This window comes from Phalangium opilio, unplaced genomic scaffold, assembly GCF_054372755.1.
Source record: "Phalangium opilio isolate 3A_F unplaced genomic scaffold, DU_Popi_V2 ptg000059l_1, whole genome shotgun sequence".
In the NCBI taxonomy this organism is placed as follows: Eukaryota; Metazoa; Arthropoda; class Arachnida; order Opiliones; family Phalangiidae; genus Phalangium; species Phalangium opilio.
The window spans coordinates 2,311,664-2,383,752 of NW_028324176.1; the positions used below are offsets into that span (position 1 = coordinate 2,311,664).

The 72,089-nt window shown below is 38.1% G+C and overlaps 3 long non-coding RNA genes across 4 annotated transcripts; 2 read left to right on the forward strand and 1 right to left on the reverse strand.

The window, feature by feature from the left end:
• The first annotated feature begins 33,214 nt into the window (after nt 1-33,214).
• LOC149667313 (uncharacterized) lies at nt 33,215-36,587 on the forward strand. Its single transcript, XR_016368174.1, has 3 exons — nt 33,215-33,472; nt 34,173-34,291; nt 35,603-36,587. It is a non-coding gene; the product is annotated as an uncharacterized LOC149667313 (long non-coding RNA).
• Nucleotides 36,588-37,056: 469 nt separating this feature from the next.
• LOC149667314 (uncharacterized) lies at nt 37,057-37,737 on the forward strand. The gene is made up of 3 exons (XR_016368189.1): nt 37,057-37,146; nt 37,222-37,358; nt 37,639-37,737. It is a non-coding gene; the product is annotated as an uncharacterized LOC149667314 (long non-coding RNA).
• Nucleotides 37,738-41,011: 3,274 nt separating this feature from the next.
• LOC149667315 (uncharacterized) lies at nt 41,012-42,739 on the reverse strand. 2 transcript variants are annotated; one of them, XR_016368191.1, is made up of 4 exons: nt 42,635-42,739; nt 42,104-42,224; nt 41,815-41,955; nt 41,012-41,263 (listed from the first exon to the last, which is right to left on the reverse strand). It is a non-coding gene; the product is annotated as an uncharacterized LOC149667315 (long non-coding RNA). The 2 variants fall into 2 exon arrangements; XR_016368190.1 differs by lacking the exon at nt 41,815-41,955.
• Between the last annotated feature and the right edge of the window lie 29,350 nt (nt 42,740-72,089).

Genomic DNA, 72,089 nt, shown 5'->3' on the forward strand with positions numbered 1-72,089 from the left:
TACCGTCTAAGCTCAGCTCGCGTTCAAGTAGAACATGCGTTTGGTAGACTAAAGGGACGTTGGAGAATACTTCTAAAGAGAAGCGATTGCCTGATTGAAAATGTGATTAATGTTGTCGCAACAGCATGTGCGATGCATAATTACTGTGAAGAGAATAAAGAGCGATATGACCAAGCATGGGAGTCTAACAATCTATATTCAGACTTTGATCAGCCCAGAGATGGCGGCCTTCACTTTATTTCTAACAATGAAGCTAAAAAGGCAAGAAATGCTCTTATGAAATTATTCTGGCAACAAGATTGTATATGATTCTGAATTCGTACTCTTTTATTCTTTGAGCAGTAATGAAAATAAAATATTTTTTACAAGACTAGAAGTTGCGTTTCCATACAGTTCATTTTATAGAAAATAATTTGTTCAAGGCTTGAAAATTGTCAAAAATTTGGCTATACGATTCTCACACACGAATCAGGAAAATTCAAAATTTCCAGGTTTTACGAAATTAAATCAAATGAAATAAAAATATTTTTTGAACTGATCGATTCTTAATTTTTCCTTTTAATGTACAGTGTTCAACAAATAAGAAAAATAAACCTAATTTTTCCGTAGCTGTGACGTTATTGCTAGCAAACATTATTACAATTTTCAAGCCTTAAGTACATTTTATACGAGTTAGATCTTTTTTTGGGCAGTCAATAAAAGTTCAAGGATTTTCAATTCATGAGCTTGACTTTTCAATTAGAACTGATTCAAATACCAATAATTTCTCCAATTTCGTTCTCAATAAATATTTTTTGTTGCTCCGCAGCATCTTCACGAAACTGGCTTAAAACCTTTGTTAACATGTTTTCACTTTTGCTAATTTTTGTTCTTTTCCTGAGTGACACTGAAAGTAAATTCATATTTAGAAGAACAGTAATATATTCGAACATCCCTCTGTATATTATACTTGTATTGCTAACACTGTCACCAAGGTTGATTTTCTTCGATCTATCTAAGCTATTCTCGGGGCTACTCAGGACAGTATCTATGTTTACCCAAATAAATAAATATTTCAATGATATTTAGGCAAATAATTAGGAATAATTGCCACTTTTCGTTGAAGTTGATGCACCTGCATTTATGATAGGCTCACTTTTATTTATCACACATTCACTTGTATCATCATCATTTGGGCTTTCATCATCTATTCAAAGTTTAAAGGTAATTATTGTTGGGAAAAAGATTGATATGTCACCCCCATTAACCCACCATTGGTTCTTTTCTTCGAAAGTCGGTTATTCTCACTGGGTTCAGAATCTGAAAGCAATAATTCACCACCCTCTTGCGTATGTACACAGAAAAAAATTTGTTAGGAAATTGAACAAAATCTCTGAACATCTTCATGCAACACTCTCCTATACATGTTCAAAAATGAGAACATGTTCAAATAGAAATCTGTTCTTTTTCCTAATGTATTCAAGCCATTTTGTGTTTGATTTTGATCGTGTTTTTATTTAAGTGTTCTGCCTCTGAACATGTTAACTATGCAGAAAATGTGTTCAGGAGCTGAACACAATCCCTGAACACCTTCATGCGACTCTCTCTACTATAAATGTTCAAAAACGAGCACATGTTCAAGTGAAAATATGTTCACTTTCTAATGTGTTCAAGACGATTTTTGTTTCGGGTTTGAACGTCTTTTACGTCTTAAGCATACACTCTAAGAAAATGGCGAGCTTTAACACCTTTAAAAGTAGTTTGGGTCCAAATTTGACATTATTACAGGTGTTCATTTACACCCCTGAAAGGGTTTAATAACACTTATTGAGCAACTGGTGCTATAAAATGGTGAAACAGAGGTGCAGTTTAACACCTTTTTAACTCTTATATCGAACTTAAACTTAATTTTTACTCTCACATGAGTGTTGTGCAATTCCTTAAAGGGTGCGGCATAGCACCTTTCAGAGTGTCGCATAACACCATTCAGAGTGTCTCATAACACCTTTCAGAGTGTCGCATAACACCTTTCAGAGTGTCGTAACACCTTTCAGAGTGTCTCATAACACCTTTCAGAGTGTCGCATAACACCTTTCAGAGTGTCGCATAACACCTTTCAGAGTGTCGCATAACACCTTTCAGAGTGTCTCATAACACCTTTCAGAGTGTCTCATAACACCTTTCAGAGTGTCGCATAACACCTTTCAGAGTGTCGCATATCACCTTTCAGAGTGTCTCATAACACCTTAAAGAGTGGGTGATTTATTAGCAATCAGTGCTATATTCACAGCAAGGTTCCACTTTGAGTGAAATTAAGAGGAAAGTTCTTACATGCAGAACTATACCCCTTTAAGCAATGCTTGCAGGGCCGGATTAAGAGGGGGGCAAGGGGGCACTGGCCCCCGGGCGCAAGTCTTGTTGGGGGTTTATAGAGTTAAACTATTCCCCCTTTGGGACATTTGCTGTTCTGTTTTTTCTGACTTAAGGGGGCGGCCCCCGGTGCAAAATTGCCTAATCCGGCCCTGAATGCTAGTTCTCGCATGCAGTGTGAAACTGCATAAAAATTGGCCACTTGTTCGACTTTAAATCGAGAATAAAACTGCATGAAAAGTTGGTAATTTTTACCGACTTAATAGCCTCTGAAAAAGGCAGAAAGTTTTTAATTAGTATAATTTCATCGGGTATTAAGTTGGTTTTGGAGGCCATAATTTCCAAGCTGTAGACATAGACGTACTCCTTAAATTTTCTAATCTCTTTTCGCTAAGAATTTTTCGAGCACCACAAACGCGTTTGACCTAATCTACTCTACAATATTTAAAAAAAATTTCATTTTCTACTCTAATGCTTCTCAAAATAATGATAAGACAAGTCAGAAATGCTGGCGTCTATAGTCGCCCTACTAACATAGACTCGTTTTTTTAGTGTCGCATAATACTTTTAAGAGTATCGCTTAACACTTTCAAGAGTGCAGTAGCGTTGCTAGGGTTTGAAATTTGGGGGGGGGGAGGGTTTAAGTTTATTATTCGTATATTAAAGATTTACAAACTTTTATTGATAAAGAGAACGGAACCGATCAGTTAGTGACTATGAGACAATTGTGGATGAAAGAATAAGAATTTCACTCGTCTTTTATAAGTTCAGTTTCCGTTTGCTTTTAGTCCCCACTACTGTTTGATATTGAAATTCATCTCTACAAAGATGAAACTGAACGTACTTATCATAATAATTTTTTACACTATATTGCTACAAAATTTTAGGGGATACGAGCATTTTTTAGTAGAGTTTACGGATTATTTTAAGGGGGCTAACTTTGAAATTTTAGGAGCGCTAAAGCCCCCAGAAAGACTTAGCGACGCCACTGCAAGAGTGTCGCATAACGCTTTTAAGAGTGTCGCCTAACACGTTTAAGAGTGTCGCCTAACACGTTTAAGAGTGTCGCCTAACACGTTTCAGAGTGTCGCCTAACACGTTTCAGAGTGTCGCCTAACACGTTTAGCAGTGTTTTACAAAAATACAATACCCTCTGATTACGAATTTCTTTGTTAATTTTATTTAAAGGATAAAAATATATTCTTTCATGAATATCATCTTTAAAAAATGCTTAACAATCAAGTTTTCAATAATTTTTTACTGTTTGGATTGACTTTAATATTAAAACATTAATGAAAATGAAAGACCTTATTTAAAAAACCCGCAGTACTATAATTTTCCATTTTTAATTTCAAAACGGTTTTTAAAAGTTTTATTTTACATCGAATTTACACCTTAAATTGGCCCCACAAAAACTAAAGGTAATAAAACTCTCTTTGGGTGTTTTTACGGTGTAAAAAAAGTGTTTTCTTAAATTACACTTCCCTTTCTTAGAGTGTACGAACATGTTAAGTACAGTCGCCGCAATTAAAAACTTTCTCTCTCGCGACGTCTTGTTTCAACAATAAGCCGCAAATTATTGATCTGATACAATTGATAAAAAAACTTATCGTATATTGTTGTTTTAATAAAGATTTGCGGCTTATTGTTGAAACAAGACGTCGCGAGAAAGAAAGTTTTTAATTGCGGCGACTGTACCTCTCTCATTCTACAGTCCAAGAGAGATATGTACGAGAATTTCTTACTTGTAGTTAATAATTAATAGTTATTACTGTACTGAGGTTTAAGTTATTTTGCTAGTAAAAGGACTATTAAGTATTAAAATATATTTTTGTCACGTAATAGTTACTTAAAACGTACCCACAAAAAGGATTACACCTTTAATATTCTGAAGGGCCAAGGCTTAAAAATCCTGCCCAAAAAGTATGTGCTGTTACTTTCGGGATCGGTTTTCTTATTAGCACTTTAGCAGCAGTAAAGGTTGCAGACGAATTTTAGGGAATATTAAAATTTCCCAAACATAAGTAAATGGTCTCTCCTCCCTGATGCAATTGCAAAAATGCTTTGTCAGAGAGTTCGTCTCATCGTCTGCGCTTTGCCAAGAAACGTTTTCAAGGCGTAGTTTAATTAAATTCAGATTCCAAATATTTATTATTTAAAAATATGCTTACCAGTCTGGGGATTATTTTAGAGGGGTCTAAGTTTGAAATTTGGGGGGGGGGCTAATTAGGAGGCTATACCCCCACCCCGAAAAAAAGGCCTAGCGACGCCACTGATTCATTGAATTGTATAATTACTTCAAGTTTAAATTCATTCTTGGGCGACAAAGAAAAACCATGGATATAAAGAACCTCCTATCTCCGACGGGACCTTATTTGATGTATACTCTGTTCCAGCTTTAGTCGTCAGCACGCACAAAGCTACGTTACATAGATATCTAGCTTAGAGTGTGCTGAGAACCAAAGCTGGAACAGAGTATATATCGAATAAGCTTCGTCGAAGTACGCCTTCAACTACAAGGTTACAGAACATGAAAACAAATGATCGCGTTCGCTGTTCCTAAGTTTTTAACGCGTTCATTGTGAAAGTGTTAAGATTTTGTGTTCAACTGTTACAATTTTTTCAAATAGAAACAAAAATTAGAAGTTGAACGCCAAAATTAAGTGAAGTGTTCAATAAATTACACTTTTTCATCACTTAAACATATCAAGAAACCAAAATCTGATTTTTGAACACTAAAATGTGTTCAAATCTTTAACACACTTTTTCTGTGTAGAGGATGATGAAAGCTGGCCGGCCTTCATGGCGAGCCTTGCGAGTATTCAAGCGGGCTGTGTCCCAGAAAGGCTTTACAAAGCTAGGCGTGATTTCAAGTTTGCTACAAAACAAGGCAGAGTAAAATCATTAGTAAAATATAATACACTACGATTGCCCGGTGCCTTTCTGCGCCTTTACGGAATCAAAATGAAGTTAAAAATATTGAGAAAATTTATTAACAATTGGTGAGAAACATTTGGCAAGGTTTGATAACGTAATTATGTGCATTTTACCACACCTCTTCTAATAAAAAAAGAATTGTTCTCCTGGTTAATTATCCTTTAAGCAACTACAAGATATTTCAAAACTTTGTTCTAATGTTTTATTAACTAAAAAACGTCAATACTACACAACAAGTGGTATCAGGTTTTGAAACTTAAACCTAGAGGAAGCTCCTCCACCTTTGACGGTATATTTCGTCTAAGTTTACAAGCTGTTTAGCCTCGCCCGTACCTACTATACGAGTTTGCCAATGACGTTTGAAAAACACCTCAACCTGTTATCGTTTTTTTGGAAGGTAATTCATGGAGACCGCAATGCTCCGCGATAGTAGGTTGTGAAAAATAGTTTAAGTCAGCCAATGTGAAATGCCTTTCATACGCAAGTGGCAGAACTGTGGGACATGAATGGGGTTTCTAGGTTTTCATGGTGCAAGGGAGCTTCAAGGTTTACTTTCCCCCTATCTACTTTTGCTTATACAAAACCTAACCTATTTGAAACTTATAGGAAAGTGATTTTGAAATAAATATTGTAAAGATTCTTATGGTTCCTATACGGAATTAACGAGGTTACGGCCCCTTTTTCGTCAAGGCTACGCAGTGCGACTGACAACAGGGAATGTGAGCCACTACCAAAAGGATGCCGACAGGTTATGGAACTGCCCATGGAAATCCTCTCGTAAATCCCTTTTTGTACAATAATAGGTGTCAAACTGAATTCTTATCACTTTTTCTATATGGGAGAGGTTTAATAACTCATGTCACTTTGTTGTTTAGTCTTGGCATGATAATTACAGTCGAGTGTTCGCGCCAGACCGTACCCAGTGAACCCGTATAATAAACCCGTTACAGGTTTTCTTGCTTATAGCATAATTTTGTAAGTTTCTGACAACAGGTTCCGCCATTGTATGTGTGCCATTAACAGCCTGTTTTTTCCAAATTTGGTCTAGAAGTACTTTCTAATCTAAGCGTTAAAAGATTTGCAGACGCTAAGCAACTCATTCCAACAGTATTGCCAACTCATAGCTTAATAATAACACGTAGCAATAATAATGGGAGAACATGATTTCAAATAACAGTCTTTAGCAACGTTTCAAACATATACTCCTGGTATTATATCTCCACAAGATTGCTTGAAATCGGTAAATAAAATACACTAAAAGAGCTAGTAAGCGACCTTAATTTAAATGCCTCCTTTCAACGCTTACACGAAAGAACTTCACTTATTTTCAGGGCTTATTGTATCATTTCTTTCATTACAGACAAAATGTGATGTATATGAAAAATGTACAAACTTTTAGGTGCTACAAATGTTGACGCGCTAGAATCTGGTTCTTTGTTGGCACGTGAAGGTGCAGGTGAGCCTAAAAAATGTACACAATAATCAATAATGACGGTACTGTCATACCATTCTTATTTTACATTCACACTCACTAAGGTTACCACCAGCGTTTTCCATAGCTACTTAAATTCTAAGGGGAGGTCATATTACCACATTATGAATAAAACCCAATTAGCCAATTCGGCATTTACCTGAATTATATAGTTTGTTGAGATTATTGCAAGAAATCTGTTGGGCTTCAAAAATAAAGACGACTGCGTACGTGAGAGAGCAGAGCGGCCTAGGCTTAGTGACTAACTGTCAATCATGATTGTATACCAAATTCGCCCCAGCCAAAATCCCCACATTTAACCTAATGCAGAACAAAATCCACCCAAATCATTATAACAAGACAAAATCCCCCAAATATGGGAGCACGGCAGTGCTCCCCGCCAAGTCGAGCACTGACATCCTTTTCTCGAAGCAACTCACGGCACTTTTAAGACCACTGTAACTTCGTGATGGGTATAGGTAAAAGTCTGAAATTTTGCTTGCTGCGAGGACTGTCAATCCTAGCTATAGTTTCCAAATTTCAAGTTCCTACCCTATATACTTTTCGAAATATCGATGGTGAAATGTACCTTATTTTGTCACTCACTCACTCACTCACCGATCATCAAAATTCTAAGGTACTTCTAGAGGAGATAGAAACTTAAAATTCCGGATTTAGTTTTCATTTATTTTACAAAGCACAGAAAAATTAAAACATCCCGAATTTTTTATAAAATTGTTCTTTAGTTCTTTATTTTAAAACTAGATGGCGCTGTCGTCCTTTCAACAGAAATAGTGTGTGTTCTTGTTGAAAGGACGTAAAGGTCGTAACTGATGCTACATTCTTATATTAGGATATAGCGTGCTATCTTTTTTGTATATTCTCTAGGGGTCGAAAGGGGTAATTCAGCGTAAATATGGACAAGCGTTAGCAATTATATTGGCAAGCGAAGTACAGCGAGAGGGTCTTGTTTTAATATAACTACCGAAGTATAACGAGAGGGTCTACAAAAAGAAGTGAGATCCTATGAAAAACATTAACATGTACAAAAATGGGCCAAGCCTCGCCTCGTGCCCTTTCCGCCGTAAAACGTTCTGAGATCCCATGTAGAGCCAAGTCTGCCTTTTTGTTCTTATTCAATCGCCAATTGAACAATTATGTTATAAATTAAGTCCTTTTCCTAATTAATAACCAATATTCTTTGACTCTATCATTATTATACATCTTTGTTCGTATCAAAAATATCGTGACTTGGCAACCTTATAAACGTGTACATAGGGTTATGCATAACTCGCCTTATAAACTTGTAAATATGGTTATGCATAACTCTCCTTATAAACTTGTACATAGGGTTATGCATGACTCATTTTAAAAACTTGTACATATCCACTCGGCCATACACGATTTAGTGAACATCCCTTCGATTATTTTAAAATCGGCGACGATTGAATATCCCTCGACTCCCTTTTAATATTACTTTTCTGCGATTGCCAAGTCACGATATTTTTGATACGAAGAAAGATGTATAATAATGATAGCTCCATACCTGACTCATCGGATATATAATTCATATGCAATATTCCTTCATATACACGATCTGTTGGCAAGAATGCCAAAGCAACTACTGAATGAACCAAGTTACGAAAGTTTCTGTCATGTCTATATTAATCAAAAATGTCTTGATTAGAATCAAGTCCTAAAAAGTATCGATAAGACTTAGGTTATCACTTGTCTGAAGGATCAGATATTAATTTTTCTTTTTAATTGAAACTTAAAGGCATGCTTAAGAAAAAACAACGTTCCATTACCGTTTTCCGTTGAAATAACTTATTTTACAGGTAATCAATTTCAAAAATTTACTTATCTCGGGTTTTCGGGCACAATTCCATTCCCCCAAAACATTTTATCATTACATTAATTACTTTTGAGAGAGTACGTGTATGACATTGAGTTTTAAAAGGTTCCCTCATTTTTGCTCGGCATGCTTCGCAGTGGATACGTTTTAAAACAATGGCGGAAAATTAAGTAGGGACAGTTAGATTTTTACTCGTGGTTATGCAAAATGATGTAATGTCTAGTGTACTTCAGTCAACAGTCATACTGTTCATTCTCATAGCTCAGGACATGATTAATGCTGCTCACTATTTCTATCTCTAGTTTCAAACAATGGTTAGAGACCATTCAGTGCCGCAGGTCGCACATGAATATATTTCAACTACAGTTTACATCAATTCTCCGTGGTCGTACTATTAGCGGGTTAAGCTCTAATTTGTTCAGAACATGTCTCGAAAGTGTGCTTGGTGTAAGTTTTTAAAGCAGTGTTGCCAATGTGTGGGTAATTTCCCACATCGTGGGAGATTTAGGTTTGGTTTTAGGCTCTGTGGGGAAAAAGTAATATTTTTCCGAAATCCATCAAATGTCGGAATTTTCCTGTTCAAGGGTTAATAGTGCAAAATTTTCAAAAATGCACTAATTATAACGGCACAGTTAAAATTAGTGCATTTTCGAAAATTTTTATCCGGTTTAATAATTTCAAGCGACATTTTGAAATAAATTCGGTGATTTTAAGTTTGGCACTGAAAAAAAAGAAAGCATATTTTGAGAATTCTAATATTTTAATTATCCACTTCTTTAGCTTAGCAGACGACGTGCTCTGGCCAATGGTCACGGACCAGTTTATTTATTCCAAGTCAGGAGGGTCTCTGGGAGTCTGGGGTACGTTCAGTAAGGAAAATCTCAAGGAAATCGCTGTTTTCTTGATGTGTGGTTGATGGGCTCGAGACGTCACAGGCTGTTGAACGGAAAAGTGACACTTTGAAGTTAGTGCTGGTTTAGAAAATGGAGTTGGGGAAACGTCTTACTGGCCCTCAAAACGTTACGAAGCGCAAATGGCTCTTTTTAAGTATAAACGAGCTTACAAATAATGAAACTGTTTAAGAAAATTATGTCTATTTGAATGGTAGAAGTAGTTTTGTAATGAAAACTAATATAATTACTGTAGGAATAACATTATTGGAATTTAATTTTTAAATCCCGCGCCAACTTTTCGTCTGTCAAGTGTTCATCAGTCAAACACTACGTCACGCCATCAAAAAAACCATATCGATTAGATGTTTTTTTGATGGGCAAGCGCTGAGCATCATGACGTCAAAACCGGAAACGCGAAAAAGCGTACAGTAGGAAAAATCTCACATCGTTTAGCAAGCGCTGTCATCAAAGAGGGTTACTGAACGTACCCCTGGCCTAATGTCCAGTTTAAAAAAATCCTTATTTCCCACCTTGACTCGCGCTATAGCAAGCAGCTTGCGACGTGTTGCGCGTGATCGAGTAGGCTATGGTCCGGTCAAAAGAAATCTTCAGTTCAGCGTTGTAAATAAGGCGGTGGCACAGGGAAAATGACTAGTTTAAAAATTAAATCGGAGGGGGAGCATTGGTCCACAGGACCACTAAGGAAATTCTAGGGTAACCAGGGCCCAGACATTATCTGAACTATTTTAATTACCCACTTCTTTAGTTTAGCAGACGCCGCGCCCTGGTCAATGGTCATGGACCAGTTCATTTATTCCAGGGCAGGGGGGTCGCTGGCCCAATGTCTAGTTTTTAAAAAAATCTCTATTTCCCACCCTGCTTCAGTTGGGAGTCCTAGAGCTCCTAAAGTCCAGAGATGCATATGACAAGGATTCATTTCTCATAAGCGAGAATGGCCAACTCTGTTGTGTTAGAGACAGCCTGGCAGCCAGGTATTTGTTTACTTCTCAGTCAGCTGGGTTTTCACCTTTAAAAGTTAATACAGCCCTTTGGATTTAAATAATTAACCAGTATTTATTTTATTGAAATTTATTAATTGGGAAATAATGCAAACACTTTACATTTAAATTTTAGAAGTTAATTTATTATTTACTTTGTGTATATAATATTCAGCATTAATTTCACTAATACTCTAGGAAATCTAGGCACGAAAAAGGCCAAACCTTGAATAAATTAGGAGAAAGCGGAATTTTCGCACAATGCTAGTATATGATGACCTCATCAAAATACCAAAAGTCCCCAGTAATCCGAGTGGTGCTTCCCCCGTTTCATCCCCCCTTATATCAAATTTGTCTTGTCTGGCTCTTTTGACATATCTATTCACAAACGTTTCTCTGAATGCTGAAATATGGCTCATTTGTTGAAAAAAGAGCCATACTACATTTAATTATAGTACGCCAAACACCTATCTTTAATCACAATCAAATTAATTAAGTCGAAATAAAAAAACTTAAAAACTTAACCCTAACATTTACAGTTTAACTGAGTTTTTCAAATTAAAAATTTTAATTATACTTTTTTCTTATTATCATCGTTTAGAGCTGGTTGTAAGCTTTAAAATAGTATTATTGTACATTATAATTACTTTAGCGAAAATTATCTGAAAAATTAAATAAGGATCCCCTCTCATTGTAAAATACTGTTGTCATTTGTAATTTTACGCGCTGTTTTAGCGCCGGCGCTGCGGGACATGAAATTTCTTACGTCTGACAAAGATCGTTTATGGGCTAAATTCTACTTTATGCCCAAAATCGTGCCGACGAATGGGGTGAAAAGGTCAAACGTAGGGTACTGGGAGAACTAGATCTTGTAGCTGCTGAAACAAGATACCATCACCAATGCTACGTCAAGTTTTCCAAGTAAATTAAAGAACGTGCACCAGGGCGCCCTGAATGGGAGTCAAAATCGAAGGCTCTGGAAAATTTGTTTGATTATATGGAAAATAATGTCGACAGTCAGTTTTCTTTATCCGAATTTCAAGATATTTTGCGAGGTTTTTCAACGGCAAATGGAGATGACGACAATATATATAGTGATAGATGGCTAAAGCAAAGAATTTCTTCGCACTTCTAGAACGTGGTTTTTATGGAAGGGAAGGGTAAAAAGACTATAGTTTGTTTATCTGATATTGTTGAAAAACTTATCTGTAATAGCTGGTATGCAGAGAGAAAAAGTGACATGTTGTCTGAACGTAAGAGAATTGTCGAAACTGCAGCCTCAATAATACGTGAAGACATTCAAAAAATGGTGTACGATCGAACTTCCTACCCAAGTATTGAAGAAATTTCTGAAGGTGGGAAAAATATTGTACCAGAGACATTGGAACTTTTCACCTGTAATTTAACCAAAAGGAGACGAAATGAATCACCCGATATTATTCGAAAACGAAAAGTCATAAACCACTCCATAATTTCAGCCGTGAGACCTAGGTCATTTCTGTCGCCTATTCATACAAGTCTAACAATATATTTAATCCGTCGCTATGGTTCGAAACACCTGGTAGAAATACTAAATTCACTGGGTATGTGCGCTTCTTATAGTGAAGGAGAAATTTATCAGCAGTCGTTGATTAATTCTGGAATACCTAACGAAAGCGATGATGCATTTGTCCAATATGTTTTTCATAATGCTGACGTTAACATAAGCACTCTTGATGGACGCAATACGTTCGACGCCATGGGTGGAATTAAATGCGTCACTCCCAGTAGATCAGATTACGGTACCTCGACAGAAACGCGCATTCTCAACCGCCCAATCCACACGAATTCCTTTGTTAACCTACAGGAGACCAGCTAATTTTGGCCAAAAAATGTTTTCATGAAAGATCTTGGCTCCTTTTCACTGGACGCATTAGCTCCTTTAAACGTTTTATGGCTGAGTGGATTTGCATGCGACCAAACTAGTTACCACGTTGGATGGGATTTCTGCACACAGTTGTAGCACAAGAAACAAGTTTTGAGACAACCAACGTAATCGCTTTACCATTTATCAATGTTGATCCCGGAAATCTGTCGAGTATTTACTCAGCTCTGAGCTTTGCCGCCCAAAAATGCAAATATAGAAACAAAGCATGTATACAATACATCATCATCTTTATTGAGGATATCACTTTTAGCGTGGCCGCTAGTTTACAAAGGGGTCCTCTAGTCGTAATTAGATTAAATAAAATTAAAATGAAATTAATTAAATTAAATTAACATCAAAAATCCGTTAAATCATGCTGTCTAGATTTCATGTCATATGTTCAAGTATTATAAAATTTATAAATGTCACAACGAAAAGTATTATAAGACATAATATTTTTTAAATAGTTTGGAAGACTATTCCATAGGACGGCTCCACGATATGATAGTCTCTGCTTGGAGATGTTCGTATTTTGAGATGTTATAAAAAAGTTTTGCTTTGCCCCACGTCCCTAGTAGCACTGCCGACGTAGGGCCTATATGGTCGGCTTTGTGTGTTACCGACGAGTTGGTAAAAAGTCACTAATAATTCGGGAGAGTAATAGTTTGAAAGTCGAAATGTCCGCCTGGAGGGACGATGGCCCGCCGGTTTCCCTACTGTTTTGATGCTACTATAAAACGACTGTTGGCCGACTATATGTCGGCGTCATTATGCCTACCTAAAGCCGCGCTTAATCCGACGATTTCGCGGCTTTTTAGTATAGGAACGGTAAATCGTCGGTAAAGGGCTGGTAGAGTAAGGGTTTGAGAGTCGAAATGTCCGCCCGGTGGGACTACGGCCCACTGGTTTACCGACTGTTACGACACGAATGAAATACGACCCTCATCCAACACGTTTGAGAGTCGACTTAACCGCCTGTCAGCAAGAGGTCCGACGCTTTGGCGACGATCAAACCATAACTCGAGGCCCGATGGTCTTGCGACGATCAAGCCTTAACTCGAGGCTTCATTCGCTTATAGTAAAGGATACTGATACCTAGTATTGAAATTTCTTTAATACATTTTCAATGAACAACACTTAAGAATTTGTACTTTTTATATTTCAAGTAACATGCAGGTCAATTATAACAATTTCAAATATTAAACAATGTATTCTATATGACATGACTAGTCGAATGAAAATATTAGCTGCCTAGCTAATTGGTTTTAACAAAAAGTTAAATTTTTCAGGGCGAGTATAATATTTACATCAATTAAAGCATTTATTAATATTCATTGATAATATCTTCGATTTGGCCAATTACTATCTCTTAAATTACAAAAATCTTAATGAAAAATATGCACTTACAGATTTTTTAAGGAAAAAGAAAAACATACAATTCTAAAGGGTATTACTTGACACATTTTTCTATTAAAATGTTTGAAACCGCATAAAAATTCTCAAATTAAAACAAATTGAGATCTATTTTGGAATTCAGTATTATTTTCACAACCAAAAATCTTTAAAATAAGGTTTTTGAACTCCAAGCGCCCCAAAACACTTCCTTCTTTTATAATCAAACTCAGAAACTGAAGGTATACATAAACGTTTAAGCTTTGGTTTCACTTTCTATGGGTGTGGTTCCCAGCAGATGAGAAGCTAGGTAAAAAAGCAAAGGCTTATGCATAAAACTGGCTCTAAGATAAATTGATAATTCAATAACAAAATTCAAACCTTACGTGACAAACGAAGACGTTTCTAGTTTATATAGTGTGACAAAGAACCTTAGCGATGAAATTAAAAGTTAGCAAGCCTAGAACTAATCATTTTCGACCACAAAAATCTCGTTAAAACCTTCTAACGACCCAGCCGCGTCAGAGATACTGGAAAGGCTGACTTGCTTTCGCACTAGCAGCGCCCTCTTCGATGATGACGTGCATGGCGTTACCTTAGTTACGCCAATAGAACAGAGGCGTGTCACCTGACCCAAGAAATTACAGGTTGGAAAATTCAAACTAGAAAATCAGATGTGTTTTCTTGCTTTGCAGTTTTTTTGTAACGTTATGTTTCTAGTGTTTCCAAAAATATAGTATTATCAACTTCTGCTTGTGGGTCGAAATATAGTATAAGTTAAATATATAACAAAAAAAATTTGGTGGCATATGCGGAATAGTAAAAGTCAAAAAAAACCGTCCCACGGAAAAAGAAGGCCTCTACAACAACTTCTTTTTTCAATTAACTCTTTTAAAACGTGACCATACCGATTAGCGGGAAGGAGTTGGTAATCAATTGGCTAAAATGGGTTACATGTTTAGGACGGTAGGCAAGCCTACTTCAAACCACCACAGTTCCAACTGTCGGATAAATGTCGGTTACTAAACGGCCTAAGAATAACTTTGCTTTTAATTTTACTCTTCTTAAACGTCACAATAACGACTAGCGCGAGGGAGTTGGTAATCAATTGGCAGAAAATGTGTTGGAATTTTCTAGACAGTAGGCAAGCCTACTTTAAACCATCTCAGTTCCAACTGTCGGATAAATGTCGGTTACTAAACGGCCTAAGCATAACTTTGCTTTTAATTTTACTCTTCTTAAACGTCACAATACCGACTAGCGCGAGAGAGTCGGTAATAAATTGGCAAAAAATAAGTTGGAATTTTCTAGACGGTAGGCAAGCCTATTTTAAACCATCTCTGTTCCAACTGTCAGATAGATGTCGGCATTGCCAACTAAAAGAAGTAGTCGGCTTCATGAGTCGGAAAAGTGTCGGAATAAGCATGGTACAGCTGACTGGACCGTAAACCGACTATTCAACCTTTAACCGACTGTTATGCGGAAGGCTTGTGCTACTGGGGCATGACAATGACCACAAATTGCCCAGCAAGCTAATCCAGATTGTCTACATTCACAGTTCTTTATACAAGATGTTCTGCAGACTGCAGGTACAAAAAATGAGTGTTACAAAATCATCTTATGCCGGAAGGAGAATGGTGTGAATGGGATTAAATCGTTTCCTAGCTATTTTGGACTTGAAGATACGCTCGGAAAAAATGTAGTTTTGCGGTGTCGGTTGTTGGATGAAGCTTAGCGAGATCAAATGAGGACATGACAGTATATGTGGCAACGGTTCCAATATACGTGTAATATCTACATAGTTGAAACGTGACGTGTCAATTATCGCCCTAAAAAGCGAAAAGAAATCTCTCTTCGGCAGCAGCTATGGCTTCCCTAGATGCAATATGGTCATTAAAAAAGTGCAACAAATTTGTAAGATGTTGATTATCTGTCATTACTTTAAACCACGCCTTATCATAACCACACCCAGTTACAGCATGTAAATGAAAGAAATGTTCTCTTAACTTTTTTAACTCAAAGGACTTATCGTGGCGGAGGGGGCCCGAGTTCAGTGTGACGGTTCGGGAGTTCCTTGGGTTCGCCCTTGGTTCAGACCTTTCCTTGCCCCATTCCGTGAGGGTTTTGCTGGGCCGCTTCGCCCCCGCCCAGGTGTTGCCTAGGCTCGCCCCGCTATTGGCAACCCTCTAGGGGTCGCGGATACACTATTTGTTTGGGCCGTATGGCACTGTTGTGCTTGGAGAGAACTCCCCCCTCCCCTCGAGTCTTCTGCTGCCTTAATCCTTCCCTGTCACCGACCACCTCCTGACTGGGCTGCCGCTGACGGTGTCCAGCTACTGTCACCTGCTCAAGTGGCGTTTGTCGGTTCCACTGGCCGATCCCGTGTGCCATGACGGCGGTTCCGCAAGTTCAATTGGGAATATGATGGGGAGGGGCGCTGATAAGGCCCCCAGCTAGGTGTAGCGCCTAATCAAGGTTTCTGACATGCAATTATTATGAAAAATCTTCAGGATGACGATGAATATGTATGAAATGCTAGAGATTTGTGTAAATTCTAATCTTAAACAACAGTATAATGTATAAACCCCATTTAAATCATATTCTCTAATCAACATGTTGAGAATAACAGCTTATAATAACTTTTCTTTCTAGCAGAATTTAGGGCAATGATTTTCATGTGGCCATTTTTAAAGATGGCGTCGATAGTTTCGACTTCGAGACTCCCATTTTTTGTTGTTTATTACGTTAATGAAAATCATTTATTCAAAAAAGGGAATTTCAAAAAGATTTATATATTTGAAATATATTTAGCATTTCCAGCAGTCATTTTCGAAGATGGTGCCCAAACTATCAGTAGCACGTCTACAATATTCAAGTATGATGTTTAGACTGTCTTCAACATAATTATTACCAATTTTCCTAAATTTTGAGCCATATACTGTATCTATATGACATTGATGGCGGCCATTTTCCAACATGGCGGCCAAACTATCTGATTAATGGCTTCAATATTTTACTATGAAGTTCGCCAGCTCTGATTGTAATACCTATCAATTTTCATAATTTTCCAACAACATGGTGAAATATACTGTACCTAGCATCAACGGCGGCCATTTTCGAATATGGCGACCAAACTATTGAACAAAGAGCTGTAAAATCTGGCCATCATGTTCATGTGGCTCCAATCATAATGTGTACCAATTTTCATAATTTTTGAAGAAGAACGTGGAATACATTGAAGCTGGCATTTCCGGCGGCCATTTTCCAAGATGGCGGCGAAAGCTCGCGCTCTACAGCAGGGGAGTTTTAGTATATTTTTTGTTGGGTCAAAAACAACACATGGACCAATTTTCATCTTTATGTTCAAATGTTCTAGGTCAAACCCTAAAAGTCCTGGGCTAAAGCCTCAGCGCCCCTATATTGTTTTTTGGGAGTTCAGCACAAGGTTTGAAGGACGTCATGGTCATTCTATCCTAAAGCCCATTCGTTAGTCTTTGGACTGATAAACACTGGAACAACTTTCAGCAAAGACTGTTGTGTTGGAATTGCCCATAATAAATTAGCTGCTAAACTAGTCGCTGGTAAATATTCCAGGAATTGTTCATGGAACTTAAAGAAAATTTTGCGTTGCCAATATCAACGCCATACAGGATGTTCAAACCTGTAATCTAAATTATATACACTGTTAAAAAAACTCGGTTTTGGTATTAACAACAGTCCTGTTGTCCCTTCTGGCCTGGCCAGACTCGATTACCTATGGAAATTTGGTTTTGAAAATAGCCTAGAGGATGTGGCGCACCAAGAATGTTAACCCATTTATTTTGTACGATAGCTTATAAACGGCAGCGAAAGACGTGAAGCTAGTTCAATAAAAACACATTGAAAAGTATCAAAAACTTATCTTTAATTTCCAAAAGAAATGAACACGGAACTACTCCACGTATAATGTTCTACTAATTTAAATAAAACAGTATGTTTCCAATTACGGCATCATTATTGTACATTATCACAGAGGATTCACAAATAAGCCTAACAAGTGGTAGCAGAACGTGGTTTTGCCTGTGATTACACGACGCTAAGCCTAATCAAGATGGCGGATGAGCACAATTCAGTACATCAGGTGGTACAGTTAAATTCATCTAACTACAGAACATGGAAATATGAAATAGAGTTATTACTATGATACTCTGGAAAGTAGTAACCAAGTTGAAAAAAGCCGCCGACCCGCCAGCATGTCCAGAGAGGATATTCAGTTTTAAAACTAGAGAGTCAAGGGCCTTTGGAACAGTAGCCTTAGCCATTTCCCCAGACACGAGAAGTGTGTTTGCAAGTCTGAGAATATCACACGAATTATAGGATGCATTACAGAAGCGATATGAACCAACTTCCAGAGCAAGAGTAGGCAATTTATTGACTGAATTTTTCGTTATAAGGTACATAGATGGAAAACCATTACCCGACTTTCTTGCTCGTTTGAGCAACTTTCATTTACAACTTGTGGAAGCAGGATATAAAGTGGGAGATGCGGTATATGCAACCAAGATGATTGGCACGTTACCGAACTCATATCAATCCGTAGCATCTTAGATTTATCGGTATGATGATGGTAAATTTTGTACCTGATGTAGTACAAGAGATATTATTAGTAGAATTCGCAAGAAAACCCCAGTAGCACAAGCCTTCCGCATAACAGTCGGTTAAAGGTCGAATAGTCGGTTTACGGTCCAGTCAGCTGTACCATGCTTATTCCGACACTTTTCTGACTCATGAAGCCGACTACTTCTTTTAGTTGGCAATGCCGACATCTATCTGACAGTTGGAACAGAGATGGTTTAAAGTAGGCTTGCCTACCGTCTAGAAAATTCCAACTTATTTTTTGCCAATTGATTACCGACTCTCTCGCGCTAGTCGGTATTGTGACGTTTAAGAAGAGTAAAATTAAAAGCAAAGTTATGCTTAGGCCGTTTAGTAACCGACATTTATCCGACAGTTGGAACTGAGATGGTTTAAAGTAGGCTTGCCTACTGTCTAGAAAATTCCAACACATTTTTTGCCAATTGATTACCAACTCTCTCGCGCTAGTCGTTATTGTGAGTTTAAGAAGAGTAAAATTAAAAGCAAAGTTATTCTTAGGCCGTTTAGTAACCGACATTTATCCGACAGTTGGAACTGTGGTGGTTTGAAGTAGGCTTGCCTACCGTCCTAAACATGTAACCCATTTTAGCCAATTGATTACCAACTCCTTCCCGCTAATCGGTATGGTCACGTTTTAAAAGAGTTAATTGAAAAAAGAAGTTGTTGTAGAGGCCTTCTTTTTCCGTGGGACGGTTTTTTTTGACTTTTACTATTCCGCATATGCCACCAAATTTTTTTTGTTATATATTTAACTTATACTATATTTCGACCCACAAGCAGAAGTTGATAATACTATATTTTTGGAAACACTAGAAACATAACGTTACAAAAAAACTGCAAAGCAAGAAAACACATCTGATTTTCTAGTTTGAATTTTCCAACCTGTAATTTCTTGGGTCAGGTGACACGCCTCTGTTCTATTGGCGTAACTAAGGTAACGCCATGCACGTCATCATCGAAGAGGGCGCTGCTAGTGCGAAAGCAAGTCAGCCTTTCCAGTATCTCTGACGCGGCTGGGTCGTTAGAAGGTTTTAACGAGATTTTTGTGGTCGAAAATGATTAGTTCTAGGCTTGCTAACTTTTAATTTCATCGCTAAGGTTCTTTGTCACACTATATAAACTAGAAACGTCTTCGTTTGTCACGTAAGGTTTGAATTTTGTTATTGAATTATCAATTTATCTTAGAGCCAGTTTTATGCATAAGCCTTTGCTTTTTTACCTAGCTTCTCATCTGCTGGGAACCACACCCATAGAAAGTGAAACCAAAGCTTAAACGTTTATGTATACCTTCAGTTTCTGAGTTTGATTATAAAAGAAGGAAGTGTTTTGGGGCGCTTGGAGTTCAAAAACCTTATTTTAAAGATTTTTGGTTGTGAAAATAATACTGAATTCCAAAATAGATCTCAATTTGTTTTAATTTGAGAATTTTTATGCGGTTTCAAACATTTTAAGAGAAAAATGTGTCAAGTAATACCCTTTTGAATTGTATGTTTTTCTTTTTCCTTAAAAAATCTGTAAGTGTATATTTTTCATTAAGATTTTTGTAATTTAAGAGATAGTAATTGGCCAAATCGAAGATATTAACAATGAATATTAATAAATGCTTTAATTGATGTAAATATTATACTCGCCCTGAAAAATTTAAGTTTTTGTTAAAACCAATTAGCTAGGCAGCTAATATTTTCATTCGACTAGTCGTGTCATATCGAATACATTGTTTAATATTTGAAATTGTTATAATTGACCTGCATGTTACTTGAAATATAAAAAGTACAAATTCTTAAGTGTTGTTCATTGAAAATGTATTAAAGAAATTTCAATACTAGGTATCAGTATCCTTTACTATAAGCGAATGAAGCCTCGAGTTAAGGCTTGATCGTTGCAAAAGCGTCGGACCTCTTGCTGACAGGCGGTTAAGTCGACTCTCAAACGTGTTGGATGAGGGTCGTATTTCATTCGTGTCGTAACAGTCGGTAAACCAGTGGGCCGTAGTCCCACCGGGCGGACATTTTGATTCTCAAACCCTTACTCTACCAGCCCTTTACCGACGATTTACCGTTCCTATACTAAAAAGCCGCGAAATCGTCGGATTGAGCGCGGCTTTAGGTAGACATAATGACGCCGACATATAGTCGGCCAACAGTCGTTTTATAGTAGCCTCAAAACAGTAGGAAAACCGGCGGGCCATCGTCCCTCCAGGCGGACATTTCGACTTTCAAACCATTACTCTCCCGACTTATTAGTGACTTTTTACCAACTCGTCGGTAACATACAAAGCCGACCATGTAGGCCCTACGTCGGCAGTGCTACTGGGGTTGAAATGTCTAATCCATTGTTCGAAATAAAAATGTCATTTGGTCATGAATTATCTCAACAATTGCCATAAAAATGTTACATTTAGACCTTTTCAGATTAGTTAAAACAGGTTTTAATGTGTCTAGTTGTTAATTTTGTATTGTATATTAATAATCAAAGCTTTTGCCTATGAAGGGATATCCACACGAAGCCTATGGCCTTAATGTTCGTAAAGCGTCAATTGAAATTAAGCAACATATTGCATTCAACTGGACATTTGGCAAGTACAGGTAAACTACCCGGTCGCAGAGTTGCATTTCTACTGGGAAATCTTAGAAAGCATATGACTATTATGTTTATATGACAAGAAACTACTAGTAAAGTGTATTACAATGGGAGACGAAGTCACAAATATTTTCATTTTCAGGATTGTCTATGAAACTATCAGTGAATGTAGGTAAGGTAAGTATTTCACAACTGGGCCATTTGCTACAGTATGTGTAGGTTACTTACACGACTTCGCAAGGTACAGGTTCTGAGGAAGAGCCGCAAGACGTTTCGCTGTCAATGTAAAAATAACTCTGTTAGTAGTTACAAGACCAACAAGTAACATTGCATAATTCCTCAAGGTGCTTGCTTTTACGTCTGAGAGCCAGTTGGCCTTGTAGTAAACAGGTAAAACAAATTATAAGTTTTCAGGCCGAATTTTGATGTAAATCCATCTTTTAGAGCGGACACTAACTTTAAAGATGCAATAGCTATTACTGCCAAGAAGGAGTACACTAATATTGTGAAGCCAATGTTCATGGACAGAGCAATGCTTGAAGTTTAGGCTCTAGTCATTTAGGTAAAATGCACCGGAATGTCGGGCTTGAAATACTTATGTCGCAAGCATTACACTTTAAGGCCTTGATTTACAAATAGATACAATTACGCAATAGGCACCATTATCAACAATATCTAATAGGGAAGTTGTACGAATAACCGCGGAAAAGACCACTTCACACTGATTCACTTATGATGCTCTTGAAGTAGGGAAATTAATTGGAATAGTTTATTAAACAGAGATAAAAATACGTACATAACAAGTTAGGTGACACCTGTCATTGGATGGGACTGTTTGTATAAACAATAAAAATAGGATGTGGACATTTCTGAAAGAGGTTTTTCGAAATGTAAATGATCTCATTTATGGGTTAGTGAAACCATTTTAACTCACGATCATTTCCAACCTTATCAAGTTCAAGAAGTATCTTAATGTACACTTGTACCAAATATGGACCGGCACAATGTGTTTACTATCCTTACCATATATTGTTGGATTACAGAAAGTCACTTACGTTTCAGGAAATTGTGGCGCTGATGAAGGTCCTGGAAGAGGTACACTAAAGGGCGCATGGGAAAGTTCGTACCCTCCGGCTATCCCAAAAATGGAGGCCCTTGGAATCAAACGAGACTCAATCGGTGTCAGTTCTCTAGCACAATTAATTCCTCCAACAGTCTTTTTTGTTTCCATGGCTCTTGTAGCCACTTTATTTTTTAGTGCACTCTTTTGAGCCGCCCACTTCTTTCTAACTTCTTCACCAGTGCGCTCTTGCCCACTGTTGTGGTTCAAACGATCAGCAATCGTTTGCCACATTTTTCGCCTCTCCTCCTGAGATTTCTTGTACTGATTATTCAGCAGGGAGGGCACGGCCTCAAGTTGGGAGACAAGACATTTCATTTCATCATCGGAATAAGTCCCCTTCCTAAGTTTTGGTGCCATTTCTTAAGCTATATGGCTTACTAATTAGAAACGAATGTTAGCAAAACTAGAATTTATCAAAATGTAACTGCCAAATTGGAGTAAAATGTATCAACGTTGATAAATGAAAAGTCACATTTATTTTTCTATTTAACAATTTCATTTATTTTTGTATTTTACAAATTACTCATTAAACGTAAATGCAAACGTGACAAGGGAAGACAAAACGATTAAAACAAATGTTTGTTGAAATTTAAAAGTCACATTTTAAATATTATCGTAAAATCATCATTATTACATAACCTTATTCTTCGCAGTTCGGCTGTACGTTACACGTGCAGTAGAGTTGAAAGAAATGAAAGTTCGTGAATAAGTTAAGTCTGTTTAACGGTTTAGGCACGATACACCGAAAAATAAGGTCAAAGGTCTCTTGCACTGACCTTTGAGAGTTAAATTCACTTTCAAGTTGTGTTAACTGGCTTTGCACCGAAATATAGTTACGATTACGTAAAGAACTGAACTGAGCCAGAATGTTCAAGCCCTGCCCATACGGACATCCAATCAACACCCCTAGGTCAAAATGGCGTCATCAGCATGATATCCAACCAACAGCCCTAAGTTCGATCCTGACAGACCAATCCGCGAGCTTAAGTATGGGGGATGAGCATACCTTTTCTGCAGAATACGGCCCCTGGTCAATTTTTTCAGAAAAATGTTTCGGAATTTTTTTCCGTAGTTTCTCGGCGGCGTTTTCGTTAGCAATTTTTATCTTAATGTTTCTCTTGAGATGTTATATTGAATTTTTGGTTTTTAAAATTTCGTCTTCGGTGATCTCTAAATATTTTTTAAAGAGTCTCGTTTGCAAACGGAGTTTCTAGATACAAAAAAATAATCAACTTCGGGATTCAATTATAATTAAATAAATCAAATTAGTAAGAATATTTTAGTAAGAATTTAAATGGACTAGAATTTAACTAAAATTTAGAAAAGAATTTACTGCATACATAAATACATAATATGACCGCCCATTAGGTCACTCAAACTGCAACTTTCCACATCATCTTCACATGCATTAAATTACATACCTTTAATTTTTTTTTCTTTTAAAGCTAATTGTTCTTCCAATGAGGAAAGAGCCTCTACTACGACATTTTGTGAAAAAGTTCTAGTCGTTTGAGGGGCTTGGAAATCTTCTTCTTCCTCGTCTGTGTTTCCTAAGGTGGAACCAAAATACAAAAATTAAATTTAACAACTTTGGAAATATAAATAAACCTCTCCAAGCCGTGACTATGAATATCCACCTACGTCATTTTCTGAATATGCAACTAACTCTATATTTCTATAAGCTTAAAGTTATAAATATTGTATTACTCAAATGTAATTACGAATTCCATTGAGAAATTCATTGGCCAGTAAACAACACCCTCTAGTTACACCAAAACCATATCCTTACTTATATATTCTTCATAATAAAATAAGTTATTTAAAGGAAATCCAAAAGGAATCATGCAGCAAAAAATGCAAGCTTCGCCGTTATGACCCACAACCGTGGCTTCTATCATACAGCACAGAAATATTTGGAAATAAAATAATAAATATAATAAGAAAGTTACCAGCAACAGCGAATCTTGGGTCCAAATTGCTTTCATCTCCAGCGTGTACAAAGACACTCAACAGGTCTGACGGCAGGCAAAGGTCATTTCTCCAAATTGGATACTCGTTAATGATTGATTCGTAAGCTTCGAGTATCTCCTTCCTCAAAGCTTTCTTTGTATTCGAATTCCGCCCATTCTTGGCGTCTTTTTCACGAAGAAATCAAATTAACCAAACCTAACATAAAAATAACATTCCATATTACACGTACACACTAGCTTGACTATGAACGATGTTAACATATCTTTTTGGTCTATTCTTCTTCCCAAAAATCGAGCAAAACTTTTCGCACTTTGATTGATGGCTGTGCTACTGTTGCTGTTTATAAAATTTAACCAAAATCAAAAATTTAATCAATAACAAATCTTTTAATAAAAATTTATAGTTACTTTGCGTCTTGAAAAACTCTATATATAACACGATACCACGTGTTTTTTTAGCTCATTGCTAGAGCACATTTTCTCGACTTCATGAGAAGCCAAGAAGAGCCTGTTTATATCCTGGGCGGAAACATTTCCGCAGTGGTGAATAATTTGCGTTATCAATCTTGAAAGTCATATTTTTTGGATTTAGGAACATTTTTATCTGTAGTTCGCAGTTCCAATAATTTGTTTCGAACGTATGATAAGGTCAGATATCTCGATTCTGCTAATAAAATAAAAGAAAATGGCAATGGCGTGATAAAATTCTAGAAAATATTAATAACAGAGATATAATTAGAATAATAAATATATATTACCCATTCTTGAGCACAGTTGTTGTTTGGTCCAGTTTTGAATGACTTATAAACTTCAATCCTTTAAATCTTATAAATAAAGAATGGTTAATTTTGTCGTATGTTTCATAAGAAGCGCTTTTAACCGCAACCAGTGATAACGGTCAGAGAAGTGGTCCTATTTTTTAAAAGTAATTTTGATTAAAAAATCCTTTCGTAATAATTTAATCCATATATAATTAACTAAAGATAGAAACCAACCTGTCTTACACCGGTTTGAACTCAAATCATGTAAAATATTACTAGTCGAACAGACTATCTTTTAAAGCTCCCAGGCATGCTATCGTTGTGGTCGCTTTGGCCATCTTCGTCGGGATTGTCCTAGACCCGCAGGTACACCACTTCGCCCGGCTTAAGCAGTAAATTTACCGGCGCTTCCACCTGTTGCCCCACAAGGTCAGGCACCAGGTTCATGAAACGCTTAGGACGCATCCTGGATGGGTCTCAGGATGTGCGCCGGAACTCACAGGACCCTATCCAACTTCATTCCGTCAGAGAGGATAGTGTTAACGATAGTCGACTCAAGAGGATAGTAATTCAGGTCGCATGTAAACCATGCGTTGCTTTTCTTGATAGTGGGGCAGATCATAGCATTGTCGCTTGGGACTTCTTACATAAATTGGGAGTTATTTCGTTAATAGTTCCTCAATCGAATATTGTCAAGGGGGTACAAAAGGGCATAACTACGACTTCTGTAGGGTATATTGACTTAAAGATAGATTTGGGGATGCAAATGGGGACAATACCGGTAGGCTTTCACGTTCTGAAAGATATAGAATTCCCAATTATCCTGGGAATGGACCTATTGGACGAGTTGCGAGCCAGCATCGACCATGAACGTAGCGAATTCCGGTATTGTGGATATACTCTTCCCCTCACTTATTTGAGAGATCATGCGCCCGGGTTCACCCAAAACCAGAAACTCGACACAGGGACAGTTGATGTGTCCCAGTTAAACATGGGTTCTTTGACGGAACGAGAAGTGGGGGACCTAATCAGAATCTGTCAAGAATTTTCATCTCTTTTCTCCGGTCGTCCGGGTAGAACCCACCTGTTACGACATCGGATCCAACTAAAACCTGGCACGGTCCCGATCCACCGTCAACCCTATAATCACAGTCGGGTAGCAAATGAAGAAATCGATTCCTAGGTAAAAGAATTATTGCAACAAGGGTTAATTAGACCTTCAGTTAGTCCGTGGGCATTACCCACTATAGTAGTAGGTAAGAAAAACACTACCGAAAAACGCATGTGCATAGACGTTACCCGGTTAAATAGCGTTACTGTGGACGATCCCTATCCGGTGCCACGTATTGAAGATATTATAGATTCTATGGGAAAGCCTATATATATCACTAAGCTTGCCCTTAAATCCGGATACTGGCAGGTAGAGATGCACCCGGATGATATTGAGAAAACGGCTTTTGTTACCAGGGAGGGAAATTTGAATGGCTCGTGATGCCGTTCGGTTTAAAGAATGCCCCATCAATATTCTCCCGTTTGATGAAGAAAGTTTTAAAATATACACGACGATTTGGGGTTGGTGTATACCTGGATGACATTGTCATCGCTAATGCTAGCTGTGAGGAACACCTGGAAGCTCTTCGGTATGTGTTTTCACAGCTGAAACACGCCGGTTTAACGGTTAATTAGAGAACATCGAGTTTTGGAGTTTCTAAGGTTGCGATACTCGGCTATGTAGTAAGCGCGCAAGGTGTACAATTTGACCCGGAGAAAGTAGAGACGATTAGGAAGTTTCCCCGACCTCCAACCATTAAACAGGTTTCGTCGTTTTTGGGGATGTGTGGGTTTCACTCCCGGTTTATTTCTCACTTCGCGGATCTTACGGCCCACTTTAATCAACTAAAACGTCAACACCAGAGAAGGCGATGGGGGGACGATGAGGAGACAGCTTATAAGAGTTTAAAACAGGCTATAGCGGAATCTGCTATGTTGCAGGCCCCAACCCCAGGTGGGAAATTTATCGTTACCACGGATGCTAGTGGCATCGGTATTGGAGGCATGTTAAACCAGATTCAAGGGGAGGTGAAAGTGCCGTTGGCATATACCAGTCGCCTCTTAAGACATACAAAATTAAAATATAGTACTCCGGAACAGGAGGCATTAGTGGTAGTAGAAGCCGTCCGTAAATTTCGCCACTATATAGAGGGCCGAGAATTTGCGGTCCTATCGGATCACAGGGCCTTGTGCTGGTTATTACGTTTGAAGGAAATTTTCTTTTAGGTAACAACTTTGTGAAAATATCTGCAATATTATCATTTGTACGTACAAATGCTAGGTTAAACAACTCATTATTTAAACAATCACGAACAAAATGAAATCTCAAATCTATGTGTTTAGAGCGGTTATTCTCAATTACATTCTTAGCAAAATCATTTGCGGCTTGATTATCACAGTACACTCTGGTGAGGCTTAATTTCAGTTCATCGGGGCAGCGCTGTTTGTGAAGTTCCTGCATGATCGGCGACAACCAGGCTATTTCTTTCGCTAATTCCGCTAGTGCTATATACTCGGACTCCCTTGTAGACAAGGCAACGCAGGACTGCTTGCTTGAACGCCACTGGACTGGGTTATTTCCGATGTTGACAATGAACCCACTGTTGGATTTGCGGTCATCTGTATCCAAAGCCCGAGAGGCATCAGAATATGCGATTAGACCTACATCCGATGTCTTGTGATAATGCAAGGAATAATCTTGGGTGTCAATCACGTACTGGAGGACTCGTCTTAAGTATGCATTATGACGCTTCCCGGGATTCGAAGAGAATTTTGCCAGGCATGACACTACGAATGTTATGTCTGGTCTCGTTCGCTGCGACAGATAAAGGAGGGTTCCAATGATTCTCCTATATCCATCTTCTTCTCCTCGTTGGTTGTGTACGTTTCTTGTTAGGCATGTTCCATTCGGAAGTGGGATGTCCAATTTCTTATCTGATGGTTCCATTTCAAATTGTTTCTTGATTATCTCTATGTATCTCTGTTGTTGTATTTTTGCTTCGCCTGATCTGGGAAATTCAAATTCGACTCCGAGGAAATAGTGGAGCTCACCTAAATCCGTGACCTCAAATGCCACATTGAGTTTGCAGAGGAGCTTCTTCATCGTGTCATTTGTTGTGGTAAAGAGGATGATGTCGTCTACGTAGACTATTAATACCGCTTGCGATCCATATCGATATAGGCAATTACAACCTAAGACTTTCGTATATCCTAGTTTGGCCAATGTGGTATCCAATTCATTAAACCATTGATAGCCGCTCTGCTTTAACCCATAGAGTGCTTTGTTCAGGTGCCATACGGTATCTCCTGTTTCTGTAGCATAACCTTCTGGTTCGGCAACGTGGATGTCTTCTTCAAGGCTACCGTAGAGATATGCGTTCTTTATGTCTAGCTGTCTGTGCTGCCATCCTAGACAAGTGATAAACTGGAACACGCATATCCTGACTAGTGTGAAATTTATGACTGGAGCATATGTCAAGTCATAGTCTTCGCCGTATCTCTGCGTGTATCCCAGCGCCACCAACCGGGCCTTGTATCTTGTAATTTCGCCCGTCGCTTTTCTCTTGATGGCAAACACCCATTTGGTCCCTATAATTTTCGTTTCCGGCGTTTTCTTCACGGTCTCGTATACGTTCCTCTGCCTAATAGTCTTCATTTCCATATCCATTGCTTCTTTCCAATGTTCCTTTTCATCACTTTCTATGGCGTCAGCGTAACTTCTTGGCATTTCTGAGGTTTGCCTCTACGTTTTCCTTTAATTTCTTCTTCGTAGTGCTGAAGTCGAATTTCGTAGCATCGAAGACCTCTCCCCTTTCTTCTAAATACGCTTGAATATCTTTCAGGCATTTGTATTTTCTCGTTCCTCCCTCAGGACGATAATATACATAGGTTCTTCCACCTGTTTTTCTTGGCTGTAGTTCCCTCTTCCATATCGTTGCAGGAGCGTCCTCAATTTCTTCCTGGCTGGTTTCGGTGGACCCTGTTTCCCCGCGTTCTTCAGACGAGGTGTCGTCATTTTCTTCTGACGATGTGTCTGATGCGTCTTCCGAGCTTTAATATTCGGCCTCTACATTGTGCAATTTTGGCCAATAGTCATTGTACACCGAGACATTGTCGTTTCTTCTATTCGTGGGTGCGATGGCTTCTATTCCTCTCTTGCCTTCATCGAAACTGACATGTTTAGTCTCTGCGGTAAAGTCTTCCTCAGGAAACCATATGCGATACCCTTTTGTTTTGACGGCGTACCCAACAAAAACTCCCATCCTTGATCTCCTTTCCAATTTGCTCCTCTGGGGTTTGTGCAAATGGGTGAAAGCTAAGCAACCAAAGCGCTTCAAATGACTAGCTGACAACTTCCGACCAATCCATTTCTCTTCTGGAACCACTCCAATCACCTTGGAATGTGGTAAGCGATTATTGAGGTACGTGAATGTTTGTAAAGCTTCCGCCCACATATGTTGAGGTAAGCCCGAATCTTCTAGAAGTGCTCGTACGCCATCCAACGCAGTTCGGTTAAATCTCTCCGCCACGCCGTTCATCTGTGGAGTATAGGTATTGGTCCTTTCCGTTTGGATGCCTGCACCTTTGCATATGTCTTCGAATTTTCCAGAAGAATATTCCAACCCATTGTGCGTTCGGATTCTCTTGAGCTTATGTCCTGTTTGTCTCTCAGCCCACTGCTGCCCACGCGATGTACTCCTGGAACGTCTTGTAAAGGTCTTTCTTCGATGCGAGAAGATAAACGCTTGTCTTTCTTGAAAAGTCATCTATGAAACTTACGAAGTACTGTGCTCCTCCATTTGATTTGACAGGTGCCGGTCCCCACAAGTCGCTATGTACAAGTTTTAAGGTCTTTGTCGTTACGATCTTGTCAATGAGTTTTGATGGGGCCTTCGTTGATTTTGATACTCTGCATGGAACGCATACTCCTAATTTCCTCTGAAATGTCGGCAATCCCGTCATTATATTCTTCTTACTTAGGGCGATCATTCTATCGATACTTGGATGTCCCAGGCGCTTGTGCCAGAGTTCCGTTTCTTCTGCGGTACTGGCATGACATGTTGGCGTTTAACTGTCCTTTCCTTCTACTCGGGCATCCACCATGTAAAGATTATTCCTTCGGAGTGTGGCTGTCATGAATACTTCATTATCCACCTTAATGAATACTTCCACTAAGCCTTGGTGAAAGGTTAATTTGTATCCCTCTTCGTCTATTTTCCTTACGGATAACAAATTCCTTTTGTATGTTGGGACATAGTAAACATCTCGTAACGTTATGTCCTCTTCGACTGAGTTCGTTATTACCCGCAGAATCACGTCTCCGGTTCCCTTGGCCTGGGTTTCGTTATCGGCCGTATCCACGTTCAATTCTTTACTCTTGTAGTTAATCATCCAGTCTCGTCTCTTGCAAAAATGGTGTGTAGCGCCGCTATCGAGTACCCACTTCTTCCGATTTGGAGACAATGGCAGACGCGTAAAAAGATTTTCCTTCCCTTTTGGATGATGTAACGCTCTTCTTCCTTTTCGTATCGTCATACTGATCTGGGCACTGTCTTGCAAAATGACCGTTTCTATGGCAATTGAAACATTCCATTTCCCTTTTCTTTCTTCTTGGTCGTCCTACTCCTCGCTGCTTCATTTTAGATGCAAATCCGCTGTGTGTCTTTGCTTCCTCCATTTCTTCGGCTATCGCCTCTTGCTTCAGTTTTCAATGTACATTGAACTTTTGGAAAGTATTTGAATGTTATATAAAATTAAGAGGGTATGAAATATTGCACGTCGCACTCAAGAATGGTCTAAGAAGCCTTCGAAAATCTTTGCAACTTTGGCTTTGTTCTATCAGAGGTTGTCCTGACTCGGACACATTCTCAAATATTTCAGTTTTCAATAAACATTGAACTTTTGGAAAATATTTGAATGTTATATAAAATTAAGAGGGTTTACAGATACAGATACAGATACATATATTGCACGTCGCGCTCAAGAATGGTCCAAGAAGCCTTCAAAAATCTATGCAACTTTGGTTTTGTAAGGTAATTTTGCCAATCAGTTAATGCTTGCTAAATTTGTGAATTCGAGTTAGACCCTCTCGAGTCTTACCATTTCAACAGACAAGTCTGGTGGATTGTCACTTGGGCTTTCTTCCAATTCAGAAGACTTCTGGCATTTTTCATGCAACTTTTTTAGTTTTTTGATCCACGTTCCAACTTCTTTAAAAAAAACCATTTAAATAGTATTTAATTTAGATTTCTTAATTTTTTCAGCATTTAAGACTATGTAATTTGATTTCACCATTCAATTTCATTTGATAATCTAATTCTTCTCTCAGGCGTTTGTTCTTTTCTTTCAGTTTCAGGACTTTATCTTCCAATTTATTTCTAGACCATGTAGCCATGTCATGATCCTTTTCAGCTTCACTGTCCAGATTTTCCAAAAGCGCTTGAGCTTGCTGTGAAAAGATAATAAACGTTGAAACTGCACCTTTTTGTGTTGTTAGCTCAAATATTTTACTGCAATTATTAGAATGTTTATTTAGCCTGGCTTAACTTTTGTTTAAAATTAATTTGTTAAATATGAAAGTGTTTCAGCCTTTTTTCGAAATTTCAAATTAGAGTAAAGCGTGTTATACTTCTGTGCAACTATCTTTGTAACAAAAAACGTGGAATTACAAGAAACTGACTCACTATAAATTCTTCAAGATAATAATAGAGACGTACCGCTTTTAGTGCTGGTGAACTCGTGCATGCTGGTGACTTGTCCCCATTCTCTAACTTATTAAGTTCTTTTTTCAACTTTTTTTCAATCTGGGCGTCTGTACCTTAAATTCAGTGTGAGAAATATTAAGCTAGGAACACAATCTAACTCGAGAATTGAATTGGTACTAAAAATGTACACGTTAGATAATTTCCAACACCATAAGCGTAGCAATATTGCTTTGGTTATCAAGGGACTGTTCACAAATCACGTCACCCTCCCCCTTTGACACACATAATCACATGAATTTATACAATCTCCCTAGGTAACATATTTCCCTCAAATTAAACTAGCCAAAACCTTTAAAGAAAATGTGAAATATTTCGAAATAATCCTATTCGGTCTGCGGACAAGGCGACAAGCACTCGATATTCACACTTAGGGGTTATAAAATGAAACAGTTCCCTTTTGTTTGGATCAAGTATTTAAGTGATTTTTTCACTTTTTTGAGTCACGTTTCTGAATAAAACTATTTCACCAGAGTCCCAAATCGTCACAAATCGACGCGTGACGTAATTTATGAACGATCCCCAACACATTTCTGTGCTAGCAATTTTGAGCCTATTTCCCACACTCCTTTAGGACAACGCTATTACACTATATATACACGTACAATTCGGCTTAATGAAATTCGATGTTCTAACCCTGCTAGGGACTTAATTACATGCTTATTATCAAAAGATATTACTTACCAAATGCCAATAATTTTCCTGGAGCACACTCTTCGTTATCGTCCCATTTAATGTCGGTAACTGTGTTTATGTACTTTTTATAATCTGTTGCGGCCGCAATTTCAATTACAAGTTTTTTGTCCACAATTCTTCCAATCTCGTAATTATCATACTTTTCTACGTCAAACCATTTGACGAGAAAATGAAGAGAATTCTTCGCTTTTCTTGTCGTCATTTTAGATAACTAGTAATTCAGAAAATCCGAAATGACACGACCTTCTCTCGCGTTCGACGCGCTTTGAATCCAATTTTTTATTATCCAAAAATCAACTGAGAACTTTTTTTTTTACACCTACTAACACTAGTGCTTAGCCGTTAGGCCTTGAGCACCAGGAAGAATTGAGCGGGAGACCCTACGCGGCCCAGCACTGACGGGGGCCGCTAGGTCGTATGTGTATAAGCAGGGAAGGAAATGAGGTTTACTTGGGAGGTGACGGAAGGTGGAATTGGGGGAAGGCACCTCCGGCGGACACGGGACAGTCGGCACCGATAGGGTAGGATCGCCGACATGTGTCGTATTCCCTCAAACTTTGCCGCCCGGAAGCTTGGCTTACAGGAGTGTGCCACACTCCCGGCCAACTGAGAACTGACAAACAAGCTGCCTCAGCAGAAATATAAACAGCAGAACTCGCAGTAGACAACTCCTTCTAAAGACTTAAGCTATCCACCTGCACCATGCCTAAACCACCGCGCGGCACCATCTCGGGCTTTGGAGTTTGGAGGATGCGGAGTCTATTTATCCTATTTGTGACTTATCCTTTTGCAACAAATACAAATCTCTACTATAATGCGAGGTATTCCAAGAGTCAAATATCGACCATAATGATCATTATCGAAATGCACTGCCAAAGGCTGGCTGTTCTTTAGGCGGGTTATACTCCCCAACTTCCTGTTTAAATAAATAAAAAAGATGGCTGCCTTCGAATCGAAGTAGCTCGTAGAATTAATTACAATGCAGTTTGAAGATTTTATATTTAATTCTATGCGACTAATGTTTTTCAGAACTATATGTTTCAACCTTTTATAGTTTAATTTATTCGTTTTAACGTCACCGAAGCGAGAGAAACGTAAGTATTTTGAATAACAATTGTTTTTCATGATAATCGACCAAGGCTTAGGATTGTTTTCCCTTACTGTTTCGCGTTATAGTCCTGGTCCATGTTGAAGTAACGCCGCCGATACGGCGGTCGCTCATTTTCGGCGGCGAAACCTAGCGCCATTTTCGGAGGTGCAATGCTGCCAGACACATTTCCCTAGTATTTTTTGAACTGATTGTCGTCGGCTGCTATTCATTCCGTATTTGGACACAGAACATCCCTAAAGGTTAATTTTTGTTCACGGAAACTTTAATTGGCTTAATTTCAATACTATTTAATTAAATTGGAAACCTCAATTTCTAAATGTGGAACAAAATATAGTAAAAAATTAAAGAATAAGGCTAGGACGCTGCCATTTTATAATTGTGCCCTGCAGTTCTCTCAATTATGAAGCAGACGATAATCAGTTACCAAAACCACGGCCCACCCGCTCACGGACGTGATCGAGTTAGCTATGCGAATAAAAATCCCTCTCTCCGTAAATGGCGGCCGATCACGTGATATTATTTTTCCCGCGGAAAACGCCTCGAGATTCTTGAGAACTATGCGGCGCTCAAATGGACCAATACTATTAAATACATATTTTGCATTTTTAATTAAGGGGAATCATTCTTAAATGCATAGTTCCATTGTTAATTTAATTAAAATTGAAAAAACTACATAATTTCAGATTTTTCTTAACTACGGAGCACTGAAAGCCGTTGCTTATTGCAGTTTCAACGAACATCAATAATATTACGAGTTAGTCATTACACCCCCCTTAAACAAGTCAAATTAACTCAAATAACGGTAAATAAACGTCATATTAATTGAAACTAATCTCATTTTACCCGAAACTCCCGTCAGAACCTACTAACCTTGCATGTTTTAAAAGATCTTCATCCCCGTTCCGTTTCCACTGAAATTTTGTAAATAATTGTTATTATTATTGAAGCAATATTTAACATGATTGATAGCCACCATTGTCATTATGACTTGATGATAGGGGGTGGGGCGCAAGCCTTTCGCCTCAAAATCGTCTCTCAATGTAGTAGGCTGTCTATTTAGCGCAAAGAGACACGGTAGGTTCCTATTTGATGATAGACTAAGCCCCGCCCATACCTTACCTTATGTAGTTGTAAATAGACCAAGCCCCGCCCATACCTTACCTTTTGTAGTTGTAAATAGACCAAGCCCCGCCCATACCTTACTTTTTTAGTTGTAAATAGACCAAGCCCCGCCCATACCTTACCTTTTGTAGTTGTAAATAGACCAAGCCCCGCCCATACCTTACCTTTTGTAGTTGTAAATAGACCAAGCCCCGCCCATACCTTACTTTTTTAGTTGTAAATAGACCAAGCCCCGCCCATACCTTACCTTATGTAGTTGTAAATAGACCAAGCCCCGCCCATAACTTACCTTTTGTAGTTGTAAATAGACCAAGCCCCGCCCATACCTTACCTTTTGTTGTTGTAAATAGACCAAGCCCCGCCCATACCTTTTGTAGTTGTAAATAGACCAAGCCCCCCCCCCATACCTTACCTTTTGTAGTTGTAAATAGACCAAGCCCCGCCCATACCTTACCTTTTGTAGTTGTAAATAGACCAAGCCCCGCCCATACCTTACCTTATGTAGTTGTAAATAGACCAAGCCCCGCCCATACCTTACCTTTTCTTGTTGTAAATAGACCAAGCCCCGCCCATACCTTACCTTTTGTAGTTGTAAATAGATCAAGCCCCGCCCATACCTCTGTAGTTTTAAATGCACCACGCCCCCAAGACTTCAACCCTCTTTAATTGGAAATGATGGATCGTAATTAGTACTATGGTGGGCTTTATCTAGTTCAAGGACGCATGGGAGGTTCTTGTTTTCGGTTACACGATGAAGCCCCGCCCATAGCTTCAAGACCACGCCCCTAGATTGCCAGCCACTTTAATTGGAAACGATGAAGCGTTGTTAACGATTATTGTTTAAAAATTCCCTATTTCCCTCTTAAAGGGACACGAAATTTGATTATGACACAGTCAATTAGAATAACGTCACAGACTTTATCGAAATCATTATACTAATTTAATTCCAATTCTTGCTCTATAGACTAAAGTTGCAACCTCAAATTTTCAGAAAAGTGGCCAACTTATTGCGTTTCTCATCATTGGTATATTGCAAAAGAGACCCGAGCGTAGTTGAAGGAACACTCTAGACGAAGCTGAAAACTCTTTCTAAGGATGTAACGAGGTCGAAACGGTTGGTATTTAAAGGGACACGAAATCGAATAAGAATTAATGTTGAAATGTTGGGAATTAATCGTAATGAAAAAGAAGCAAATTATATTTTATTTCACGCAGTTTCTTTTGCAAAGAAGGCTTCTTCGGTGAATAAGAATTATTTACGGTGACATTTTTATTATTTTTAAAGTGTACATAATAGCTTAACCGTTAATTTGAATAATCTTAAACTATTTCAGGTTTCCTTTTACAAAGGGTTTCACCGCAACACGATCCCAACCAGAAAATATGGGTTATCCAGTTTTTAATTGTGTTTGTTTCAACCCCGATATTATGAGCCTGATTAAATGAATTTATTATTAGATTAAATTTAAAGAAATTTTAAAATCGTAGAAATTTTCCGTTTTCTTGCAAAATAATGAATCTCAGTTTTCAATAAAATATTTAGAGTGAAAAGAGAACGCTGTAATTGTTTCGAGGTAATAAATATTATTAATTTCTAGGTAATTGAGGGATTCGCTTCATTTAATAATAAGAAATCAACATTAGCGACTTGGGGGAATTAGGCAACGGAAAAGGAGTCTGTGAATAGGAGACGTCTTCATGGGAGACATGGACGTCTCGTTGGTTATATCTATCAAAATAGCTAATATGAGAGGCTAAAAAACCATTTCCGCGCTAAATCAAGGTAGGTTTCAAGTTTTAAAAGAGTTAAAACAGCCATAATTGGATCATGAAGCAGTACAGTAAGCAGACGACATGACAAGAACAGCCGAGTTAGCAGCGATGATAAACTTATTTACAGCCCGCCTTATTTACAATCCGTAATTATTGTCTGCAACGTAGTCTGCTAGCGTGGAGATTCCTGAAAAACACTTCAGTTTACTTATTTATCTATTTTAAATTAAACTGGATTTGCAAATTAAACTAATTACACTCGCGCTTGTTAATTGCTTACGTCTTTAAGGTTTATTTTTTATATTACCTCAAATTTCAATAAAATCATTTTCCTGTTGAAAATCATTTTGATTTATTTACAGCCCTCTTAACTTTGATTTTTAAAATTATGCGAGTAACGCGATGTCTGAATCGTCGTCTGCTGGGAAAGAGTTTCCCGAAAAACGTTAAATATTTTTAATTAAGTATCTAAAGTTAAAATAAAATAAATATTTAAGATTTTTAAAGTGAATTTTTTTTACAAATCGTTGATTACTAACAGTTTTAAGGTTTATTTTACGTCTATATTTTATAAAGGTTGTTTTAATAGGCTTAACGCTATGACTGGGGTTAATGAAAAGAAACTAAAACTCAACGCAATTATTGAATTTTTTCAAATATTCGAAGGGTGTAGTTTCGTTTTCGAAGACTAAAAGACAACGGGCGTTTAGATGTGTAGCTCGGAATGGAGAAATGTTCAAGGAAGGCGCATTGACTTTCATTGTAATTAAAAATGACAGAATTATTAACAGTTGGTTTGTAAACTAATAAAATTGTTTTACTTTCTCGTTGATATAGAAAAAATGGTTGATAATCGTTTGACTTGATGTTTGGAACTTAAGACACCAAATAAAAATGTCACTTTAATGGAACACAAGATTTGGATAAGAATAGTTAAATAGAATAGAAGCGGTAGTGGGCTTTCTTTTGCAGAGGTTAGAATGATAATATTAAAATGCTTAAATAAGGAACATTCCATAAATCTTTAGACTTGTTTACATAGCAGTACACGTTAAATTAAGTTCACTAGTTAGTTTGAGCCTTATTTTTAAGTATTTAGTTGCTAGGATTCTAAAGTCTAGGGTATTTTACAATTTTGCGCTGCTCCAAGTCTTGACGCTATTAAATTTGGTGCTTTTTTGGGGACACCTCATTTACAATTTACATCTTATGTTTTTGGGAAATGAACTAGAATTCTTGTATCGTGAATCACAGCAGAGGAGGTTACAAACGCTTAAATGGCAAAAGATGAAAAAGGAATTTTTGATTTATTAAAGCCACATCTAGTGAAGCTTGCTCAAAGTCTTTCCGAAGATACAGCACTGGAAACAAAACCCTCTAAAGGTCTGCCACTTTTAAGGGACAAAAGATAGTCTAAGACTAGTGCAATTACAATGAACTCAGACATATTTGGGAAATCAACTAAAGTTTTAATATCGCGAATTACAGGGGAAGACTTAATTCGTGAGTGGCAAAACAGAAGCAATTAATTTCGTGTAGATGAAGCTCAAAATGTTTCGACGGATACAGCTACAGCGTTCTAAACAAAGAGTCAAAGTTGTACTAAATGGACTATTTAGCATTAGATACTATTTTCTTACCTTTTTATGGATGAGATTTTAATAATAGTATTTTCGCTTAACTTATAGCGGAGTGGTTAATGCGTTAGCTTTTTGAATATTGGATATTTATTGAATTTCGAGCCATGCATTTTTTAACGTCTGATTATTATCTAATATTTCTTAATTTGTAATTGATAGTATGATTCTAGACTATATTTTAACAAGTTTAGAAAGTTTTAAATTATGCCATATCTAACTCATTTATTGCAAAAAAAGTATGTTTAAGAACAATGTCACAAAGATGATAATAGTGTCAATAAGTGTTGCTTTTCATTTAGTTAAATAATAATTCAATTCAATAGTATCAAAAAAACCTTGTAGTGGTCGGTAATCGAACCAAGGTACAGAAATCTAAACTATAATGCTTTAGCTACTCGCCAACTATAATGCTATTAAAACCTTATAAATAGAAACACTAGAAAATCGTATGTAATCCAAAATACTACTAGGTTTCGTCGTACTTTCATCACGAATACTGGACAAACTATGATAGCTAGAGAAAAACGAATGTGTGATATAAAATAGTAAAACTAAAGCGCGTCTCTAGTGGCCCTATAGAAGAAAACTTTCTGGGTTTAGCTTTTAAATGCCAACTGCCACTTGTGGCTGAGAAATCTATCGTTTTAGCCATGCAAACTATTTGTATTCACTTATTGTAATATGAAGCAAGAATTTATACATATAGAACTGTTGTTATCACTGTCCAAAAAAGGTCGGATTTCAAACCCGATACTAATAAATTCATGATATAAGCTATAACCAAAGTCTTAAATCTTTGTGCAAATTTCTATAAAAATTAATTCTTTGCCAGGTTAAGCATACACATTGATTTCTGGGTGATATTTTTTCTCTTTTAATTAGTTGGTTTTAATACAGTTTGTTTAATTTAATCATACTTCAATTGGTTTTTCAATAAAAAATGGTTCAAAATTTTATTTGAACCCACTCAGCTACGAGTGCAGACTTCAAGAAAACAGTATCTATATATGTAAAGAATATGAAAATCAATTGAATGAAAGATTCTTTGAGACAAGGTAAGTTGAAATTATTTTTTAACTAATTAACGAAAATTTCAAGCCAACTATGTTCATTAACATAGATTTAAACTAATTTATTATAAATATAATTAAATTAAGCACTTCTAATCATGAGAAAGGTTGGTGTTGCTTAATATTGTATTAACAACATGGTGCATAGTTTACAAATCAATTGTTAATTACTCCTATGTAATTTTTAATAACGATTTCTCAATTAAGAGATCCAAATCTAAGCACTGGCTGTCTATAGAGTAATCTTTGACCATACATCGCAACGTCATCTTAGCGATATTCCCCCCTTCTGAGGGCAAATAGGATAATCTCATACATAGTTGCCTTCAACGTCGGGGATACACAGTTCCATAGAGCACAGTTCAATCCCCCTCTCTACCGAAATTACTCTATTAGTCTTTGAAAACGAAACTAGACCCTTCGAATATTTGAAATAATTCAATAAATGCGTTAAAATTAATTTTAAATTGAGTTTTAGTTTCTTTTCATTAACCCCAGTCATAGCGTTAGGCCTATTTAAACAACCTTTATAAAATATAGACGTAAAATAAACCTTAAAACTGTTCATAATCAACGAATTGTAAAAAGAATTCACTTTAGAAATCTGAAATATTTATTTAATTTTAACTTTAGATACTTAATTAAAAATATTAAACGTTTTTCGGTAAACACTTTCCTAGCAGACGACGATTCAGACATCGCGTTACTCGCGTAATTTTAAAAATCAAAGTTAAGAGGGCTGTAAATAAATCAAAATGATTTTCAACAGGAAAATGATTTTATTGAAATTTGAGGTAATATAAAAAAATAAACCTTAAAGATGTAAGCAATTAACGAGCGCGAGTGTAATTAGTTTAAATCGCAAATCCAGTTTAATTTAAAATAGATAAATAAGTAAACTAAAGTGTTTTTAAGGAATCTCCACGCTAGCAGACGACATTGCAGACAACAATTACGGATTGTAATTAAGGCGGGCTGTAAATAAGTTTATCATCGCTGCTAGCTCAGCTGTTCTTGTCGTGTCGTCTGCTTACTGTACTGCTTCACGATCCAATTATGGCTGTTTTAACTCTTTTAAAACTTGAAATCTACCTTGATTTAGCGCGGAAATGGTTTTTTAGCCTCTCATATTAGCTATTTTGATAGATATAACCAACGAGAAGTCCATGTCTCCCATGAAGACGTCTCCTATTCACAGACTCCTTTTCCGTTGCCTAATTCCCCCAAGTCGTTAATGTTGATTTCTTATTATTAATTGAAGCAAATCCCTCAATTACCTAGAAATTAAAGATTTTTATTACCTCGAAACAATTACAGCGTTCTCTTTTCACTCTAAATATTTTATTGAAAACTGAGATTCATTATTTTGCAAGAAAACGGAAAATTTCTACGATTTTAAAATTTCTTTAAATTTAATCTAATAATAAATTCATTTAATCAGGCTCATAATATCGGGGTTGAAACAAACACAATTAAAAACTGGATAACCCATATTTTCTGGTTGGGATCGTGTTGCGGTGAAACCCTTTGTAAAAGGAAACCTGAAATAGTTTAAGATTATTCAAATTAACGGTTAAGCTATTATGTACACTTTAAAAATAATAAAAACCTGACCGTAGTTGTATTAAATGGTCTGAAAAGAAGGCATCAGCGAGTTGAAAATAATGATAAGGAGGACGGACCAAAGAAAGTCTTGGTTCAAAGAAGCTTAGTTAGTTTTATTTCGAAAAACTAATACTTCGGAGAATCGGCGTTGCAATCTCGTGAATAACAAGGACTATGTTGTCCAACTCACTCCTTGGGTAGTCTTTGTATCTTGGAGTCAGGTGCCTGTGACATATTTCAAATAATTCTTATTCACCGGAGAAGCCTTCTTTACAAAAAAACTGCGTGAAATAAAATATGATTTGCTTTTTTCATATCGATTAATTTCCAACATTCGAACATTAATTCTTAACTTGAAATTTCGCTATAATTACAAACAACTAAAAATAATAACTCTTAAAATATTTGTCACCGCTATTTCGTGTCCCTTTAAATACCAACCTTTTCGACCGCGTTACATCCTTTCAAAGAGTTCTCAGCTTGGTCTAGAGTGTTCCTTCAACTAAGCTCGGGTCTCTTTTGCAATATACCAATGATGAGAAACGCAATAAGTTGGCCACTTTTCTGAAAATTTGAGGTTGCAACTTTAGTCTATAGAGCAAGAATTAGAATTAAATTAGTATAATGATTTCGATAAAGTCTGTGACGTTATTCTAATTGACTGTGTCATACTCAAATTTCGTGTCCCTTTAAGAAGGAAATAGGGAATTTTTAAACAATAATCGTTAACAACGCTTCATCCTTTCCAATTAAAGTGGCTGGCAATCTAGGGGCGTGGTCTAGTACTAACTACAGAAGCTATGGGCGGGGCTTCATCGTGTAACAGAAAACAAGAACCTCCCATGCGTCCTTGAACTAGATAAAGCCCACCATAGTACTAATTGCGCTCCATCATTTCCAATTAAAGAGGGTTGAAGTCTTGGGGGCGTGGTGCATTTAAAACTACACAAGGTATGGGCGGGGCTTGGTCTATTTACAACTACAAAAGGTAAGGTATGGGCGGGGCTTGGTCTATTTATAACTACAAAAGATAAGGTATGGGCGGGGCTTGGTCTATTTACAACTGCAAAAGGTAAGGTATGGGCGCGGCTTTGTCTATCATCAAATAGACCTACCGTGTCTATTTGCGCTAAATAGACAGCCTACTCCATTGAGAGACGATTTTGAGGCGAAAGGCTTGCGCCCCACCCCCTATCATCAAGTCATAATGACAATGGTGGCTATCAATCATGTTAAATATTGCCGCTACCAATATGCTTCAATAATAATAATAACAATTATTTACAAAATTTCAGTGGAAACGGAACAGGGATGAAGATCTTTTAAAACATGCAAGGTTAGTAGGTTCTGACGGGAGTTTCGGATAAAATGAGATTAGTTTCAATTACTGTGACGTTTATTTACCGTTATTTGAGTTAATTTGACTTGTTTAAGGGGAAGGTGTAATGACTAACTCGTAATATTATTGATGTTCGTTGAAACTGCAATAAGCAACGGCTTTCAGTGCTCCGTAGTTAAGAAAAATCTGAAATTATGTAGTTTTTTTCAATTTTAATTAAATTAACAATGGGGCTATGCATTTAAGAATGATTCCTCTTAATTAAAAATGCAAAATATGTATTTAATAACGCGAAACAGTAAGGAAAACATGAGCGGCTAAATGTGCGCCGGTTTTTGTTATTATCAAGTTTTATCAACTGAATAGATTTCCCTTCTCCAAAATTTTACTAAATAGAATATGTTTTTACCCCTAATTATTGGTACCTTTCCAAATTATGGCTAATTAGCTTGTTTATTGCCATCTTTTCGAAAAAAAATTGTTATTTTTAGTTTCTTTCTACCCTAAAAAGAGGCGTACATTTAGCCATTCGTAGGAAAACAATCCTAAGCCTTGGTCGATAATCATGAAAAAGAATTGTTATTCAAAATACTTACGTTTGTCTCGCTTCGGTGACGTTAAAACGAATAAATTAAACTATAAAAGGTTGAAACATATAGTTCTGAAAAACATTAGTCGCATAGAATTAAGTATAAAATCTTCGGACTGCATTGAAATCAATTCTACGAGCTCCTTCGATTCGAAGGCAGCCATCTTTTTTATTTATTTAAACAGGAAGTTCGGGAGTATAACCCGCCTAAAGAACTGCCAGCCTTTGGCAATGCATTACGAGAATGATCATTATGGTCGATATTTGACTCTTGGAATACCTCGTCAGCCTGTAGACATCTTGGTAGTATAAGGTATTTTTCCAATTCTCTCATTGGGCTCCGTACATTACATGGTACGGTGGCTTCGAGGTCCAACCTATTAAAAGGCGAGTATGTCTTTGGTTCTGTGTCAAACTTTGGGGGGGGGGGATCCTGCGCAGCTTCGAGTAATACACTCTCTCTAATGACAACACGTGCGCGTGTCTTTGTTACGCACTTGAAGTTTGGATACAAATGTTTCCATACTGGTTTGTATAAGAACCTTAAGATTTGAAATATTAGTATAAACATGACTTACATCCATGTCGTAAATTTATTTTATTAATGTTAATTATGAATATGGAACTGTATTATTGACGTGTTTATAATCAAAGTGAATCAAATTGAATATTATTTTTAGCAAAATTTAATTCTTCAAAGTTGGAAAAGCAACAAATCAAAATTTTACCATAATAAGAACTGATCTCTGCCTAATGATGTTCGATATTCATAATAAACATGTTCATATAGATAATGATAATTACTCTCAAAAAGTATGTTTTTCTGGGTTGGATCGAGGAGAGAGGCCATTATGTAAAATGGGTCCTCCAACGTTGAAGAAAACCGTTTTGGAGGTTTCCAGGACTCCGATCTTTAAATCTTCGAATTTTTTCGTTTCCACCCTGAAAACGTCCTGGAAAACGGTCAAAAGAGCCCCTTTGACGCTAGAGGATAGTGGACCACTCTTCTGAAAGAAGTCTGTTGAGACCTTTAAAGGTGTCAGAATCTCGAGGACATCCTTTGCGTCCTCGACGTCCTCTTCCGTTGGCAACGGAAAGTCTATATTGGCTGGACATTTGGGGTCTTTTTGGCTTTAATCAAAGCGTAAACCATGGCTTCCAACATATTATCCTGGAATATATTTGTATATTGTTGAAAATATTCTCTATGAGAACTTGCTTGTCTAACTTTTCAAATTGAAGTTAGACAAAAAACATTCAGAAGTTTCTAGAAAATATGGACCATTAAAATAAACTTACCTTCGTGAATAGTTCCAATCCCAGAAAAACTGCGCTCCAGCGAACACCCCTATCATTTTTAAATCAACGCCGCCACTTCTTGATTTTAACTCTTCTGTCCATTTAGGCGATTTGCGAAAAATGTTTATCCAGTTTTGGAGATTTTTAAGTAGCTCTTTCGAGCTGTCACTGGCCTTATTGGCATCGTTTACAACTAATTGAAGGTAGTGTGATATGTAGCCTTTTCTCTCCCAACCGTCGTCATGTAACGTAGCGTTTAGTGTTTAGTCTTCCTCTTCCTCTTCAGAATCCGAATCCGAGTCTTGCGCTCCGAAAATTGTCGCCAACGGATTCCAGGCTGGGATAAAAATAAAATGTCCACAACGTGAAATATCTATTAGCCGTGCAAAATTACTATGATTAAGGGCGCCACAAAAGACTTGCTGGGTAAAAATATTCACCGGCCCGCCGCGGAGCTAGCATCTAACAAAGAGAATACCGCAAGTCTCTGTGGTTCCCCTTTAGGTTACATATAAACCAATTGAATAAAAATGCCAGTTTTTGTTTACCTTCGTCGAGTTTGTTATCAGAATCTGTTTCTGATTCGCTGCTTTCATTTTCTAAATTTAGCCACCATTCGCCACGAAAAACATTCTGCATATTGAGTGCCTTCACCACATTTGCCGCATTGTCGGCACATACGCACGATATGTAAAAGTTACGTTTACATCAGTCATGATAGTCCTGTTCGATAATGCAAAATAACGACCAATTCATCCCCCCCGCGTTGTCAGATAGCAGCAGGGAAAGCCGCGTGTTAGTAAAAATAATCATGTTCTCAGGTCCCTCAATTTTGCCAATATGGCTTCAGCCGTATGTTTGCCAGGGAAATGGCATAAACTTATTAAGAGGGTTTTGAATTTCCAGTTTTCGTCAATAAATTGACCCCGTACACCCATTACCGACTGGCGACTTCGGGAAGTCCACAAGTCCAGGGTCAGATGCAAACTCTTCCTTACGACCTTGCTTAGGATGTGTAGCGATTCTTTCTATTCTTAATTATTGAGTTTTAATTTCAACTCTCCAGGACTTACCTTGAGTCTCCTGAAACTACAAAAATCATCATTGGCCCGGGAATACTCGCGTACCTGTGGAAAGGGTAGGGGTAGCGAGACGCATCTATTTGTCTAGGGGATTAGTAATTAATTTTAAAGTCAGTTTATTGTCTAGGGGAATTGTTTTCATGGTATAATAATTCGATGGAGGTTAGGGTTTGCCAAGTGTTAGGGAACAATTTTATTTCTAATAACCAACATATTATATCATTAACTTAAGGTTAATGATCAACAATAGTAATTGATCTTAACTTAATAAATTCGTTAATAGTCTAGGTTTCATAAAAACCTTAATCGTTAACCAAGTGGTTTAATCAGTTCATTTAAGTTGTTCATTCATTAAGTATATAGTTTTTGGTTTAAAAGAGTACGTTACGTTTGAGGGTGCGCATTCGGCGATGGGTCCTTGTCTTTCGTTGATTGAACCTTGTTTTCCGTTCTTCGCCGGAGTCGGTTTTCGGGACTCACTCTCGAGAGTTTTTTTTTTAATCGTAGATCGGTGGCAAGGTATCCATCGATCTCGGGGAACTTGTTGTTGGTTCTCCGGGTCAGTCGGATCGAGCTAGCAAGCATCAGGGCGAGAGGAGTAAAATCCGGACGTGGTCCGAATAGGCACTCTACCTCACTCGTCCCTCGATCCCTTTTTTGTCTCTCCTTTTTCTTGGGTCTCCTTTTTCTTGGGTCTCTCATTTTTAGCGCCACGATTTTTTCTCGGGTCGCCAATCCACGCCCCGTATTTGGGGTTAGTCTCTTCGGTATTTTTCCGAACACGTGCGTCACCGCACAACGAGTTAACACCAAACTTTTCAAAAACACTTTCAACTATATTGTATAGATTGTATCCTTTTTTTTTAAACACACAATGGGTTGGCAAACCCTAGTTCTAGTTAAAAATAAGAGTTGGGGAAAATTTTGAAAGGGTAGGAGAGAAATAGATGCGTCATTGCTGTATTGTGGAAGGGGGTAGAAGTACCGATGTTTCCCTGGCCAAGGAAACCCAAGTCTTTTCAGGAGCCCCAAGTTTTTTTTTAATCTCTATATGAAAGGTCAGCGACCAGCGCCTTTCTTTCATGGAGATGGGGTTTTGCTTTTTAAATTTGGAATCGGAATCCTACAATTTCCTAATTTACTAATTCTAATACTAATTTTAACTCAATTTGAATGTTATACCGTAATTTAACACTACATCTCTCCCCCGTTTAAAGTCTCAACGTCCCGTGAGACCAGGTCTAAGCGAAATAAAAAAAATCGAAAACAAAGTAAAAGGAAACTACACTAAACAAAAACAAAAAAAATTGAAAACGTGACGTCAAAACTATTTACAGATGCACACATTTAATACTACACTAAGGCCTAATAATCTTATTTACATCTGATTAATCTGTCTTTTCTCCCTTCCTTCGTCTACTGAGCTCATTTGCGTATTACCCGACCAGTTGTCGGATCACGTGGTCTTAATACACGACCAAATTTAGGGACGGTGCTGTCGTCAGCCTCGTCATTATCTTCAGTTTCGCTAATATTTTCCTGACTAAAATCGTCATCTTTCAGGAGTAATTCGGTACGCTCATTATACGGCTTTAAATTTGATAACTTATACAATCCCTTTAAAGGTTTGTTTTTGAGGGTTTCTAGCCTATATGTATGGGGCGACAATTTTTCGGAAATACGGTAAGGACCGTCAAATTTCTTTGTTAGCTTTGCAGCGTACGCGTCTGCGGCGCTGGATTGATAGTGGGTTTTTCTACACATTAGATCACCTTCGGAAAATTGAAAATCCCTATGATGTTTATCATAGTAAGCTTTTTGCCGAGATTGTGACTGTTTAATAGTCTCTCGTGCTTTCTCCAGAGCTTCTTTAACTCTTGGGATAATTGTTAAGCTATAAATCTTTTCTACTTGGGGATCCGAATAGTGATCAGGATTTTTCTCTGTAATAAGACTAGTCGCTGTTCTAATATCTCTACCAAACATAAGGGAGGCGGGGGTGTTTCCCGTCGACTCTTGGGGTGAGGTTCTTATGGCCATAGCGAATTGTTGCAGGTACCTGTCCCAATCCCTATGGTCATTGTCTGTGATAAAGGACGCTATCACTGTCCCTATGGTTCTATTATAACGCTCTACCCGAGAAGTTAAGCCGGGAATAGTTGAAAATATAGCACTATAATTATGAACTAAGTTTCCTAATTGCTCTCTTTGTTCTGGTTCTAATGTATCCGCGCCATCCAAGGCAGTTTTTATACCTTCAAAATCAGTATATTCTCTTAATTGTGCCAAAGAATGACAAAAACCTTTTGTTTCATTTTGAAAATTAACCTTAAATTTAAAGACGGGACCTTCCTCGAGGTCTATTGTTGGGTTATTCCAATTAAATTGACTACGGCCATAATCTATTATCATGCCCGTTTTTCTCATGATATCCTTACCTAGGATACAAGGATACATTATATCAGACGAATATATAGCTTCGAATTCTAATTGTTTTCTGGGGAGCCCAAAGGGCACTATTACTGAGCCTTGAGTAGCTATTAGGCTACCGTCGGATTGTTGTAACGTAATTAAACTATTATTAGTTGGGAATCCTGCTTTTTCGAGAATGGGTTTTAATTTACGGTTTATAAGGGTATGAGTAGAGCCCGAATCAATTAATGCTTCGCACGGAACTGTACCCAAAAAAATATCAAGAAAATCTTGACCGTGATCAATTTTATCAAATATATTGGTAGGAGTTGGACTTATCGGGACTGAGGGTCGGACCGCCCGTGCGGGGCTGTCTGTTTTTATTGAAGCTGTGCGGGCGGTTTCTCGAGCCCTTGCGAGGGGCCCGCTACTTCGTTTCCCGAATTTTTGGGTAGAATGGGTTCAGGGCAAAAGTTTTGACTATGCCCAACTCCATTACAATTAAAACAAGTTAGCCTAGAGTAAAATTCACCACCTCGAGGGGTTCTCTGCGTGGGAGCTGAATCTCTATACCAACAGTTGGAGGGAGAATGTCCCATTTTACGGTAAATAGAACACTCCATTCTAGGTGGATTATTCGGTCTAATGTTAGGCCTACTCGATACATTACTGGCAGGTTTTGGGGAGCTAGGTTTTGGCGCGGGAGTATTACTGGCCCCGAGGGGGTCGCTACTCTCCTGACGTCCTTTAGCCCTTTCTATTCTTTCCGTAGTCTCTGCATGGTCAGTAAAGTCTCTCAAAGAGGTGTAACTATGCCTTTCCAGATGGATTCTAATTTCGGGTCGCAAATTTCGCCTTATTTTCCGTATCTGCTCACTAAGAGAAGGAGGGGTATTAAGTTGCCCAAATAATTTCTGCATAACATCTAGAAATTCACAAACGGTCTCCCGTGGTTTTTGAAGACGATCCGCTATTTTGTCCTGAATATAATCGTCATTCGACGGTCGGTCAAACGCGGCACTTATTTCCGCTTCGAAACTATTCCAATCTAAAAATGGTTGTTCTAAATAGAACCAGTCTTGGGCTGGGCCCAAGAGCATGGATGGGATCCAACTATGTAAAAATTCTACCTCAGTCATATTATTGGTCGTTAATATCTGTTTAGCACGACGTAAGAATTGTTTTGGGCCTGCGTCAGATGGCTTTCCACTATAGGTAGGGGTTTGTAGGGGTGTTTGCCATAAAAGCAAGGGGCGGTTCACGCTCATTTGTGGGGTTATGGTACTAGGGACACCAAGGGACGGTATCGGACTTGGCGCTCCTGCATTATGCGTTGGGAATAACACAGCCTGGGGTGGATATGGGAGAGGCGCGTTATTGTTAACCGTACAAGCAGGTGGATATTGGAGAGGCGCAATGTTATGAACCGTGCTGGCAGGTGTATATGGTAGAGGGGCGTTATTAGTACCCGTATTTTGCGCGGGGTAGGGTACGCTCGCATGTGGACTTGGAAAAGAGGTAGGGCAGCTGGCCTGGGTACTCGGTAGAGAGGCATTATTTACGCTCGTTTGTGGCGCTAGGGGGACTTGTGTCGAACTTTGGATTGAATTATCAATTGTTGATTTTGTTGAATGGTCACCATATCGTCCATTCTTTTCATTAATGCTGTTAGAAAATCAGCTGGTATTTGGGTCATTGAACTACTCGTCCCTATATTGGAAGAGGGGGCATTTATGCTTGAGTTTGGATTAGTTTGGCCTCCCATTGTGGCACTGGGGCCGGGTTGGCTAAGGGAGGATTTACTATGGCGTTTACATTACTTTGCATCATCCCACCTAAATTGTTTTGGTTTCCCTGGTTGCCCTGTCCACTATGAACAGGTGGGTTCCCTTGAGAAGCTGGAGGGGGAGGAGGGTTACTATTAGCACCCGAACCTCCTCCGTTTCTATTTGGGGATGTAGAGCGAGAATTTGGGTTGCTATCAGTGAGTACCATGTTGCTAGGATGAATTAAACCTTCGGAAGACTGGGGTGGTTCTTGTTTTTGTTGGGATCGGTGTAATAACCGGTCACTACGTAATTGTTTTTGAACGGCTACTAATTGCGAATCAAATCGACTATAGGGGTTCATAGGGCTAAATACTTTCTTATGAATTCCTTTTAAGACTATAAGGCTTGGAACTCTATTATTATTTAGTTCACGGTACTATTGACTATAAGGCATTTGAACTCAGTAAACGAATTTCCTAATTTTGCTTAAGCCCCTAGATTGTCCCTAAGTCGTTAATCAACAGTTTTAGACAGCCTGTATTTAATTTTAACGCACGTTCAACTATGGACGTACTAATTTCATCTACACCCTTCCTACTAATTTAATTCTGATAACTAATTGCTCATACTCTCATAAGTAATCTCGGACGGACCCCCATTTTGTAGCGATTCTTTTTATTCTTAATTATTGAGTTTTAATTTCAACTCTCCAGGACTTACCTTGAGTCTCCTGAAACTACAAAAATCATCATTAGCCCGGGAATACTCGCGTACCTGTGGAAAGGGTAGGGGTAGCGAGACGCATCTATTTGTCTAGGGGATTTGTAATTAATTTTAAGGTCAGTTTATTGTCTAGGGGAATTGTTTTCATGGTATAATAATTCGATGGAGGTTAGGGTTTGCCAAGTGTTAGGGAACAATTTTATTTCTAATAACCAACATATTATATCATTAACTTAAGGTTAATGATCAACAATAGTAATTGATCTTAACTTAATAAATTCGTTAATAGTCTAGGTTTCATAAAAACCTTAATCGTTAACCAAGTGGTTTAATCAGTTCATTTAAGTTGTTCATTCATTAAGTATATAGTTTTTGGTTTAAAAGAGTACGTTACGTTTGAGGGTGCGCATTCGGCGATGGGTCCTTGTCTTTCGTTGATTGAACCTTGTTTTCCGTTCTTCGCCGGAGTCGGTTTTCGGGACTCACTCTCGAGAGTTTTTTTTTAATCGTAGATCGGTGGCAAGGTATCCATCGATCTCGGGGAACTTGTTGTTGGTTCTCCGGGTCAGTCGGATCGAGCTAGCAAGCATCAGGGCGAGAGGAGTAAAATCCGGACTTGGTCCGAATCGGCACTCTACCTCACTCGTCCCTCGATCCCTTTTTTTGTCTCTCCTTTTTCTTGGGTCTCTCTTTTTTAGCGCCACGATTTTTTCTCGGGTCGCCAATCCACGCCCCGTATTTGGGGTTAGTCTCTTCGGTATTTTTCCGAACACGTGCGTCACCGCACAACGCGTTAACACCAAACTTTTCAAAAACACTTTCAACTATATTGTATAGATTGTATCCTTTTTTTTTTAAACATACAATGGGTTGGCAAACCCTAGTTCTAGTTAAAAATAAGAGTTGTGGAAAATTTTGAAAGGGTAGGAGAGAAATAGATGCGTCATTGCTGTATTGTGGAAGGGGGTAGAAGTACCGGTGTTTCCCTGGCCAAGGAAACCCAAGTCTTTTCAGGAGCCCCAAGTTTTATTTATTACGGAATGATATGAGGCATTGTAGCCTTTAACTATATCTGCCAAATGATCTATATATCTATGAGAATTGAAATGAGTCAACATTTTGAATATTCGATGTCTCAATGTTTTAATTAATCTTTCTACAAAACGACAATGGAATTTTTCTGACGCCATAGAACCGTATTTGATTTTATTTTTCTTTAGAAGATTTTGCGAACGTGAATTAATAAATTCTTTACCTAAATCGGACCAGATGGTTTTAGGTTTGCTTTGTTCGATGATTATTTCGAGATCTTTTGTTGCTTTGGCAGCGCGTTTTCTTTTCATGGGTACTACAAAAGCTTTTCGGGAAAAGCAATCAATGCCTACCATAAGGTATCTGTAGTCATCGTTGTATTTGGCGATTGACCCCAAATCAGCTAGATCAACTTCGACCCTATCCGAGATGTTAAAGACGGGGATTTAACGTCTTTTAAATTTATTTATAGCAGTTTTATGTAGTGTGTAAACGTTAATGGCCTCTAGAAAGGCTTTGAAATCGTTTCTCAAAATGTTAAGGTGTTGAACAAGGGGGCTAAACCCGAGAACCCTGACCTGTGGTTGCTGTTGAGATAAATGTTCTTTAACATTTCTTCTTTTTGGAGCTGCGATAGACCTACCATACTGGGTTCACGGGTAGTTGAGCGGTTTTCTTAAGAGCGTTTTGGAATAAAGCGGTTCCCTAAACAGCGGTTTGCAAAACCGCGTGGAAGCAAATCCACGGTTGCTGTTTCTGCGTTTCTCAATACAGAGCCATTTCCCAAAGCAGCGGTTGCTGATTCCGCCCAAACTGTGATTGATAGGGAGGAAAATCTCTATTATATTAAGTATGTAGAATAAAGAACCATATTATGCAAAAAGGAGTAGTGTTATATTGGAAGTAAAAAAATATAATTTTTTGGAAAAGGCATATTATTTTGGGAAGTCAATGGAGATAAACAACAATATTTTGGAAAAGGCGTACGAAACAACGCTCAAGATATAAACGCTGTAATCAAAATGCGCTAAAACGAGAAATGGCTATAATGGCAAACGCGTTTATGAAAAAGCCGTTTTAGACAATGCTGTTTTGATAACACGCCCAATCGATAGCATACCCCCATACTGTACCCTTGGTATTAAAAGGCGGTTTCTTTAATATTAAAGGGCAGGCTTTACTGTCAAAAGTTAATCTCTTCTTTGCTCTTAAATACGTTCGGAGCCGAAGCCTGTTTTTTATAGGTACGGAGAGAGGTGATGTCTTGATTGATGGGGGCGGTGCTGAGGGGGGCTTTGATTTACTTTCTAGAGGCAGAAAGTTTTGCACAAAAGGTTCAACTGTTTTACCAGATCCCGAAGGACCAAAAATAATCAAATTTCCAGGTGTAGTGAATGGTATCATAGCTAATACTTGAATGAAATTTGTTTGTAACTATCATTCATACTTGAACGTATTCAATTAATACGCGCACGCGCCCCCGGGTCGCGAACCGTGGGTGGGGTCCCCAAACGGCACGCGAGGGGGTGAAGGGGAAAGCGCGGTTGACGCGGGTAGGCCACCGTGAACGCGTAGAAATCATTTTGAAAAGTAAGGATATCATCCTGACTTTCACTATAATAGCTTCTATAAGCTTTTTACATGGGCTGTCACTATCAATCAATTGAGGTGGGGGAGGGGAGAGTAAAAAAATGTAAATATTAAATGTTTAAATAAATTGTTTTTTACCCTATTTACCCCAGTAGCAAAATCGACGTTCGGCCAACGGATTCGGTTCGAGATTCAACCGACACAGCCCTATACTGCCGCAAAATTGTCGGTAGACTTTCCTTTTGACAGTCGAAATGTCCTACCCAAAAATGGGTCGGTCCGGCGGTTTTCCAGCCTTTTCCAACGTGCACGGAAAATTTGCGAGATTTCCGAAATGAGGTCGGGATTATGTTATGCAATTAGTCGGCTTTGTGGATAGCTCACCGTTGGATAACATTATCTACAAGTCGGCTTCTTTTACTTTGCCGACTATTTTTCGTGTCTTATCCGACCGTCTACACGCGGCTCTTCCGTCAGTAGAAGTATATTTCGCCGTCTTGTTACTACTCTGTTTATGGTTGGCTATCTCGACCAGATTGTTTAATGGTCGGATTGATGATGTGTTTATGGACGGATGAACGGAAAATTAATAGTTGTCATGCTTACCAGATTATGGTTGGCTTGCTGTTGGTTTACGGTCGTCTTAACAGATTTATAATGGGTGGCTTAGTTACGGATCAGATTTGTTAATGGTCGGCTTAAAGGACTTATAAAGGCTGGGTTGCAGACCAGATTTGTTAATGGTCGGCTTAAAGGACTTATAAAGGCTGGGTTCCATACCAGATTTGTTAATGGTCGGCTTTATGGACTGTTATTGGTTGGCTTGCAGACTTGGTTTGTCACGGGTCGGCTATATGGTCTTTAAATGTTGGGCTTGTAAACATGATTTGTAAATGGTCGGGTATATCGACTTTTAATAGCTGGCTTGCATACTAGGATTGTTAAGGGTCGGCTACATGGATTATTAATGGTTGGCTTGCAAACCAGGCTTGTTAGTGGTCGGCTAACAGGTCAGCAAACGCTGGCTCGGCTGAAGGACTGATAAAAGCTCCCAGATAAAATTTTTAAAAGGCTGGCTTACTGGTCTTTAAATCGAATTAGTGAAGTTTCCGAGAAAATTAAATTGGGTTTTACACCCCATTTATTTATTTTCCCTTCGTTTGTATACTTCCAAACGAATACATGTTTTAATGAAATTATTTTTAAAAAAACACATTAATACTACAATTAGCCTTATATCTATTCAGTGCCCCTAGCTGAGGGTCTGGAAACTTCTCCCATGAGGCCAATATTTGCAGAATCACCGCCAGGCGGCTCGGACGCCACAAAATATCTGACGAAGATTCTTCGAATCTTAATTCCTAAGATATATGATCCTTATGGGAGTAGTTTCCAGACATTAAGCTAGAGGTGGGGAATAGATATTAGGCTAAATTAAAAAATAAATGTTTTTAGTCATAGACATCACTGTTAAAAAGCTCTCCAGCTTCGGATTCTTCGCAAATTATATTGTTTTCATTGCTTTCGCAGTTCATAAGGTTTCTGCAGTCTTTGAGGTTTTCGTCGTCATCATCGTTTTCACCCTCATCAGGAGATAAGTTCCTATTTTTTTTCATTCGCTTCATTCTTCCACCATTGCGATCACACTTGTGCTTAAGCCATTTTATAACCACCGATTCGACTTCATATTCGGTTACTTTTTTCTACTTCGGATGTGCCATAACTGCATCTATAATTCAAAATATGTTTTTTTTGGTTTAGGTATTTGTTATTGACATATCCCGTTAAACAGATAACATACCAAAGATGTAATTCTTCAAAGTTAATTTGGCAAAGGCAATCTTTCCGTTAGCACCCTTCCTGGCCTTCCAGAGCATTTTCATAACTAAACGGTGTTCGAATGTTTTCCGCAAAGCTCGTCTAATAACATCATCGGAAGAGCGACCACCCCAAGTTTTAACCAAAGCAATCAAGTTATACGTAAAAGTTTTTTTTAGCTGGAATTAATAAATTCCGAATCAGAAAATTCACGTGTATATCATCCACACTTACTGCCTTGCTTCTTTCCTCTTCATTTTGAAGGAGTTCTTCTACTTCATATAACGCTTCTTCATCAGGAATTGGTAGCCGCAAATTATTTACTTGCGCGTTGGCTGAATTAAATCCAAAATTTTCCAAAAGACCTTTTGATATTTGCTCCGTTTTCGTATTTAAGTCAGTTAGCATTAAAATAACAGTTTTCTGGAATATTTCTGTGTAAAGATAGTTTTTTTATGAAAGACAGCCTAATTGTCCAGCGTCCTAGCGTCAGTCTTGCAATCCTTTTCGAACCTGGCGGCGTCTAATCAGGGTAGCGCGAAAGGTTTAGAGGCCCCTGAGAGATTAGCTTTTATGGTAGAAAACATGAAAGTGTCCCCGAGTTTCTTAAACAATTCGAAGTATATGCGAGCTTCCATAAACTCAGTGACGATGATAAGATGCTTTTCATGCCCTTCCTGTTACGGGACAATGCCTTATATTGGTATCGTTCCCTCCCCCAAGGAGTAGATTGGGCTGAATTTCAGGGACGAATAAAGCGTCATTATAGAATTAAGGATGAGGGAGCTAAGGCCCGAATAGCTTTACATAATACAAAACAAAACCAAAATGAATCCATCGATGAGTTTTTGGCTATTTCGTGAGGGTAAATCAGAATTTACACCCTCCAATACCGGAAGATGAACTACTCCTCATAATTAAACAAAATTTATGGATGGATTATAAGGGGTTACTTATGGTTCTCCCCGCGCAAACGTTATCAGACTTGCACGATGTATGCCTACAGATAGAACAAACTTTTGAGTTAGATCAACCCCTCTCATCCCACGATAACCAAAATCTTATCGCGCAGCAAAATATGGATGTGAGAGAGCCACCTATGCAACAGGCCCTGAGGTATATAGCCCCCAAACGTAAAGTAAATGCTCGACAAATAGTTCCTCAGTCTTCGGGTGTACAACCAATAGCTTCCCCTACAACTGGTTATGCCCAGAGGGGAACGAATCAAGGGTACATCCCGAACATGGAAACTCATACTAACATGAACATCCCGCATGGGAACATTAACAACCCCCATCCGGAAAGATATTACTCTCCAAACCCCGTCCAAAATGATCCTCAAACCTACCCGGTTCAAAATTATCGAGCTCTTTTCCCGAGGCCCAGTCCCCAACCAAGGCAACCCCACCTTGCAACAAGACCTCCACCAAGAAGAAGAAGCCTACCCAGAGATTTTCCTCATCAAACTCTAGTCTTTGAGAGAAGGAATCCCGACCTTGAGCCTAGAGAGAACCAGCCTCAACAAAACGAAATGCAACTTGTCCCAAGACTTCCACAGAGTCAAGTCCAGGAGAACCAAGTTCCTCCAAGAGTCACTCAAGATGACCGACTAATCACCTGTTTCAACTGCGGTGGCTTACGTCACTATGCCAGTGAATGTCCATCACCGAGGGTGGAGAGACAAAGAGGTCCGCTTCCGGGAAACGCCAACCCGGGAGGGAATCCCCGAGGACGTCTCCCTCCCGCAACTCAGTAGTCCCGCAGAAAGAAAACCGAATTGTGGCAAGACCGCCGTTACATTTGGTCACAATCCGACGAAGAAGAAGGCTCCACAAAAGAAATCCACATTTAGTAAACATTAAATTTGAACACACAACCATACAAACTAGAATAGATAAAGGTGCAGAAGTTTCCATAATTAGTTTGGACCATTGGCGGGCCATACAAAGATTTCGAGGGGATATCAGATTAGAACCGAACTCAGAAAAATCAGAGTGTATCTTAATGGGAAATGGTCAATACTCTTTCACTAAAGGCTCTACCGTATTAGATTTCGAAATTAAGTTTGAACAAGATATAACGAGGAGGTTTAGTCAAGAGTTCCACATCGTCCCTTCACTTCTCTGCGATGCAATCTTAGGCCAAGATTTTCTAGAAGACTGGAAAACTATTATCGATTTTGTAAACTTAACCTGTAGCATTTATGGACTAGCATTGAAACTTGTAGAAGTAACAGAGGATAAACTTCCTCCCTCGCCCCAAATGGTTTTTAACGTCAAAGAAGCAGTTGATTCAACCTCTCTCTCGTACAAGCAGAAGAGAGGAGTTGAAAGAACTTCTTCTCCGGTTTTCTGAACTCATTAGTGATAAATTGGGAAGAACCAGCTCAGTGGTCCATGAAATCCATACCGGAAATGCTATGCCGATACACAAAAGACCATACCGGGTTAGTGATGCCAAGAAAAAAAATCATTGAACAAAGCATCTACCACATGCTCAAGGATGGAATTATCAAACCATCGACGTCTCCATGGGCCTCACCAGTGGTGATCCTAGAGCAAGACGACGGATCCGGTACAGGCAAGAAGAAATACCGGTTCTGCATAGATGTCCGAGAATTAAATTCCATCACCGCAAAGGATCCCTATCCGATTCCGAGAATCGACGAAACTCTCTGTAAATTGGGAAAACCCAAATACATCACCACATTGGATTTGAAATCTGGATACTGGCAAGTTGAAATGGAACCAGGAATTGCACCAAAAACAGCTCTCATAACGCACGCGGGAAAATACGAATTTAACGTATTACTGTTCGGACTTTGCAACGCGCCAAGTACCTTCCAACGCCTAATGGATGAAGTCTTCCGAGATGGAGAACAATTCGCTATCGTCGTGTACCTCGACGACATTCTTATTGCCTCCGAGACATGGAAAGAGCAGAAGAACGCTCTGGAGTATGTAATGAATAAACAAAAGAACGCTGGCTTAACCCTTCAGTTGAAGAAATGCCGCTTCGCCCAATCGGAAGCAGTCGTCCTTGGACATGTAATCAACGAAACCGGAATTTACATAGATCCTTCCAAGGTTGATGCAATCAAGAAATATCCTCAGCCAAAGACTCTAAGACAACTCCAAAGATTCCTTGGAATGGCCGGATGGCATCATAGGTTCATACCTCATTACTCAAAGATAGCCACTCCACTCAATCAATTGAAGAAAAAAGGAGTCAAGTTCGCATGGGGTCCTGACCAAGAGGAATCTTTCCAGAAGATAAAGACGCCATTTGCAGCTCACCACCATTGGCCGCGTATAAACCGGATGCGCCAAGCATTTTGACAACAGATGCGTCAGATGCTGGCTTGGGTGCAATGCTATCTCAGATTCAAGACGGAATCGAAGTCCCAATCGCATACGCTAGTAGAAATCTTCGAAACGCTGAAGCGAAGTATAGTACTTCCGAAAAGGAATGTCTAGCGATATCTTGGGCCATTGGACATTTCCGCCCGTACCTGGAAAGTAAAGCTTTTACAATCGTAACAGACCACAAGGCGTTACAATGGCTATTTGGACTCAAAGAACCGAACTCAAAACTCGTCAGATGGGCGATTTATCTACAAACGTTCGATATCGAGGTTCAACATAAGAAAGGAGTAGAAAACGTCGTGGCCGACGCCCTTTCACGAGGTCCAATAGGACTGTTCGCCATGTCAATAGCCTCCACCATGGAAGAGGAAAATCAAGACACATCATCTGAAGAGCCGAGCGCACCATCAGATCATTCACACGTCGCGTATATTATACCACCATATCCACGGGAGAATTTTCATATCTTTGATCGCGATGATATCATTACTGCTCAAGGGGAAGATCCTGTTATTCGAGAAATCATTTAACAATTGAGACAAGATAACCCTCCAGATAATACAGGCACGAGACGGTAAACAATCTCATTTACTGAAAAGCGTCAGGAGTTCGTCCAGCGCGAATCTACCTACCTCAATCTCTCAGAAGAGAAGCTATGAGGCTCTTGCATGATAATCCTCTGTCCTCCCATAGAGGTAAATACAAGACGCGAGAGAAAGTAGGACATAGATACTGGTGGCCTGATCTTGACAAGGACGTCAGGCAATACGTCAAGGAGTGCGTCCTATGCCAACAGTACAAAATCAGTAACCGTAGGACACCTGGTCTTATGATATCTACAGTTCCAACTGGACCCTTCGACAAAATTGGAGTCGATATCATGGGACCCTTTCCGATCAGCAGAAGAGGATTCAAATTTCTCCTCGTCTTTACGGATTACTTGACAAAGTTTGTCGAACTAATCCCTTTAAAAAGAATTACAGCCGACGCATGCGCCCTCGCACTGAAGAACTTCGTATGTCGATGGGGAGCACCGAAGCAAATACTAAGCGACAGAGGAACTCAGTTCGTGTCCTTCCTATGGCATAATACGTGCAAATTATTCAACATTGGACCCATTCACACTTCGCCGTATCACGCTCAGTCGAACATCACTGAGCGGGTAAACTGAGTTCTCGGAGAAACCATCTCCATATATGTAGAGAACAATCACAGAACGTAAGATGAAACTCTGAACGCTCTTGCGTTCGCGATAAACTCAGCTCCCCACGAAACGACTAAAAGATCACCCTACCACTTCATCTTCTATTATTGAAAGACGAAAGAAACCGCTACGGAAGGTATCGAGTAGCAGAATTACATCGATGAAAGAAACATCCGTTCCTCGGCCGAAAGGAATTCCCCGAAGAAAAGATCGACCCCCTGACCAGCGTCGAGACCAACTAAGTTCCTCTTCGGTACAGATAGATAGGAATGACGACAGACAACGGCGAAACAAGCGAAGAAGAGCGACAACGACGACAAGTTCGTTAACCAAGCCCTTGAAAAAGACGCCGAAAGTCCATGCTCTATCAACTAGTCCTGAAGGCGAACCCCTCTTCCGACTATTGGAACACGTTCAACGTCGCCAGCAGCTACGAACCTAAATTCCTTAGCTCCAATGAATGAACTGTCAGAGACCGCGAGTTCTGGAGAAGATACTCACTCTCCCTTAGCTCCATCGATTGCAGATCAGTTTCCAACCAACTATGAGAAACCATTCAAGAAATGATGGGTTCGAGAGCTGTGTTATAGACACACTGTACAGCCTGGCAAAGTAGACCTGGATGTATACTATTATCCTCCGGGAAGAAAGAGTCGCATGCTACGTTCGACAAATGAGGTTTCTCAGTACCTCCGAAATAACGATATTAGGGACTTAGACCCCATAGACTTTTGCTTCAAGAGAGTCCCCATAGCCAAACCACCTTGGGAAAGAGTTCGACTAGCCCACCCGAGACGCTTGGCGCCAACAGCCGTTTAACCGGAAACAACGTGTTAATACCATAACAGTTTGGGTCCTTTTCCAAAACTTCTCGCGTATACCGCGTCGCTTGGTTTGAATTTAGGAGTGGGGAACTGGTGATGGACTGGAGAGCGCGGATCTGTGTCTGCGTTAATTAGACGTGGATGACACAGTGTCCAATTTGGTGATGATCGTGCGACCGCCGAACATGATGTCATGTGGAGATTTGTCATTGACGGCTGGTGTGCGGCGATGATTCGTGAGTATTTGAGCCAATCGACTTTCGAGAACGCCCGACGTGCAGGTGTCAAAGCCTGAATAAAAGATGTCAGTAATTTCAGTAGAGCTGCCATCGATTTTCCGTAATCCGCCTTTAATTGTACGAACGCTGCGCTCAGCCTGACCATTTGAGGGTGGATGGTAGGGAGCAGTGAGTTTATGACTGATGCCATTTTGAGCGATGAAAAATTTGAAACCTTGATTTGAGAAATATGTAGCGTTGTCTGTGACCAAAGTTCTCTTGATGTCGAAACGTGCAATGTGCTCAGTGAGAAATGACGCATATAAATAAATCAACTAAGAAACATTTACGTGTTTTAACACCTTGAAATACACAACCCCAAAAATTATTTAATTTGTACTGCGTTTACTATTGTAGCACTTTGAAAATGTATATGAAAAAGGGTTCATGTCCAAATTTGAGGGCTCTTAGCAACAAAGCTTTTCATCGTACGTGGATATGCCCATAAGGAGTTAAATAGGCAACGTTCTCGCTACTAGGAATTTTGGCCGAAACCACTTTTCCATTGGGCATGTGCGGGGTCCTTTATTTACATTGTAATAAAATTGGTTTAAAAAATCGATCTAAGAATATTTCTACACTTGAGACGACACGAACGTTCTGTGAGTTTGATTTGGTTGCGAAGTTACAATTTATTTGGACTTCACCGGCATTATTAATAATGCTGGCAAAGATTTAAAAAACTGCAAGCGTGTTAGCATTGATATGCTTAGATACTACCAAATTATGGATAAATAAATAAACCATAATACGTTAGTTTTTATACATATCCACGCTGTGAGCGTGTAATTCCGTGATTAACTAAACATATTTTCGTATAACCATTGTCTCCGTCAAGCGGATTAATGACAAGTAATCTAACAAAATGAAAATCGAAAATTGCAAATATATCGTGTGAGGTTACTTACATGTTTTGTTCTTCAAACACATTCGTCTGACGTGAAAAGTGGTCGAAGCTTCGCAAATGTCGACAACTATTGCAATCGAAATGCCGCTAAAGTAGACGATGAAGGCCCGTAAAAGAAAGTCCATTGACAACGGCTGCAGTTTTCACGGCGTAAACCCGTTTGTGAGGTGTAGCTTGTCGCGTCTCCACAAATCGGAAACACCTGTACAAATATGAGGCGGACCTTCTATCATAAATGATAATCACTCAATATTTGAGGTTTTTAATATCTTACAAATAGTCAAGTTGGTTGAGAATGCTGCTTGGCAGTCTCTTGTTGAATTTGTAGTGTGAAGTACCAACTTGATAATCCTTTTTTCCCCGATGTAATATTTATTATCATATTTTTTGAGTTTATTTCGCAATGCATACAGAAAGAACTGAGTAAGGTTCTTCTCGTAAAAATTGCAACTGCGCCACTGAGAAACACGTCCTCCGGGAATAATCCTACTTCAGTAACTCTCTTCAAGTATCGGCTATCCGATCTGGCACGCTTCTGAGGACGAGCATACTCCCCAATTTCATTGTTCTGCAAAATTGATGTTCTCATTCATTACCAAAGTATTCACTCTCTAGAAGAAAAGTAGTTAGTTCAATGTATACACTAGGTTTTAGGGTCATATTTTTGGTGTTTTTTCTTTGCATCAAAAGAAATCGGTGATAAAACTAAAACGTTAAACAGAAACGACTACCCTAGCTAATAGTCAAGATGATTACTATTTTAAGGATCAGTTAAGCCCAAATTTTGAGCGCGTCATTTTTAAACCCTAAACTATTACAATTGCAAATTGGCAGTTATTTCTGTCATAGTATTACTCCAATATTTATTATCCGATGAATTCTTGAGAATGTATACACAATTGGTGTTACTCGAGGATGTCCTAGGAGATCGTCGATATTGTCGATGTGTTCATTCTTGGAAATTAATAGTTCCCGAATAACATTTGACGAAAAACACTGCGCCAATTAACCAGCCCAGAAATAGAATTCTCTCCGTAGTTCTATCAACAGAATCACCAGAATCTGAATCCAAATTAGAAAACATACTTATTAGAAAACATACTTATGCTAGAAAAAAACTAAAGTGTTAAACCTTTTTGCAATCTGGAAATTATTGTGGTCAAACGAAAACATTCCGCTAATTTCTAACGAAAACAAATACGAGTGAACTTAATAGTTTTCGGGGAGACTCGAGATGTATTTCAAAACATTTTCAAAGATAAGGCGGAGGAGAGAATGCGTTCTAGTTGACTTGATGTATTTGAGAAAGGACGTTGCTAGCGCCATTAAGATGAAACAGGAAATCATCGTCAACCAGATTGTTCCGTTGAAGCCTTTTATCGACAGACGTCTTTTAGCTTGATTTTCTTTAACTTTGACGCACGTTAAGATACAATAGGACCAGATTGTTTCGTTGAAGCCTTTTATCGACAGACGTCTTTTAGCTTGATTTTCTTTAACTTTGACGCACGTTAAGATACAATAGGACACAGTTTGCAAAGCTGGTGACTCGTGGCAACTCACGAATGCGGATGAGATTGGAATATTGGTTGTTGAAGCCGCGTCTGTAATCTATTAAAAGAAAATGAATGTGAAAGTATTCTATATTATCTCGGGTTGAATTTCATTCTGCAACGTTCTGTATTCATAGTCCATGTTCTATGGCTGTCTGCTATAAATATAGTTCATTCTGATAACGTGTTTCATTAAGTTGAATCAGGTCGTTACGTGCCTTGTCAGTTTCCACCCTTTTCAGACTGTGAAAATGATAAATCATTGTAAGAATTCCTTTTTCATTACAATTGCCACCGAATCGTCTTTCCTGCGAATCGTATGTTTCTCATTTTGAAGACAGAGTATAATGGAAATTAATAAACAAAGCTTAGATTATGGGAAATTGTTGAAACATTGTTTACTTGTGATAAATAACGACTTTCAACTTATGTCCAAAAGTATATGAAAACTTTAAAACGTACGTTACGTTTCGCAAGTTACATAGAATGTAATGAAAACGGAATGTGGTCAATATCGGATGCTGAACAGAGATATCTCCTTTCGTCATAAATATTGTCACCCAGGGTCAAAACAGAAACAATTATTGAAAAAGCGTTAATTGACCCCTTGGTCAGTGAATAACTTTATGGTCTTAAGGCCTGTCCAGACTGACACATTTTGCGAGTTCGCATCTTCGCTTTGCTTGTTTGCAGGATCGTGCTACTGTTCACATTGGGTTTTCGCTACTTTGTGTCTTCACCTTGCGAATATACAAATTTCTTGCGACTAGGCCAAGAATTTCGCGCCTTCGCGAGAAAAGCACCAATCACAGACGAGAGGAAGGGTGGGGCGATTAGTTTCGGTTTTCTCTTTGGACAACGTCGATGGAGAAGGGCAGATGTCGCAATGATTGCTCAAACTTTATTGGCTCTCAGAATGAGAAAAGGAAATTTTTTCCGTGAATCAAAACAGAGTGCAAATGTTTTTCGTGATCTGTTGCGAAGATGCGAATAGACGAAGGCGTGAAAACGCGAGCGCGAGTTCAATGTGGACAAAGCTTTACAAATAAGAACGAGAATCTGAAATCCATGATTTTATCTTCAGTTTTTCAGAGCTTGTTACATTACCGCGACATTCCCAGGAACTCTTTTGTCTAACTCCTTAAAATTATTTGGTTCTTATTTCGTTAATCTCTCTGGTTATAAACGTAAATTAGTTTTTCCCTGAAATATTTTTAATTTAGATAAATTATTAAAACTAACTTAAAACACACTATTCTTAGAGTTCGCAACGCTAATGGGGTCTACACAATTCTAGACTAACTTCAAATCAAACCTACAGTCGATACAAAATGATTAAATATTTTTCAGCATCGTCAAGCACTCTTAATGATATAAGTTCGTTGAACAACTCTAATGAGATTAATTCGAATCGATAATAATATTTGCACGAACTGCCTACGATTTTAAAAAGCTGACATAATGAAGTACGCCTCTATCTTTTGGGTAAAAGGTCATTTAGTCACTGAGAGAGCTTGCTATTATTTTGAACTTGTCTGTTTACGTCCATTTGCTTTGCTTTTCAGGTTGAACCGTCATTTATTTTCCGACAAAATCATTATTCCGTAGAGGAGGAAAGTTTGATTCTGGAGAAGAATACCGTTTAGGGCTAACACGAGCGCCACTTCCCATGCGTGGACGTAGAAATTACTCGTAGAGCGGCGATTTCAGGTTGAGCCTACGTTTAAGGTTCCACTTTTTCATAGCAAAAATATCTTCTATTATACGGAACTTATCTACTTTCATATTTAAATCGAGAGGAGGCAGCACTCACTGCTGCCCAGCCGCGAAAAGCATTCTTGTATTTTTAAACAACTACAAAAGGCTCCCTACTCTGCTGCTCCAGAATCAAACTTTCTTCCTCGAAGATTATTCGCTACAAACTAATGGACTCTTTTAAAAGCATTTTCGATTAAAATGAACGCTCCAATGACATATTTAAAATATTGTGACAATGTTTGGCAAAATTTAGCTTAAAGGAGTTATCTTTTCAAGTTTTCGTTGCTCTTAACAACCAAAAATGAAACAAATGCTGTCCATAACATTTCCAAATCCAATAGTTTCAGCGTCGAAGCTACAGCTACAAATTATTGCTAAAATTAATCAAAAATTATTTATTTCATTCACAATACACTAAAATATAAATTAGTTTTTAATTTCAAGAAATGTGTTATTCTGCGTAAGTAAAATATCAAAGTTAGAGCATCATTCGAAAACAACAAGTATTTTAGTGGGTTGGATTACTTCATTCAGATTTAATCGGTCACTGTCTCCTGACTAGCGAATTTGGGTCTTTTAAAATTTTGAAACTTTCTTAGAAAATAATAATTAGCAACTATGGACATTTAATATAATAATGTTATTTGCATAGAGACGAAAGAGTCGGATCTGTTAGCGTAATAAGTTGTATATCGTCGTCGAGGCTTCGCAAATGGCGACAACTGTAGCAATCGAAATTCCGCTTAAGTAGACGATGAAGGCCCGTAACAGAAAGACCACTGACAAGGGCGAGAAGTCTTCAATCTGCGATGATTCAGGCAACACATTGGCTGCACTTTTCGTAATGTATATCCGTTTGTTAGGTGTAGCTTGTCGCGTCTCCACAAATCGCAAACATCTGTAGAAATGAGAACCAAAACTGCTTTCATAAATGATAATCATTAAATATTTGCGGTTTTTAGTATCTTACAAATAGTCCAGTTGGTTGAGGATGCTTCTTGGCAGTCTCTTGTTGAACAAGTAGTGTATAGCAATAGCTTCGTAATTGTTTCCGCGATGTAATACTCGTTATCATATTTTTTGAGTTCACGTCGCATTAAATACAGAAAGAATGGCGAACTGTCCCTTTCGTAAAAAAATGCACCTGCGCCACTGGCAAACATGTGGTCGGGGAAAAAATATCACTGCTTTATTTTTTCAAGTATTGACTATCCGATCGGACTCTCTTCATAAAACGAGAATATTCGCCATTTTCAGTTTTCTGTAATAATAATTTTCACAATCATAACCAACGTATTTAATTATTCTCTGGGGGAAGCTCGTTCTTCGTTTACACCAAGTTGGCACGTAATCGTTTCTTATATTATTTACTTCTAATATCAGAACACGGCGATAAAACTTAAAATTTAAACGGAAAATCACTACCCTAGTTAAGTAGCTAATGGTTTACTATCGGTCTTTGATGTTTTAAACATCAACTTATAGCCTTAATTTTGAACTCTTCATTTTTAAACCCTTAGCTATTACAATGGCAAATAGACAGGTCATAATATTACTCCATCTGTTATTATCTCATAAATTCGTGTGTTTGTCAACATAATTGGTGTCAATAGAGGTTGTCCTAGGACGTCGTCCATACTGTCGATGTGTTGGTTCTTGGAAATTAATAGTTCGCCGCTCAATAATCCCGAATAACATTTGACAAAAAAACATTGCGCCTATTAACCAGCCCAGAAATAGAATTCTCGCCGCAGTTCCATCACCTTCATCATCATAATCTGAATCCGAAATAGAAAACATATTTACGCTTGGAAAAAAATATGAGCGCCTAAACTTTTTCTAATTTGGAAATCCTTGTGAGCAACTTAAACAAATGCGAATGAACTGAACAGTTTTCGAGGAGACCAGAGATGTATTTCCAAACGTTATCATAGAGAAAGCGGCGTAGAGAATTCATCTTAGTTGATTTGATGTACTTTAGAAAGGATGATGCTAGCGCCATTAAGACCACACAGGAAATCATCGTCAACCAGATAGTTCCGTTGAAGCCTTTTATCGCCAGACGACTTTCAGCCTGATTTCCTTTATCCTTGACACACGTTAAGATACAATAGGGCACAGTTTGCAAAGCTGGTGACACGTGACTTCGATACAATACTCCAAAATTTGGGAAATAAGTTATAGCAACCGCGTCTGTAATCTATTAAAAGAAAATTACGTTACACACATGAACCGTGAAAGTATTTTATATTTTAACTTGGATTGAATTTAAATCTTCCTCGTTCAGTATTCATACCCCATGTACTGTGGCTTTCTCCCATGAGTGCTTCTCATCACTCAAAATTGTTTCATTAAGTTGGATCAGGTCGTTACGTGCTTTGTTATTATCCACCCATTTCAACCTGTTTGAATGAAGAACCATTGCAATAAATCGATATTTATAACAATTTTCACCGAATCTTCTTTCCCGAGAAAAGTATATTTATCATTTTGATGATATGATATAGTTTAGATAGATAAAGTTATTTACAAAGCTTAAGATTATTGTTTTAAGATTATGGGAAATGTTGAAACACTTTTTACTTCTAAATTATAACGACATTTAACTTATCTCAAAAATTATTTAATATATATTTTATATAAATAATCAGGGTTAGATTTAATATAAGAAGTAGGAATAGAGAGCGGTTAAAATTTCCTTCAGTCCGACTCATAGCCCAGTATAGAGCCCCTACTTCCAATGTTTAAACTTTCTTATTGGCTCGTTTAAACTACATTTAGATGACGTTGCTGACGAGGACAGCGAAAATGCGTAATTGCTTTTCACGTCTGTCGCTATGGCGCTCCCACCTTTTCTTTCATACCCTCCTCCGTCCCGTGGTAGGGGGTCCGGGACTTTGACACAAGCCCAGATATTTCTAATCTCCATTCCTATTTCTAAAATTAAATCTATCTCTGATATAATATATGTATTTAATATATCAAACTGGACGTACGTTACGTTTCGCAAATTACATAGAATGTAATAGAATCGGAAAATGGTCAATAGAGGATACTGCACAGACATATCTCCTTTCGTCAATAACAAGTTCGAGAAATTGTCATACTGAGCCGAAAAAATAAATATATATATAGAAATTGCCCAAATACACCCCTTGGACAGCGAATATTTTTAATTTCCTACAGATAACAACGAGAATCTGAAATCCATGATTCTATCTTCAGTTCTGAGTCCTATACAGAGCGTGTTGCATTACCACGAAGCAATCCTGTAGTATTGGAGCAATTCTTGTCTATTTCCCTAACTCCTTAAAAGTATATGGTCCGTTAAGTGTTCTGGTTTAAAACGCCCATTTGTGATTCCCTGAAGTATTTTAAATTAAAATATATAAAACACTCTATTCTTAATGTTCGCAACGCTAATGGGATCTAGACAGTTCTAGAGTAGCTTCAAATAAACCTACAGTCTGCTATTAGAGTCAATGCTAAATGAACAAATATTTTCAAGCAATTTTTTCACTCTTAGTGGAATCAATGCGAGTCGATAATAATGTTTGCACGAAATGCCTTCAATTTTAGGATGCGTTTGCCTCTATTTTTTGGGTAAATTGTCTTTGAAAGAGCTCGTTATTATTATGGACGCGTCTGTTTACCTCCAGTTGCTTTGCTTTTGAGGTTAAATTATCATTTATTTCCTGTTAAAATCATTCTCCCTTAAAGGAGGAAAGTTTGATTCTGGAGAAGTATACAATATATGGCTAACAGGAGAGCCCTTCATATGCGTGGACGTAAAATCAACTCTGAAAGCGCCGATTTTATTTTGAGCATACGTTTTAGGTGCGACTTGGTTGTATCAAAAAGAACTTCTATGATTCAGGACTAATTTACTTTCATATTTCCATCGAGAGGTTGCGTCCTAACCGCGAAAAGCATTCTCGTATTTTTAAACAGCTACAAAAGGCTACCCACTATGCTGCTCCAGAATCAAACTTTCTCCTCCAAGATTATTCGCTATTCACTAATGAACTCTTTTAAAAGCATTTACGATTAAAATGAACGCTCCAATGACTTGATTAAAATATTGTGACAGTGTTTGGCAAAATTTTGCTTAATGGAGTTATTTTAACAAGTTTTCGTTGCTCTTAGCAACCAAATATGAAACAATGCTATCCTCAGCATTTTCATAATAAATTGTTTTAGAATTAAGGAAATTATGTTTTTCATTCTTAATACACTGGAATATAAATTTGTTTAATTTTAAAGAAATCGGTTATTCGTCGTAAGTCCAATTGCGAAGTTAGAACATCTTTCGAAAAATACAAGTGAGTGAGCACGTAGTAAATAATCACCAACTATGTACATTTCCTACAATAATATTTGCATGTTATGTTCTTTGCGTAGGCGTGAAAGAGTGTCAGATCTTTTAGATTAATGAATAGAGTCGAGTGGACAAGGCTTCGCAATTGGCCAACCAACCCAGCCTTTATAAACAGTGATCTTTCCGCCTCAAACCTCTCATTCTAGGTATCTTGCCAGAACTCCCAATTCCCCCTCGCTAACCCAAAAACCAGAGTAAAAGATAGTATTTTAGTCTCAAAAGCTCTCAAATCTATCGAATTCAATACAGCTGTCCATCAAATTAAACTAAAATTTGAGGGTGGTTGTCGCAATATAACAGAGAGAATGCTTTGACGATACCAGTATTGTTTCTTTCCCAATTCTTCTAAGAGCCTGAAGAGGATCTTTCTTAACATGTTTCCGTTCATCCGAAGTCAGGAAAACTGCTTTAAACTCATATCATACCTCTAATGTACTTCCTTTCGCAATTTTTTCACATTACGAGTTCAAACGTGGTAGCGGATCTTTCCTTAATCGGTTCTATCCACTGTTGTGTTTCGTTTACCCCTAGCTACAAACACACACCCACAGATAAAACACCATCGCACCTACACCTAGCTACAAATTGGATAATGTAAATCGAAACGTTTGGGCTGTTTGATTTAGAGCCCAACCCTCAGCGAATGACAAGTGTCTGCCCTTACCTTGTTTTCGCTTTGGCATCATATTGAAAATAGAATAATATAGCTAATACGGTTTGAACTCCGTGATACACTAGCAAAGTCATTCTAAATTAGGAAAAACGGATCGAGATGAAGCTACGATGCGTAGTACGCGAGTTTTGGTCCCTTGAAAATCATAAAATCTATCAGGCCTGACATTCTCGGAATTTGTGGCTCTTTCGCTTTGAAGATCAATAAAAAGCAGTTCAAAATGGAAAGGCTGAGGTGTTTTAAAACTCTTAGAAAATCTCATGGTAAGGTGGATCAAGTTTGCCCGAAAATATCGTTTGCTACCAATCCATTTTCATCAAAAAGGTTAAGATTTACGCGGCGATTGACTAGGGTTACGAGGAACATCTGACCTCACAATGGTAGAGCTTCCACCAAAGGTTCACGTAATTGCGGCCTTTTCTTATCATTTATTGTTAATCGGCCTCATTAGGAAACACTCGTGGGATTTTCAGCAATCCACGAAGTAAAGCGGGTTTGCCATACATTACCAGAAAATGATAAACTTACCGTTGGATATTATTTGACGTTACTTAACCGGCATCGTTGATCCGAGAGCTCGAGCAAATCTTCGGTAATACTTTCGACGCTTTCGCAATACGTGATAAACTTATATTGCTCGAGAGCGTCTGTTTGAAAAGGCCAAAACTTCAACATTTGTTCTAATGTAATAAACATCGATTTGTTGCAGCTAAAGGTTTTAAGGCTTGTCTTTAACGAAAGCATTTCACGTTTTAAGCGATTTTAGTCGAGGCAAATATTTCAATATTTATGATAAATACTTTTTCGCGTGCTATAAATTTATGACGGCTTTCTGGTCACTCGTTTTCCTTAGATAAATGAGTTATTTTTCCAATTCTGGAGATACAATTCATTTAGTATATTCAAAAGGCCTTTTAGTTAATACCTACAATCATTAAGCCAATGTAGAGAGTCTCACTTATTATTGTAGGTATACCTTCCTTCTACCTTACCCTAGGTCGCCTCTTACTCGGTGATGGGAAGTGCCTATTTAGTGGTACCATAGCCCACTCTAATAATGAGATCAGAGACGCTAGCTGTTCGGGCAAAATATAGCGCGAGCAGCTTGCGTACGATCCTCTATGGAAATGTTTTGAAAATTGCTAAATGATTTAGTCTTTTTTTGAGTCATTTTTGCCCGTACGTCAGGGCACCAACTCTTACATTTTTATAGGACCGGATTCATAAAACTATAGGATTACATAGGACTTATAAATGATAAGACCTAGAGTATGGATAGTTTTATTTTAATGAGAATGTAAGATTCCTTTAAGTGCGTTACATCGCACCATGATCTAATCAAATACTGAAGGGCTCACACAGAAGACACACATTCAGATTTACTTGGAAAAATGACTAATAATTAAAAACAATAAGCAAAAAGAGACTTACATATCAAGTTATTTTAAAGGGTTATAATTAAAGATATTTTAAAGCTCCGAGGTATACTTGAGCTTAATCTGTGAGATTGGACATTTGAGATGAAAGGTCTTAGGCGAAATTCAATTGGAACGCACCCCAGAATGCAAAGTAATTGCTATCATTTCAAATAAACCCCAGCCTCCAAAAAATGTTTTTATTTTAATTATGCGAACTGAACTTATATAAAGAGCGATCGAAGCGAGTCCGCTATTTTATGATCTGACCAAATGATATCTCGCTAATTCTGCGTTTAAAACGTCATACAGCTGTATGTCAGGCACAACAAGATGTTTGCAAATTTTCGGAAAAAGGCTGGGTTTCTTGGTGCAACTTTCTTGTTGCCAGTGCCTTTAAAATAAGTTTTCTCCGATTCCGCTTTATTCTCACAATAGACCATTTCGGTATTCATCTGCGCAGGCGTTATAAGTCATTAGCAACCCAAATTGACGCAGCTGTCTTTGAAGAAAAGATAAATATTTCCGCTTTGGAAAGAGAAACATTGTCAAAAGTCGTTTTAGCGAAAGTTTTGGAGTTTAAATGTTTCTGAGGTGGAAAAAGAGAATTTCAAAAACGTTCTTACACATATAGTCTGGAGGATAGCCGAAATAATCGTGCACATTTTCAAGAAAGCATGAAACTTGGTATAAAGAAAGTTTGAAGTATATTAAGTCAATTAAATTATTGGAGGCATTCCGTATCTCTGTTGTGACAGCCGTAACTAGCCGTCAAAGCGGCAGTGAAATTGTAAACTCACATAACATCATTTTAGATAACACCCCTCGAGATACGTCGCCTTCGAGCTATAAAGGAAATGTAGGGGTCGTGTATAAAGCAAAAATCTCTCCGATTCGTAGGAGCTCAGTAAGGAATGAAAGAAATTTTCAATAGAAAATCAAACCACGCGCTACAAAATAAAAAATTTTTTATTTAATCCTTGACTGCTATTATTGAAAATTTTAAAATAACAAGGCATAGTTTCGCATAAGCACAACTCAAAAGTAACACCTGTTACTATTTTTAAGAAAAATATTTAACCATAAATATTATTAGAGTTGTAAACAATTTTTTCTTAATCATTCATGTGTAAAACCTTGGTTTTCGGAAATTGTTATATAGCCAACTGCTTTAAATCTATTTTCATAATTGCCAGGGCAAGTCACTTTTTCAGTGTACTTTTGGCATATTTCCCAGTTTATCTCGGTTTCTTCGTTTCCTTTTAAATTTAGAGAGTCGTCTTTCACTAACACGAACTTGTTCATAATTAAGCCGAGGAATAATTTAACTTGGATTTAACTACCATAAGCGATCTTTATGACGGGAAATAAAATCTAATTAT